General features: G+C 36.5%; 1 protein-coding gene across 5 annotated transcripts; it reads left to right on the forward strand.

The window, feature by feature from the left end:
* The first annotated feature begins 3,245 nt into the window (after nt 1-3,245).
* Nucleotides 3,246-56,140, forward strand: LOC106874657 (spindle assembly abnormal protein 6 homolog). Of its 5 annotated transcripts, none has more exons than XM_089355441.1 (17): nt 3,246-3,555; nt 10,952-11,018; nt 24,325-24,385; nt 26,146-26,225; nt 32,872-32,976; nt 35,377-35,551; nt 37,109-37,186; nt 37,688-37,807; nt 39,583-39,699; nt 40,498-40,767; nt 41,724-41,867; nt 43,623-43,748; nt 44,734-44,815; nt 46,213-46,352; nt 47,577-47,693; nt 52,752-52,912; nt 54,816-56,140. In XM_089355441.1, the coding sequence occupies exons 2-17, from the start codon at nt 10,954-10,956 to the stop codon at nt 55,042-55,044; spliced, it is 2,070 nt and encodes a 689-aa protein (XP_089211567.1). In that variant the 5' UTR covers nt 3,246-3,555; nt 10,952-10,953; the 3' UTR covers nt 55,045-56,140. The 5 variants fall into 5 exon arrangements, with proteins under 5 accessions (XP_089211567.1, XP_089211568.1, XP_089211569.1 ...); XM_089355442.1 differs by lacking the exon at nt 3,246-3,555 and adding an exon at nt 6,723-6,741; XM_089355443.1 differs by lacking the exon at nt 3,246-3,555 and adding an exon at nt 9,273-9,291.
* Nucleotides 56,141-72,089: the final 15,949 nt, after the last annotated feature.

The following is a 72,089-nucleotide window of genomic DNA, read 5'->3' on the forward strand; positions in this document are numbered from 1 at the left end:
CCAGTGTCCAACGACACTGGACGATAACGGCTTGTTCCTCCAGGTGCCGAGGCGCAAACCGATGGACTTGTCCTTGTTAACTTTTGCTCCTGCCACCGCTTCGTATCTTCGGAGAGCCTCTTCTACACGAGGTAGTTGTGCTTCTTTAGACACGATGAGAGTGACGTCGTCCGCATAAGCAGAAGTGAACTTACCGCATCCAATCTCATTAGGGATGTCACCCAACTTCTCCAGCCTCCGCAACAATGGCTCCAGGGCCAAGACGTACAGGACCGGGGATAGGGGACACCCCTGACGAACAGACCGCATGATCGAAAACGGCTCCGTTAGGTAACCGTTTATCTGGACGGTGGACTTGATGCCGCTGTACATAGCGGAGATCCACCCGCGAAAGCCTGGGCCCAGCCCAGCTGCTTCGAGGACGGCCCCCAGGTACCGATGGTCTACCCTATCGAAAGCTTTACTTTGGTCTAAGTGGACCAATGCCCCTCCTTTACCGGTTAATTTCCCAACCCTGTCTAAGGTGTAGCGAAGAAGGTGAAGGTTGTCCTGGATCGACCTGCCTGGGATTGCACAGGTTTGTGCCTTCCCGACAAGCTTCTCCGCGACAGCCGTCAACCTTTTAGCTAACACCTTGGCCAAAATCTTTAACTCTACGTTTAGTAGAGTTATGGGCCTGTAATTACTAATGCTATCCCCCTTGCTTGGGTCCTTCTGGATCAGCGTCACAACTCCCCGGCTTACAGAACTGGGAATCCTCCCATTCTGTTGCCAATTTGTATAGACGCCTGCCAGGACCTCCCCAAACAAGTCCGGCATTAAACGATAGAACTCATAGGGCAGACCATCCAGTCCCGGAGCCTTTTCCGCGACGCATCCGGCCAGCACCTCTCTTACCTCCGCGGGAGTGATCGGGCCCTCACAGCATTCCGTCTCACGCGCCGAGAGTCGAGGCCCGCCAGCTAGGAAATCCCTTAAGGGCTCCTCGCGCTCAAGCGGACCGCTCTCCCCGAACACCCGAGCGAAATGCTGGTGAAGTGCCTTTTGCATCTCCTCCTGTCCATAGACCCTGCGCCCCTGCTCGTCAGTTAAAGACTTAATGCAGGACTTCTTGCCCTTCTGACTCTCCACACGACGAGCCCATCTGGCTACGTTGATACCTTCTCGTTTCCCAGCGCGTATTTTAGCTCTGACTCGGCACCCTTCGTGTTTGGCATTGAGGTGTCGGTACAAGACCGTTCTCGCTGCTGTCACTTTGGATGCGGAGCCAGCTTCCATTGCCTCATCTAGACTCTTGACTAAGTCACCCTCTATTCTGTTCCTGTCTAAACTTAGCTGATTGCTAAATCTAATGGACTCAAGACGGATGGCTCTCTTGAGGGCGTGCCACCATCTATTATTAATGATGGTGCCACATAATGCCCTCTGCACTAACTCCTTAATCCGGGTACGAAAAGCTAAACAAGTCAAAATAGACTTGTTCATTTTCCAATACCCGGGTCCCTGTTTATGACACTTATCTATATGTACCTCACACGTCACAAGTTTATGATCCGAGTAAGGCACAATACAAAAATGTGGACAGCTAAAACTATTCTTATCTCTTTCCCTAACAAAAATGCTGTCTATGTACGATCTGAGTGAGCCGTCGTTATTACTCCACGTCCACTGTGGAACGCTCGGCTCATCCAGTCGGAAGCGGTCTACTAGATTAAAACTCTCTAGTAGACCCTTGAGGCAAGGATTCCCTTTCCTATCGGTGGAGCCCACACTATCGACGCGCGCATCGAGAATAGTGTTGAAGTCCCCTAGCAAAACTATGGTTTTAGACGTCAATAAAAAGTACACCAGGTTCCGAAAAAAAACCGACTGCCCTTGTCCGTTAGGAGCATAGGCAGCCACCAACCTGAAGGACTGCTTACTTTCATGTGTCACATCTAGGACGACCAGCCTACCTTCTGGGTCCAGAAAGACAGTACGAATCTGTAACTCCAAGTCCTCCTTAAAAAGAACCACCACGCCTGCACCTCCCCTCCGGCTCGGCGAAATAAATTTCTCGTAGCCATTGAGGAGGGGAGAGAACGCCCCAGGTCCTTCCAACTTGGACTCGGTGATCACAGCCACATCTATTCTATGTGAAATGAGGTCGTCCAGAAAACAAGCTTGTTTCCATTTCGACCTCATTCCACGCACATTTAAACTACCCAACTTAATCATCGGAAAAAATAAGGGTAAAAGCAAACACTTACGGTTGTGAGAGGGAGCATGGCACTTTTTGTTTGCCATCCTCCCCTACTCCTTCCGCTTCTACTGGGCCCTTTTTCGGGGTTGCCACCGGGCTCTGGGTTGGGGTGGCTGCCGGGCTGACAATCAATCTGCCTTCCTTGATGTCATTGGAGACGTCTATAATAAATTTATTTAAAACATGTTCCTGAAAAAGTTTTTCTTTATAATCCTCTTCGGCCACCCTCGCGTAGCGGTATTTATCATCCTCCGTACCACTTTTGAAGAACTTTATGCGAGGGTGGGCCTTTGTGTATTTCACCACCTTCTCGTTCTTCATGTTTATGGCTACTATCCTGTCGTTTTTTTTACAACCTTTCAACACAGGGTTAGGGGGGGGGGTCTTAAAATTGTGCCCTATGAGTGTTGTACCAGCGGGATAGGTGTGGGAGGTTTTTTTTTTCCTCTGTCTGCAAGTTTGCAGCTTTTTTTTTTGTGTGTTTGGGGAGGGGAGTCTGGAGTGGATTGCGTCTTCCTTTTGTTTGTAACAGTTTTAAATGCCTCCTCCGTCACCATTTTCTCAGACGTACTCACGCTTACTCGCTCCTGCTGCTTTCCACTTTCTTCCGTCTTCCTGCTTTCCACTGCAACTGTGACTCTCTTCTTCCCTCGTCCACTTTCGCAGGAGCGTCGCCACTCGCTTTAATGGTGTTTTTTTTTTATTTTTTGTGCAGGCCGAGCGAACGTGACCCTTCTGTCCACACTTGAAACATCTGGGTCTCCGTCCCTCAACCGACACGCGAATGGTATGTCCCTCCCCGACACCCTGTCGGGCAAATTTTCCAAAGTGTTGTTCTCCGCTTTGACAATCATCTCAAGCGCCTGACCTTTCCAACCGGTTGCTTTCCTTCTCCTTGTGCATAAAATTTCTATATTTTCTTCCACGTCGAAGATTACGGCCGCTGCCGCCCACATTACGTCATACCTAAATGGTATGTCTTCTACAGTTACACGTGCTGTTCGTTTTCCCATGTAAGTGGGCAGCAGCATAATTAGGTCTGTTTTCAAGGTTTCTGTCGAAACCTCCTTTGCCACTTCCGCCGACTCGAAGTGAACTTCGATAGTTTCACTTCTTGTACCGCGGTTTACGTGAATGACTTTGGACCAAATTGGCGCCAAACACAGCTCCACCAGTTCATTACGCGCCTCTGCAATTTTTTTTTCCTTGATGTTGAATACCTTGTATACCACAATTTTTTCCTTAATTGCGTTGACTGCCTCGGGTGGTGGAATTAGCTTCGTTTCACCATCCACCTTTTGTACATATTTCCGGTATGTATACAGACTTTCTTTTGACATTTTTATTTCAATGGAGTCACCTCCAACGGCCTGTGCAAAACTTGGTTTTCCTTTAGGAACACTTTTACGTACACTTTCTTCCTCCATGGGAAGGACACTTTCCGCTACAATTAGAGTAGCCATATTTGTCAAAAGACAAAAACACAAATAAAGTTTTTTACATAGAATTTTTTTTCGCCCCCGTAGGGCGAAAATAACTGTATACCAACAGTTATTTAAACAGTTATTCAATACAAAGAGTTAAACAGACACGAACTCACACCGCAACAGCAAACAAAATCTCAATGGGAAAAATTAATATATCTTCCTTAGCACAAGAAAAAGACGTGTGTTGCCTCTCTGCAAAATGTCAGAAGTAATGGAGATTAAATACGCTTTACACCGCTTAGGAGTAACTGTAAACAGCTGAATACTTGTCAGTGATTTGTTGAAATTATCGAAATAAGACAATTTTTTACATGAAATACAAAAATTCTTTTTCTGTTCTATAACACAAAATAGATAAGTATACGAAGTTTGAAAGTCTTTCGGTACCAAAAACACTACATAAAACATAAATGAAAACTGGTGCCCCCGTTTTGAACAAGATCCCTTACCAGTATTATCCGTTTTCTTCTAGCTGTTTATAAATAAATCACACCCTAATCCTAACCCTAACCCTAACGTCAATCAAATCACGTGTGTGATTTATTTATAAACAGAGATGTACGGAGAATACTGGTAAGACGTTCAGTTACTTCCCTTGAATATTTTTTTTTTTTATCCCCCTAAACTTGAAGATTACCACAAAACTGTTACTCACCCACCCATTGGGAGATGTTTCTGCGGACTCTATTCATGAACGCAATGCAGGTTTGACTAAAATGTCGGAGTGGTATGTAGATGACGTTAAAAAGGAGATGACCGTGACACCATCTTCTAGCAGAGCAAGCATTGTTAGATGTGACAACAAATAATGAATGATACCCGAGTTAGTGAAATGTGGCTTTGACAGAATTCCATTGCTCATACTTACAATACGACAATGCGGTATGATAAAACGTTTCCAATCCAACAGACGAGAGATGGTAGACAGTTTATCCAGAAGATTCTCGTGCCCTATACGGTCAAATACTTTACTAATATAAAAGACAACATTGAATTTCATTGAACTTTTCAATGGCAATAGATAACTGAAGCTAGTCCTAAGTAGATCTCGCTGCATGGAAGCGGTCACGGGAGAGAGAGAGAGACAGACAGACAGACAAACTGAAGGTACTGAAGAAGGTTTTTGTTAAAGACTAATTCAGCGAAATTTAGATTCTGTAAAATTTGGTTATGAATCAAAAGGACCTGTAGCAATTTGAGAGTCGAGGATTTTATAGGTGGTGGAATGCACGAAGGCATTTTTGTTTTGCAGGAGTTAAGGTGGTGGGCAAAAGGCTTGAATCTTTTTAAGCCAACTTTTTTGTCTAGTACAGTCAGCCCCAATTGGAGTCCATATCAGATTTTGTTAAAATTTATATGCAATAAATTGGTTATACTTCTACAATGCTCAAAATATTCTACCAACGTTTTGTTATACAGTTCCAAATAATATTTCATTATAAAAATTTAATAGGATTTAAAAAAAAAAATCGTATGGCTACGAGGGTCCAACCGAGTAAAATAAGAATCAAAGGGGTCCATAGGTAAAAAAATGGTTGATAAACGCTTGTCGAGTACAAACATAGGTGTAACCAAGGGCTAAATTTGAGCTTGCTAAATACGCAGCAGGAATAACATTTTTAGCTGTTTCTTTAGGTGCTTTTAACCGAAAAGATGTTGAAGTGTTCCTCTGTAGTATTACATACTTCATTATGGTGTACCAGTTGAACACTAAAATTGATGTAACCGACTTACTCACCCGTCAAACTTGTTAGCCTTGTGCCAAAATGTGAAACCATTATTACATACTTCATTCCTGGTTAGGAGGTACAAGTGAAATATTTGAATAGCTTTTTTCTCATACTTTTACTGGTTACGAGCATTTGACTGTGACTCTACTGAGACACAGCTTGCAATGGTTTAGTCAGTCATATCGACTCCAGTGCTTATTTTTTAAAGTCTGGTATTTTACTGATCATTTTTTGTCAAATCGCTAAGTTACAGTACATAAACAAACGTAAACAGAAACTAAGATACATACAAACATACGCACACACATATCGAAAGAGAAATTAGAATGTGTATCTGGGGTGTGTATAAAAGAGACAAAATGGAAAAGGCAGATAACACACACATTCACAAAGGATCACACGTAACCAAGGTTGTATGTGGTCATATGTTTTCAAGAATACAGATGTACGCATTATATTGAACACCTTATGTAAAATCTATTTTGCTTTATTATGCAAATATCTTGAAAAATATGGTCGAACGTTTTAATAACAATTTTTTTATTGAAGTATTCCCCGTATCAATAACCATTGTTTGTTGACATACGTATGATTATATGCTACTCAACCATTATTTTGTGTCCATCATTTATTGCTATTTATTTAAAATATTTTTTTCTATGTTAATGTCTCGAGAGTGAAGTAATTGTTTCTGGTTGGAACTTCCAAGCTTCTTGTTCCGAAATTACTTGGTTAAACGTTCATACGGGCACGGAACACAACCGGACACCTTGTAACTATGTTATGGTACCAACCAGCATGTTATAGAAGGTGTATAGAAGGTTATAGAACTCAAAGAAGCATAGAACATCCTCGCAAACACCAAAAACAAGATGAAGATGACTGTGACTTCTCACTAGTCTTCAGATATTTAGGTGAGCCCCTAGGCACACACATTCCCTAGCCTCTGATCATTGTGAAAGGTTGAAAGAGACTAAACATCTCTTACAAAATCTATAGACAAACATCACTGTAATTCTGACGTCATAATCACAATATGGGGAAAATTTAAACACGACTTGGCATGTAGCAGGTCCCTGCTTCAATAATTTGAACTCATTTTTATTTTTTACAAATCAGTAGGTTTTCGTAGACTAATTAAGTGGTGATGTCATGAGAAAACAAACCAATGACGTCTAAAAGCTACACAACAAATACATTGACTGACGTCAGTAAAACTTCTGACCAATCGAAAACTTGATTGAAACTCAGTCGAGCTTTGATTAATTTCTAAAAAAAAAAGGTAAGCTGACGGTTAGACAGTGTTAGTGTATTTGTGTGTGTGAGAGAGAGAGAGGGGGGAGTACAGAGGATACATGCAGTCATGCGTTAAGATAGGTTAAGAGCGTTATCAGCTGTTGCTTCGACAACCAAACTGGGCAAGTTGAACACTCTGCAACACCCAAATTTTTACTAACAACCATGGCAGGGGTCACTCGTGTTCAGTCACCCTCTCTCCTTCTTTCTGTAACTATCTCTCATTTACACACAACCACACAAGCTGTCATTCTCCTACTGAATCAGACTACAAACTTTACTCGATCTTTGCCTTGTTTTCTTGACACAGTCGTGTTCTATTTTGACCGTTTCACAAGATGATTGAAAACTGACCCATTAATTTTTTTTTACCCTATCACCACTATTAAATTAATCTTATATTTAAATGAGCTACTCCGTTGAAGGAAGAAGCTTCGCAGCCCTGCTTCCATTGAATGGATATTTTTCTTAATCGGGCGTTATGTTTCCAACACACGACGCCCGATTTAGAAAAATATCCATCCGACAGCATGCAATGAAGTGATGCACTTCAAAGAACAACTGTGCAACCGCACTAAATTTCTGCAAGTACACGGCACAACACTTCATGACATCTGATATGTTGAGTGGTGGGGAGTCTGCGCGACACGAAGCACAAAGAAGAATTTCCTTCCTGAGCCAGTGTGCAAGTATACAATCGGAACGAAGGTCTGCGATTAAACAATTGCTTTTCACCCATAGGGACTACCTTACCGAAAATGCAAACGGCAGTTATGTCCTAGCGGAGAAGCGGGAGTTTTAGGCAACTGGCAAAAATACAGCACAGATGCAACAGTCAATATGAAACAGCTTCTGGTTTTTCACCACCAGCTTCGTGCAGTCAACATGGAGTTATATCAGCTCTCGACTTGTCACCTCCTGAACAGCCTAGTTCATTCATGCTAACTTCGCTCCTCGAAAGTCCGGATGACATCAGCCACAACTCTGCCTCATAATGAACTGTATATTTTCAGTTAAGCTAGCTTCGTTCCTATTAGTTTACAACGGCTTCCAATAGAATTATTTGGTACAAAGTAAATCATAATACTTTACTTGACTCACATACACATACAGGCTACATATCTTGCTATTTGTCAGCACTACTTCCTGTTTTAATGAAATTACAATGTTTTGTTTAAAAACTGCCTTCTGACATTGATTACACATGCTTTTCAAAAGCGCATTTAATGGGCTTTGTCACGAACACTTTCATATTTTAAATTAGTGACCACCCACACTACATTGGTGACTCCCTACATATTCAATGACACACATGCATCCAAATAGTTGTACTTTCAATGATTGTTTCCTAACCTCTGTCGATCCTAAGCCATAACTGTCAACATCGTTTCTGTCGGATGCCTTAGCCACAATTGACACTAAACTGCTTCACTTATCTCCTATGCTTTCTGTGCTTTGGCTTTCAGTTATTTACTCTTTTCCTTCTTTACAACTTATCTCGGTTCGCAGAATATATAAAGGAAGTTTATTCAGCTCAGTGCATCCAGCATATCTTTTTCATGCCATACTTGCTTTACCACAGCAATTACTTGTGACCACAGTGCCAGACACACCTGGCATTTAAAACCCGAATGCACACACACATATATTGTAATGAATTTTTGTTACACCATGGATTGAAGATAATTGTTTCTTTTTTCTTTTCCTCAGCTCCTTCCAATGCAAATAGGCAGCTGAACCGTATTTAGACTCATTTGAATATTATACACTGCACTATATTTAGACCCACTCGGATATAATATACTGCACCATATTCAGATTTACTTGAATATTTCACTTTACTATTCAGATGCACTTGAATATGTATTATGCATTTCAGCACCGCATAATTTTTAGAATCACTTGAATATGCATTCGCATTCATGTATACTACAGTTCAGATTGTCTTGCAAGGCCAAAAATATGCACCCTAAGATGCATATTTGACAGGAGATACTGAGTAGATTAGAGCAGGAATCGGGGAAGGTAGGATTGTACTGTAACGCAAAGAAAACAGAGCCGCAAGTATTCAACCGCGAAATGCTTGTGTAAGTGAAAGTGAGTGACGGTAAGTCGCTCAAGGTGGTTGCAAATTTAAAATACCTTGGTGCGTGGACACAAAGTACTGAAAAAGACATCGTAGTAAGGAAAGCTATTGCCTGGAGCGCATTCAATAAATTGAGACAGGTATGGAGTTCAAAGTTAGCAAGGAAATTGAAAGTGAGTTTGTTTCTGGCAACAGTGGAGTCTGTTCTTCTATACGGGGCTGAAACATAGACGCTCACTAGAGCATTCAAGAAGCAGTTGGACGGTTCTTATACGAGGATGCTTAGAACGGCACTTAATGTCTCCTGGAAGAGTCATACAACAAACGCCGACTTATACCAGGGACTACCAAAAGGATCTTAACGTCATGAAAATTTCTAATAAACGACGCCCAACAATCTCAAATCAAAATCTTTTGAGTGACATCAGCAAAATTTCTTACGAATATAAGGTTGTTATTGAAAACCAGTTAATCTTTGATTAAGTTAATCACAGACTATAATATATTTGCAATATTGGGCTGCCATTCGTGAAAGATTAACAAGATGGGCAGCTAAACAATTCGATGGTCAGACAGAGCCGGACAATTAGAGGAGAGTAAAAGGAGCGATGTAGTTATGCATCATTTAGGTTAAATTTGATACTAGTTGTTGTTCGACAACTAGAGAGGAGAACATGAACAGTCTGTAATGTCTAATAACCCAACTGTTACTAATTTAAACATCAACAGGAGTTCGTATGAATTTTAGGGGGTTCATGCCATAAAATAGCAAATTGGAAATCCACAATTGTATATTAAGGGCTCTGAAAAAATTGTGCTTTAGATGTATGTATTGGTATGTATTGCAAGAAACAGGTAGATTTCTTTCTCTAACATTTTACTTAGTTCAACCTACACAAGTTAATGTGTGAGAAATAAATTAGGAATTTTGAAAGAAGTTGCTATAAAACTAATTTTTAAACATCAAATGGCAATGGGGGTTCACCAGAATAGAATAGTAATATATATATATATATATATATATATATATATATATATATATATATATATAAATTAAAGAATAAATAGTCAAAAGTAAGAGGGAGTACGATTCGACAGCTGTTTAATGACCACTACACATGTTTTGTCCTCTAATACATTCTTAACGGAATACACCTCAGCTATACACGCACGCACACACACACACACATTAAAAAAAAAAAAATAAAATCCTGAGAATTTGTACCTTGATATGCAAAGGCCTTGATGTTAAAAGTTGAAGAAGACAATGAAAGCATTGAAAAAACGAAGAAATATTTTATGAAAAATATCTCTAATTGGTACCAGTTCCAATTCCCTTAGTCTCGGTTTCCACTTCCATTGGTTTTCTGAAAATTAAGTCTATTTATATTAAACTAAATCAAAGAATGTGTGTGTGTGTGTATATAGATATATATATATGTATTTGTGTGTGTATATATATAGATATATAGATATATATATGGCTACATTAAAATAATACTTTTGATACGTTTATAATATTTCATTCTAAAAGAAAATTCTCTAGTTTTTTTTTTGTATCTGATTTTTACGTCCGAACTTCTAACAACTTTTTCGTTCCATGTTATTTAATTTTAAGAAAGAATGGAAATTGCAACTGATCTTGCCTTGTTAATAAATGCTCATTACTATTTTCAGTTGAAAAGAAACTCCAATTAAATAAACATTTTTCTTGTTGAATATAGATAACTTGCAAGAAAAAGAAATAAAACTTAATTGTATATAAATTTCGTTTCACTAAACATTAGTGATATTTTAGAGCAACCTAGGCGCGGAGCTCAAAAACAAGTTTAGACATGGCAGGTGTTTAACTACTGTAGCTAACTGAACTTTTCACATATAAATGACAAATATAACCAGATGACAAAATATATCAGTTTCATATTAATTACTTTTGTTTCAAAATGTAACTAGTTGCTATATTTATTATTATAAATCCAGCTGCCAAGTGAAAATTTGGTTGTAGCGGTAACATTAATTGTTGTTTACTTGTAATCGTTATGGCGAAATTACCGATGTTGTTCAATTACTGCCTACAAGTTTAATTAGACACTTCGTCTACATTTTATAGCAATGGCGGAGGATTTGTTTGCCAAAAAGCTTGCTGTAACTATGCGATGTTCAGATCGAGATGAAAGGTTTGTAAAAATCCATTCCTTCTTTTATTGAAAGATACAACCCGATACTTGCATTTTTGTCATATATATACATTTTTATCGTTCGACGTTTATATATATATTAGTGAATTAGAAATATATGCCTTCATTTTCTTAACTTATCCTACCCCAATCTTTATTTATATTGAGTGCCTATCTCTATTAATGTAATTAAATGAAACACATTTGGATGTAGTTACAGCCTGCATTGAGATATGATAGTTGATAATTGTCATAGATCTAGTTCTAGTAATACTGATTGCACAAGAAATGCTGGTCTTGACATACCGATTATTTTTCATTTGAACATTTTTGTTTAAAGACAGAATAAACGGTAATTTTTTTTGCGGGTGTTAATCTGAAAACTTACCGAATAAACAACCGATAAATACTAATTTCTCTCATAGGCATGTACTTATTTTATTTGCCCCGGTCTTGATAAAAGGCAATGTCGGATATTCTCGGAGATGTGAAATCGGAGTCGAGAGGGACACAACCAGTTTCTTTCTTTTATTCTAATAGCCTAATCACTGGAGGAAGGGTACTGACTGTAATCTTTTACAGAGCAACTAAGTCTGGTTGCAGAAAGGCGGAAGTTATTAGATTGCTGAAGACATCTTAGAGCCAGCTGGTTGTGTTAAACCGGGCAAATAAGTTTACTATGAAGATAAATTTTCGTTGGTTAGTAAACAGAGAATAACACAAAGATTTTACGCATCCAAATGATAGAGAAATATGTTTTGTGTTCATAAATTTAGAAATTATTGGAAAGTAATCCCTGGCATATCAGCATTTGGCTCAGATAAAGAATACGTACACCACCCGTTTTCGGCGTAACAAAAGCCCTAACCTTAATCCTAACCCTAACCCTAATCACCAACTTCAAGTGTTTCCGTTTTTTTTTGTTTTTTTTTTTGTCAAAACCTAAATACTGTAAAATATTTTAAGCAAGCTTGCCTCTGCATTACACAGCTTACAAGCATTCTAGTCTTCCAAGTTGGGGCCAGTTCTTTTAAAGTTTTATCAAAATGATCTTCTATACACCTTACTTTAACTATGATGGTTAAGTAAGTACTCCCATAGAGTTAAGATCCTACATTTGCTGTTTGCTGTGCATCCTTCTCCACAACGCACAAACTCTGCAAAAATTCTTGTAAACTTTCCTTCCAACAATATCACCACAATGTACATATACACTCCAATTGCTAAATCATCCTAGGTCACTTCAAACCAAGAAAATCATTAACTCTGACAATGTCTCTTCCATTAACCTATCTGCAATCCTCAGCAAATTCTTCAGTCTTCCTCTTTATAGTTCCATTTCAGTAAGAGCAACATCTCAGAATCAGCTGTCAACCATTCACTCTTTCTTCTATTCCAGTATCAGTCTTTAACAGTCATCTCATGTTAAGTCTCTTTCTCTCTCCTCAGTAACCATCAGCATGATTTCTGGAGTGCCAGATCTTATGGAGATCTGCTCTTGTCTCTCACTAGTGCTCACTTGCCTTTTGAGAAATTCACTGAAAGTGTTATTTGATGTCTGCAAAAGCTTTGGTCATGCTGGATTTGAGAACGTCTTAGCTAAGCTGCCTATGTAGTAGTTCCAACAATATTTATATCTTGAATCTGAAGTTTCCTGTTGGACTCAATCATCACAGTATGCTTTTACACACACTCCATCAACTCTCATTAACTACCTAATAACACAGATGTTATTAGCATTCAATCTAGTGACTTCACATTAAACATGCATTGTCTATATTAAGGTCCTTCAAAGTATTCTTCAATTTATACATAAGCTTATGTCTTTCAAAAGTACTAAGGCACCATCATTGCACATTAAAGAAACAATCTTGTTTCCCTGCAAGTAAAACACTTCTATGTCATTACAATTGCTAGGCCTTACAATTACTGAGGATCTCTCCTGGGATTCTCACATGAATAATGTTGTGAAAACAGCATTCAAAAGACTTCTTGTTTAAGGACAGAAATTACTTCAGCTCTCAACAGTTGCTAACTCTCTACAAATCCCAAGTAAAATGCACTGTAGAAAACTGTTCCTACATCTGGGATGGTGCTGCTGCTACACATATGTATCCAGAGAAAGGCTACTTCACTGATTGGTATGTGCTTACTTCTCACTTCTGGCAAACAGGCATTCTGTTTTCTTACTCTGATGTAGTGGCCTTTACTTCTCATTGCTGGTTGGGCTTGTGGCTCTCCACTCAAACTCACCTGATACATCTCTTCCCCATTTTGTAGATTCCACACTAATTATTCTGCTAACCCCTCCCCTTCTCGGGGAATCATCCCTCTGTAGTATGCTTCTCATCAATGTTTTCCCAATAGATGACAACTTATTGATGTTCTAACTGAATATAAATTTCATTGATCTGATTAATCTCTGGGAGTATATGAGGGTCATGGGCATTGTCCCTTTCTTCTGAGTAAGCCACGAAAATCAGATCACTTGTTAAATGAGATTGGAGACAATCTTTGTCAATAAGTGCCAGTTCAATGTATCCTCTCATGAAGACAAAGACCCTGGCAAAGAGGATTGACAGCTTCAATAGCAGAACCCTGAGAACATCAGATGATATCACATTGCCAATAAAAAGTTGCATGTGTGCACACATCAGCCCACAGCTTCCCATCTCATAGTTATTCAGCGCATGTGCTGGTACAGACATGCCCTCCACCTCCTGCCAGATCATCCTACCAAGGCCTTGCTTGCTTCATTCTCTTGCTTGATGTGGCTGGAGTCATCCTATGTTAGTGCTCTCAGAGGCATCATTGTGTGTAGAGCTGACCATGTCCACCAGTGCTCCCCATTACTGGTGGTTCTGTGCCAACCCCACAGTGTCCACCAGGAAGACATCGAGCCTCTGGAGATTTTCCTTAATCATGTCCAATCATCTGAGGCCTGCCGTGGGGGCCTCTTCTAGCCCACAACTGCTGTGTTGAATGAGCATAAGGTCCTGGTAGGACAATATGGTTGGAGGCAGAGGGCATGTCTGCACCAGCACATGTGCTGGATAACTATGAGACTGTGGGCTGAGTGTGCAAGCATGCAGTTTTTTTTTTTGGCAATTTGATGATATCTTCTGATGTTCTTGGTGGCTCTCAAGGTTCTGCTATTCACAAGCAGCCATATTTCTGGTCCATTGAGGAGGATGGAGAGGACAGACTCATTGCAGAAGCAGAACTTTGTTTTCTGTGAGATAGAGCAGTGGTAACCAAAGGAGTATGTGGAAAAAGATTTTGCTGTTTAGATAAGGCTCTTCGTCTAAGAAAAATGAGAGATGAATGTTTTTAATTGTAGAACCCTATTGTTCATATATTCGTATATTTTTGCTGTTGATGAAATTTTAACCATAGATATTAGACACAAATGAAGTAATATTTCTAAAATTTCATCTTCTTAGAAGTTAGAAAGACCCCTTCATGGGGACTTAACACCCACAATTTAGTCATTTCATCTAAGCAAAATCGAATACACTTGTACTCTTGGAAGCTGTAGGGTCACCCGAGCATAAAAGATGAGCGTTATTTGTAATTCAATGGTACAACAGTGTAAGAGTTTGCTTTGAGATATACTTAGATTGCAATTTCTGCAATGTGGTGCATAAATTGTCAAGTAAATGAGAGGCATCTTTGCCTCCACTGATTCAGTTGCAAAGTGTTCAGTAAAGTTATTTCGTTGCAGACCTCCTTTGAGTCTTTTTATTATCACTGGGTCACACATGGTCTCCCGATGGTAACATTGATTTCAAGGCCTTCCCAGATGAGTGACTGGTTATTGAAAGACATTCATAGATTGTAAATTTATTCTGTCCAGTTACCTATCAGTATAATGGTCATTTGCAAACTCCAGAGGTGACACTTTCATTTCCCCTTAGCCCTCATGTCACACAGTTTGAGTTGGGTCATGCCCTTCGAATTGCTATAGATCTGTAATGCATTTTATGGCTGTGCCTGTCACCTGTATGGTGAGGAATTCTACATTGGGGAGTAGTAATGACTAGGGTAGGGTAACTGACTGCTTATTGTGATCATTCGTCTTTTGGTTTCCTGTAGCTTTCCTCTCTTTTACAAACCCTGTGAACATACAAATATTTCCTATTTCAAAGAAATTTGAACAATACATATAAGACACAAGTTAAAAAGATTCTCAGCAATTCAACTTCTCTGGTTGATATTAAAACCCCCACCCCCAATAGGGGCCTTAACTCCCACATTTTAGAGCTCCGTTACCTCCATTTTTCAGGAGCAAAATCCTTTTAACAGGTTCCATAAGACTGGAATTTTGGAATCTGCGCATAAAGATCAGTAGTATGGGATACATGTGTCATGATGAGAATTTTTTTAGGGTGTGTAAAGAAGGAAAGAACCCTCATCTGCAATTTTGATGAAATTCGAATCATAGGTATTCCAGTTCATTAGAGAAAATATAACAGAAAAGTCTAATTCTTCAATTGCATGTAACACTGGCAACGCCGGGTATCTCTGCTAGTATCTTATTAAAATATTTTCTACTGTAGACACAACGCCTGACATTTTTGGGGAGGGGGCTAATTGATTATGTTGACCTCAGTGCTTCACTGCTACCTATTCTATCAACTCCGTAAGGATGAAAGGCAAAGTTGGACCTTGGTGGAATTTGAACTCAGAATGTAAAAATGGACAAAATGCCACTAAGCATTTTGTCTGGCATGCTAACAACTCTGCCAGCTCACCACCTTATATCATCATCATCATCATCATCATATGTCTGTTTTCTATGCTGGCAGGGGTTAGATGGTTTGACTGGAACTGGTAAGTCAGAGAACTGTACCAGGCTCTTTTGGCTTGGTTTCTATGGCTGGATGCTCTTTCTAATGCCAACCACTCCTAGAGTGTTGTGAGTGTCTTTTACATGTCACTGGCACTGATCTTGACTACAATTTTACTTGGCTTGACATGTCTTCTCAAGCACAGCAAATTGCCAAAGGTTTTGATCTCTTGTTATCACCTCTGTGAGATCATGCTTCACCACCTTGTCCCATTTCTTCCTGGGTCTGCCTCTTCCACAGGTTCCCCCCACAGTTAGAGATCAGCACTTCTTTACATAGCTGTCCTCATATCTAGACAAAAAGCTAGTTTGACAGTAAGTAGATAGTATGCTTTTTTTGCGTCATCTCATTGGCACTCTAAACATTAATGATGACAAAAAAAAAAGACTTTGTAAAATACAGCATTGCTTTGCTGGCATGGCTGTGTGGTTAAAATGTTTACTTCCTAAGTGTGTGGTTTCTGGTTTAGTCCCACCGCATGGCACCTTGGGCAAGTATCTTCTACTATAGCCCTGAGTCAACCAAAACCTTGTGAATCAATTTTGTTGACAGAAACTTAAAGCTAGTCATGTATATGTATGTGTGTGTGTGTGTGTGTGTAAATTTTCTTTGGGGTGTATATGTATGTGCCTTTGTACCTGCTTGTCTTGACGTCTCATGATAGTTGTAAATGAATGTCTCCATCATATATGCAGTGTCATTCACTTCTGATCTTCTGTGAAAGCACGTCTAACCACGGGGAAATATGACTTTGCATGGAAGCAGGTGAGGGTTGGCAACAAGAAAGGCACCTAGCCGTAGAAAAATCTACCTTAACAAACTCTGTTTGACCCATGGAAACAGGAAAGTGGACATTAAAACAATAATGATTATGATGATGTTTTTTTCTTTCCATGCTTTAGTGAACTATACTAATGCACAATCAGATAGCTTTAAGTATCTAACATTTTTGACACTATTTATGATGTATGTATAAATCATCATCATCATCATCATGTATGTATGAATGTCTCTTGTAAATATGTGTTGTTGTTGTTACCTTGTTCCTTTGTTTTCAAGCAGTGTGTCTAGTACAAGTCAGCATGATGTAGCTGCAGCTCTTTTCCAGATTATTGGTTTCACAGTTGGAAATGATATGGCTCAATAGAGAATCAGTCATGTAACACACACTGAGTTCACTGGGGCCATATCACTACTTTAAAGTGCTTGTACAAACATACTGTTATCTAAACAATTATTTTATGCAAGCAGCAGTGCGCTAAGAAGTTTGCTTCCCAACCATATGGTTCTTGGTTCAGTATTACTGCATGGCACCTTGGGCAAGTGCCTTCCACTACAGCCCCAAGCCAACCAAAGTCTTGTGAGTGGATTGGTAGATGGAAACTGAAAGAAGCTTGTGTGTGTGTGTGTATATATATATATCCGAATGTGGCTGATGACAGCGCCACCTTGACTGGCTTCCGTGCCGGTGGCACGTAAAAAGCACCAACTGATCGTGACCGCTGCCAGCCTCCTCTGGCCCCTGTGCCAGTGGCACGTAAAAAGCACCCACTACACTCACGGAGTGGTTAGCATTAGGAAGGGCATCCAGCTGTAGAAACACGGCCAGATCAGACTGGAGCCTGGTGCAGCCTCCTGGCTTCCCAGACCCTGGTCAAACCATCCAACCCATGCTAGCATGGAAAACAGACGTTAAACGACGATGATGATGATATGTATATATATATATATATATATATATATATATATATATATAAATAATAACAAAAAATGAAGGAGAACTTCTAACAATGTGTAATGGGAAGTTGAGTAACATTTATATATTTCAGGCCCAAAGGCCCGTAAGAAGAAGAGATTGGTACATGTGTGTGTATGTTTGAGTCAGTATGCTTTGTCTTGTTGTCTTGACATTGTGTGCTAGTTGTAAAATGATTGTCACTGTCATACAAGTGGTGTCATTCATTTCCAGTGGTCTACGAAAACATATCCAACCATGAGGAATCGTGGACCTTGCTTTGAAACAGGTGATGGTTGGTGACAGGAAGAGCATCTGGCCATAGAAAAATCTATTTCAATAAACTCCATCAAATCCCTGCAAGCATGGGAAATTGGACATTGAAATTATGAGGACAATGAAAAATAATGACCTGCAACTTCGGACATATTTAGATTAGCATTTTTCTATATTCTTTTCTACTCTTGGCACAAGGCTTGAAATTTTTGGGGAGGGGGCCCAGTCTATTAGATCAACCCCAGTATACAACTGCTACTTAATTTATCGACCCCAAAAGGATGAAAGGCAAAGTCAACCTTGGCGGAATTTGAACTCAGAATGTAAAAACAGATGAAATACCACTAAGCATTTCGCCCGATGTTCTAACGTTTCTGCCAGCTCACCGCCTTAGCATTTATATATGTTAAGAAGATAATGATATTCAAATTTGCCTTGTTATAAAGTTTAGCTCATCCTATTTCAGTATCTTTTTTTTTTACTACTATCTTCTGGAAATAATGGTTTTAGTTTTACTGTGAGGTCACTTTGTTTCTTTCATTCATTTTATGTCTATTTTTCAATGCTGGCATGGGTTAGGTGGGTATGTTATTGAGGCATTGTTTTACAGTTGGATGCTCATGTTCAAGTAAAGGATCTCTTATTCTGCAGAGCTTCAAAGATATGAGAAATGTGAACAAGAACACTGCATAGATATCATGACTTATGAATAAGCGATCTCTGATTTAAACAAATATGTGGACCCTCCCCCACTACTCTCTCTCTCTCTCTCAATTTCTCTCTCTCACACGCACACATGTATGATGAACTTCTTTTTTAGTCTTCGTCTATCAAATGCACTCATAAAGCTTTGGTTGGCCTGAAGCTATCATAGAAGATGCTAGCTTGAGGTGCTGCATAGTGGGACTGAACCTGAAACTGCATGGTTTGGAAGTGAACTTCTTAACCACAAAACCATGCCTGCACCTGTACACAGTTAGGTCTGTGCACTTCATGTATGCAATTTGTTTCAAGAATATAGAATATGAATGGGGTGATGTTGTAGTCACTATCATTTCATGTCATATCATGCTGGTTGGTTCCGTTTTGATTTGCTTAGCTAATTATGTTCATTATGTGTAAGATTTTAGTACCTACTTTAATCCAAGATTTCCATTCATTATCATCAGCCACTTATTTCTCTGATCTCACTGTGCATGCTGTCAGTTCTTTACTTTTCTTGTGAACATTTCTTGCCACTGGATCCTTCTCCTCTCCTTTTGTTCAAGATATTACTAATACTCTGGTTTTTCTATTGTATATTAATAATATTACTCATAAAATGTATTCTGTATGATGATAGTGATGATAAAATATATTTTGCATTCAGTCATATCAAATCTACTCTGGTATTGTGCTGATAGAACTGGTTGAATCGTGACCCTAGCATGACCCATTTCTTACCATATTTCTATTGAAATACACTTTGTTTATTTCAGTTCATTTTTAAAATAATAAAGCATTATTAAAACATTATTAAGCTGGTATTTGGAGCATAAATTAACATGAAATGTTGATCGGAGGCTTTAATCCTTTAGCATTACTCTGTTAAATGTAATGCCTATTTGTTGTTTTGAATTAATCCTGCGTTATCTCACAGCTTTGAAATTTTGATGATGTGATTGTTTATTTTTAGTGTGACATTGCAGAATGGGTGTGAGAGGCTGGATGTTGTCACTTTGAACATAAAACGGGTAGAATATGTGGGCCTGATATGGTTGATTTAAATGCTAAAGGGTTAATTAAGATCAAGGAGTTTGTATAATTGATTTAGGGGTTTTGATTTTTTAACTCTCAGTGCTTTAATGAAATACCATGCCAATAGCAGCCTACCAAACATTACTTGAGCGATATACATATAAAGAAAGAGTGAGAGAGAATGTGGTATACATTTATAGAAAGGGGGAATGTTTACAATGAGAAAAGCGTAAATGACAGAGTTAGACAAATAGGGAGAGGGGAGAGAGAGAGAGAGAGAGAGAACATTTCTATTGTTGTCACAGATTTTGAAATTAAGTGAAACAAAATCTTCAAATTTGGTATATTGATGTACTTTTTCATGCTGAATCTGATTTTGTGATTCGTTTATTCCAGAAAAATTTCTCAAAAATGTTACAGAGGTTTAATGTTTGATCATTTTTACCTAATCAAAAAACAGGATTTGGAAGCTAGCATTTTCTGTGTGATAGCTGTCTATCACAAAATGAAAGTAAAAGTATTACAAGTATGAAGGCAATTACATGTCATATCAAGAGAGAGAGAGAGAGAGAGAAGCAACCTGAGTGAGAGATTTACATATACAGAGAGAGAGAGAGAGAGAGAGAGAGAGAGTGATAAAGAGTGTGGTAAATATATATAAAGAGGGGAAAGGTGTAAAAGATGGAGACAGAAGATAAAGAATGGTAGATTTGTAGAGTTATTTCTCATTGCAAATTATATTTTTTGATTATTATATTTTGGGGTTTCGTTGCTGCTATGGGAAGTTGTTGCTCTGCTTCACAAGTTTTTGGTTTACGAGCGGTCTCCGGGAGCAAGTTTACTCGTGTATCGAGGTATCACTGTATATATATAGTAAGTACTTTTACAGATGAGTGCCTCATGTATGTGTGTTTGAACTCAGAACATAATATATACTTATATATATATCTAAATATATATGTGTGTGTGTGTGTGTATGTACGTACGTACATATAAAAGCACTCGCGACACTCTCGGAGTGGTTGGCGTTAGGAAGGGCATCCAGCTGTAGAAACTCTGCCAGATCAGATTGGAGCCTGGTGCAGCCATCTGATTCGCCAGTCCTCATTCAAATCGTCCAACCCATGCTAGCATGGAAAACAGACGTTAAACGGTGGTGATGATGATGATGATTAATTATAATTGAATGTCATTGGGATGCAGATTTTGAAAATCCATTTTCTTAAGGACACACTGTTTCGTAGCCTTTACACACACACACACTCATTTATAGTAGATACATTAGCATAAAGACCATGAGAGTGACTGATGGTCAGTGAAAGAGTCAGTAGTTTGTATGGTTTACCATGCACTGCTCTTTGGAATTCACGCCCTGCCCATGTTTTTCCTGCAGTTATCAAGTTACAGAAGGTCAAACTCAACATCAATAGCATCTGTCACAATAGTCTTAGAGAACCTACATAGTTCAAGGCTACTTATTTACCTTTCACTAAACAACTGTTCTACAAGCAGAAGATAACACATTTTCTGGTGGAGTGAGGTGGCTGAACTGTCAATTTAGTAAACATTACTGGTATTTATTTCATTGGTCTTAGAAGTATGAAAGCAAACTTAACTTCCACAGAAATTGAATGCAGAGCATAAAGGAACTCAATTAATAAATCTCATCGTTATTTTAGTGTCCAGCTTGCCAAGCTTGTATGAGTTAGATGGAATTTGTTGAGGCAGATTTACTGTGGTTGAATGCTTTTTCTGATGCCAATCCTCTTCTGTTTCAAAGCGAAGGTAATATTTCTCTGTGATCAGACATGCTTTCATGGAAGATTGGAAATGAAAGACACTAAGATAGTGATAATCATTTACCAGTATCATGTGATGTCAAGAGGAGATACATTCATATGTTGCATGCATACATATATATGCACATACACACACACACTCACACACGCACATATATATATATATATATATATATATATATATATATATATATATATGTATAAGATAGGAAAATGGAAATTTTGTGGTATAATTTATTCTCCATTATGCATGTTTCATTTTCTAATAGGTATCACAAAGGTTTATATGTTATAAAGCCATGTAAGGAATTTCCTATTAGAGAAATTGTCAGACAGAAAATTTTATAATACAAGGCGGTGAGCTGGCAGAAACGTCAGCACGCCGGGCGAAATGCTTAGCGGTATTTCATCTGCCGTTACGTTCTGAGTTCAAATTCCACCGAGCTCGACTTTGCCTTTCATCCTTTTGGGGTTGATAAATTAAGTACCAGTTACGCACAGGGGTCGATGTAATTGACTTAATCCTTTTGTCTGTCCTCGTTTGTCCCCTCTATGTTTAGCCCCTTGTGGGCAATAAAGAAATAAGAAAATTTTATAATATGAAAATACATTTGAATGAGGCATTTATATTTAAATATTAATCAGGAGCATCACCAATAGTCTTTGCAATATCAAAACACAATTTCCTCATATCCTAGGCGGACCATACAGGGATGACTCTCCTTTTCTCTTTTGTCTATTAAATCTCATGTCAACCTGTGTTTCTTTCCAACAACAGACTGTAGTTGAATTCAACAACTCTGCAAATAATATTTCCATAATCCTCAATTTTAATCATCATCATCATCGTTTAACGTCCGCTTTCCATGCTAGCATGGGTTGGACGATTTGACTGAGGACTGGTGGCATTTTAATTTAGACACAGCAGTAATAATGGATATATATTGATTGTAATAATGGAATAAGCAGATGTGCTTCAAGTGAAAACAGCTGGGATTTACTCTAAACACCTATGTGTGTATATATATATATATACATAGGCACAGGAGTAGCTGTGTGGTAAATAGCTTGCTTCCCAACCACATGGTTCCGGGTTCAGTCCCACTGCGTGGCATCTTGGGCAAGTGTCTTCTACTATAGCCTCAGGCCGACCAAAGCCTTGTGGGTGGATTTGGTAGACAGAAACTGAAAGAAGCCTGTCGTACATATGTATATATATGTGTGTGTGTATGTTTGTGTGTCTGGTGTGTTTATGTCCCCGTCACTTTGCTTGACTAAAGTCGGTGCTCCAGCATAGCCGCAGTCAAATGACTGAAACAAGTAAAAGAGTATATATATATATATATATATATATATATATATATATATATATATATATATACAAGAGTTAAGGAATTGTGTAGATAAGATCCGGGCTCAGAAGTGATAAATATCCAAGCAAGGTGTACACCACAGGCTACTCTTCAGGCCAAGGATTTCTTGATTAAATGAAAGTTTACATTGTCGCAAGGAGGTACATGTTAACGTGTGTGTGTTTTGGGGCTAAATTTCACAGTTTGCATAAAGGGAAGACACATCACAATACTACATCCAAATATAAAAGTATATTCATTTCTACTCTAGGCACAAGGCCCGAAATCTTTGGGGAGTGGGCCAGTCGATTAGATCAACACCAGTATGCAACTTGTACTTAATTTATTGACCCTGAAAGGCTGAGAAGCAAAGTCGACCTTTGTGGAATTTGAACTCAGAAGGTAGACAGAAGAAATACTGCTAAGCGTACTAACGTTTCTGCCAGCTCGCCACCTTAAATATAAAAGTATGGCTGGGAGATAACAAAGTAGCTACCCTCAGCTTCCACTATGGTCCCAGGACTGAAAAATGTCTGTCATATCTATCTATCTATCTATCTATCTTTCTGTCTGTCTGTCTACATATAATCATTGTTTAACATCCGTTTTCCATGCTGGCACAAGTTGGACGGTGTCATAACTTAGCAGTTTGCAGTTTGGCAAAAGACAATGGTAGAATAAGTACCAGGGGTTAATTCATCTGACTAAAATTCTTTAAGGTGGTGCCCCTGCAAAGCCTCAGAGTAATGACTGAAATAAAAGACAAATTATAAAAGATATATATTATTAGTTAATAAATCGTATGGTATACACCTGATATTTTGTCGGTAAAGCTTCTTCACTGGCTCAGATCGGTTGAAACAATTTTAGTGATCAATAAAAATTCTTGTATCTTCCATCTTCCATCTCTCTTGTTAATCAAATATATCTCATCATCATCATTTAACATCCATTATCTATATGGGTTGGACAGTTTGACCAGAGTTCTGGAAGGCTGCACCAGACTCCAGTCTGATTTGACATGGTTTCTATTGCTGAATGCCTTCCCTAATGCCAACCACTTCAAGAGTGTAATGGGTGTTTTTATGTGCCACCGACACAAGTGCCATTTGTGTAACACCAGTATCTACGACAAATGCGATTTTACTTAGATTGATGGGTCTTATATATATATATATATATATATATATATATATATATATATATATATATACAGCAAGTATCTTTCAGTTTACATCTTGCCCAAAATGCTATGCAATGGGACTATGTGGATGGCAAGTGAACTTAATCACATGACCATGCTTTTGCCTAATATCGCAAATCATTTTGTGTGATTCTCTACACATTCATGCAAATTGATCACTATTCCCCGAATAAATAATAAATAAAAAGACTAATAATTTTGGAAAAAATCCATTAGGTTTCAAGATAATTTTTGTATTATGTATTCAAATTGTTATTCAAACATCTTTAATGTGTTTAAACTTGAGTATATTTACTGAATATTTCTTAAACTGTTTGGATATAAAATGATACAATATTCACTTTTTATCTCAGGAAAGTCTATCTTCATTTCAAGATTGAAATGAACCATGTGACAGATCCTATCCAGAAAAAGGTAAATCGATAATTTTTTTTTTAATTTACATTTTCATTGACGATAAATCATAATTCTTGTAGGAGCATTGCATTTATTCAGTTTTAAGTAAATGATTCTTTTCTTTTTCCTGTTTCTCTGAAAAATTAGTTGGATGTAATTAGGTGCAAAAAAAAAAAAAATCATTATCATTGCTTATTTGTATTAGTTTTAGTATTAGGACTTTAGATCTATATAATCTATATAAAGAAAAGTAACACTTATGATGATTGAAATAAATATCAAATTTAATGATGAATTTTCTGAAATGATTCATCACCATTGTATGTTTGTTATTAATCCTTTTGTTACCATACTTCTGTTGAAATACTCTGCATTTGTTTTAGTTAATTTTGAAATAATTACATCATCATCATCATCATCATCATCATCCTTTAAGGTCTGTTTCCATGCTGGAATGAGTTGGATAGTTTGACCAGAGCTGGCAAGCTAGAGAGCTGCACCAGACTCCAGTCTGATTTGGCATGGTTTCTACAGCTAGATGCCCTTTCTAACACCAACCACTTTACAGAGTGTGTTGGGTACTTTTTATGTGGCACTGGCATGGGTGCTTTTATGTGGTGTCTGCATGGGTGCTTTTACATGGTGGCAGCATGAGTACTTTTTATGTGGCACCAGCTCAGGGCTCTTGCAGACCGATCCTCTTTAGTTGGGGAAGTAGCATTAGTACTTCTGCTGTGGAGGACAGATCTTCCTGAGTACAGCAAAGTGCTAGATATCTTGGTCCTTTTAGTAAAATAAATTTGTGATTTCGTTTTTGGATTTGGTTTGCAAGATTTTTTATGTGATTTTGTGTGTTGAAGCATGTTCTGTTGTGTCTGGGGAGAGTCTTTTTCTTATCGTGCCTTAAAATTTAACACACTCACTGAGAGTCAAGACTATTGAAAAGGTTGCAAGACGCAACGAAAATTTTAGGAAAATAAAAATAATAAGTGGAAATTTTAACGGTGAGTGTGTTAAATTTTAAGGCACGATAAGAAAATGACTCTCCCCAGACACAACAAATTTGTGATTATTAAGCTGATGTTGGGAACATAAATTAACATGAAAATTTGATGGCAGGTTTTAATTTAGTTCCCGTTAAAGCATGAAGTTTGTATCTTTGAACCAGGGGCAGTCTCAGGTGAGTTGGTATTGAAAGGCTTAAACATGGTGTGAAGCTGATGGTTGGCAGAATCAGTACAGCACTGGACAAAATACCCCACATGCTTTATTTAATTCCTTCTATAGGAGTTCAAATCATGTCAAGGCTGGCTTTGTTTTTCATCTGTCTGAGTTAGATAAAATATGTAGCTGTGAAATCCATCCAAAATTTGGCTTTGTTTCTGTTTTAGCAGTTAATACACCCGATGACTCCATATGTTATTACCATGTGGTAGATCTGCAGAGAATAGCTATAAACTATGTTTTTAATTTTGTGACCACACATTGTGAATTTTTGGATTTTTTCATTTTTGTCAGGAAGGGCTTCTGTTGATTGAATAAACTCCAATATATTACTGTAAAGTAGAATTAAAGAACCATTTTAATATCAGGGGTGAAATGCAAATACACAGGAACCTATGGGAGACGTTTCTGAGTTGAAAAAAAAAAACGAATCTTCAATTTTACAAAATCATAGTGGTGCACCTTATATAAAATTACTGTTTGGGTTTTAAGAAATCTCATAACAAAAAAGTTAATGTATTTTATCTTTTTTTTTTCTCTCTTTTTTATTTCAGGAACTGGTCATCCGGTTAACAGATGAGAAAGACTTGTTCTTTCTCTACACTCTTCATTTAGGTGAAGAAGATTTCCAATGGTGAATACATTTCTTCTTTCTCAATTTCATGTTCTTAGCATTCTAACTGGCCTAATTCTGACACCAACCAATAAAAACTGATTTTTGTTCAAATTGGCTGTTTTTTTTTCAGTGATACAGGTGTGACTGTGTGGTAAGTACTTTGCTTCTCAACCACATGGTTCCGAGTTCAGTCTTACTGTGTGCCACCTTGGGCGAGTGCCTTCAACTATAGCCCTGGGCTGATCAAAACTTTGAGTAGATTTGGTAGATGGAAACTGAAAAGAAGCCTATCGTGTGTGTGTGTGTGTGTGTGTTGTCCCTCAGCCACTATGTGACAACTGACATTGGTTTGTTTGAAAGACACCAAGTCCTGTTGACATGTAATCTTGATATGATCTAGTTAAGTCTATCTTGTTACTTTTGGGATCAAACCAAATGTAGAAGAAAAGCACTTAAGTGATGGTGGGAAGGAGAAAATTGTGGTCTAAAATTAAGGCTATGTGTATACAGGTGAAGTAGATGAATTGAGAATATATGAAACAATTGACCCTTGTGTTATGGGTTCATACTCTGTTGTAGATGGTGGTGTTTAGCCATAGATTAGCCCAGATTACATTGATCAAAGTGTTCTAGCTGTGACCTACATCAAGATTATCCAATATGTCACCTACAACAAAATTACTCAATATGTCCTTTATGAAAACTATGAACTGAAGGAGATTTGGGTGCTATTTCTAACAGATCAAGTGACCAGACAAGGACTCTTGTTTACTACTACTATTGGTGTGTTGCTTTGTGTTTTTTGTACCTGGCAGTTAATTGTACTTGCTTCATTTTACTCTAACTAGAGGATATGTGTCATTTTAATAAAACTAGAAAATAAATTAAATAATAAGGGTAGAAATTAATATTATTAAAGGATACCAATTTGAACCAGTGGTCAGCAAGTGGTCTCTCCTCTTATTTATATAGAAAATTAAAATTTTTTTTTAATTTATAAAATTAGAATGTTTTAGATACACTTTCCCTGGAGGTGGATTTTGTATGTCTTTCCTTTCACCAACACTCACCTGTTTCCAAACAAGGTAATATTTTGCCATGCTATAGCCAGACAATGTTCTCACAGAAGACTGGAAATAAACAACCTTGGTTGTATGACAGTGATGTTTGTTTACAACCATCACATGATATTAAAACCAGGGCACCCAATTAACACACACACACGTGCACGCGCGCACACACACACACACACACATACACACACACACACACTAGGTTTTTTCAGTTTCTGTTTACCAATCTACCAAATCCACTTATCAGGCTTTGGTTGACCCAGGGCAAGAGTGCCACACAGTAGGATCGGACCTGAGACCACATGGTTGGAAAGCAAGTTTCTTCAACCATACAGCCACACCTGCATGTATAAATCAGAAGTGAAAACCAGGGAATTTAAAAGATGCAAAGTGTAGTAGCCTTGTCCAGCACAGCAGGATTATCTATTAGACTGGCTACAGTGAATTAAGCCTGTAAATGTATTGATTATTGTTTCAGAGCAAAGGGAATGAGCTATATAAGGATTAACCATTTCAAAAGAATCAGGAAGTTCAAGATTTTTTTTTTAGAAGTGGTAAAAATAAGATTAGCACTTAAAGACCAGGTAATAATCTATTGTAAAAATCTGTGGTTAGTTTGTATATTCATGAGTTATCAGTTTGTCAGTGCTGTAATTGTTTAATCCTTTAACATTCAAAATACTCTCCCAAATGTAATGTTTATTTATTCATATTGTTGTTTTGGATTAATCATGCATTGTCATGTAGCTTTGAAATTTTGATGGTATGATTATTTATTTTTTGAGTGACATTTTATTTTTGTTTCTCACCTATCTCTCGATACTATGTTAAAACTCCCTACAGTGTTATTTATCAATGATTTATGGTTAAAATGTCACACAAGATTAGACTAATTCATAGTATTTGGCTAAGATAGATGCAGTATAGTTGTAGTGGTGGTAGGTGGCGGCAGTGATAGTAGTAGTACTACCACCACCACCACCACCACTGTTACCACATATACTAATAAACTGAGGTGACTGAGGACAGTATTGTGGATTATGTCTTAGTATACTGTACCTTTGTAAGCTTGGTGCTTTAGTTTTGTCGGTTGTGAGTTAAGTGTATTTTTCGGAGAGAGGGCACAGGGTATAAACATGTTGACCTTATTGACTCTCCTAAAGATCTTTGAATACCTTAGCCAAAAAATAAAAAAAGAAGAAAGAATGAGACCTGGTAAATTATCTGACGATGCTGGGAACTATTCACTTATATTTTTTTTTCATTTGATTTGTTATTTAACTGGATTATGTGTGGTGAGGCTTTTTTTTTTATAGTATTTCTTAGAAATAAAGACATTGATTATTCCTCTTGCAAACTTCCTTTCATACAAATAAATCTCTCTCTTTATATTAAAAGTAATTATTCATTTCAGCTGATGACTGATTCTTGGTCTTTAAGTGTTATCATCAATCTTTTATCCATAAGATTACTTCCCAACCACATGGTTCTGGGTTCAGTCCTCCTGCAATGCACCTTGAGCAAGTCTCTTCTACCATAACCTCTGGCCGACCAGTGCCTTGTGAGTGGATTTGGTAGATGGAAACTGAATATATATATATATATATATATATATATATATATATATATATATATATTCCACACAGGAAGGGCATCCAGCCTTAGAAACAAAGTCAAAATAGACTATGGAATCTGGAGTGGCTCCTGGCCTTGCCAGTTCCTGTCAAGCCGTCCAGTCCATGCCAGCATGGAAAATGGAAGTTAAATGATGATGATGACGATGAAGATAATTGTAATTAGAGGCTATGCCCTATGCGTATATGAAATCTTTCAGTGCTCATCATTAAGCAATTTCATTATTTCTTGATTCACACACATAGCATACATAAAACAAATTATAAGCTTTATACACACACACACACACACACACACACACATTCATCAATTTGTTTTGCAAGATTCCTGATGTGAAATCGTGTGTTGAAACAGATATTGTTATATTTTGGGATGGTCAATTTTTTTTCTTTTGTCAAATAAACACACGCACTATATATATTTTTTTCTTCACTCATTTATTACTGTTCTTATTTTATTATTTTAGCTCATGTCCATTGTCCAGAAATCTTTTGTCACACATCTGTGACCTCTTCAGTGACGAAAGATTTCTGGACAATGGACGTGAGTTAAAATAATAAAATAAGAACAGTAATAAACAAATGGAAAAAAATATATATGTAGTGTGTGTATTTATTTGGAGAAAAAAAAACAAAAACGACCATCCTGAAATACAAATACAAATATATATATATATGTATATGTATATATACATATATATATATATATGTATATATATATGTATATATATATATATATATATATATATATATATATATATATATATATATATATATATATCATCATCATCGTTTAACGTCCGCTTTCCATGCTAGCATGGGTTGGACGATTTGACTGAGGACTGGTGAAACCGGTTGGCAACACCAGGCTCCAATATATATATATATATATATATATAGTCCCGCTGGACTGTCTCCTGTGCAGGTGGTACGTAAAATACACCATTTTTAGCATGGCTGTTGCCAGTACTGCCTGACTGGCCTTCGTGCCGGTGGCACGTAAAAGCACCCACTACACTCTCAGAGTGGTTAGCGTTAGGAAGGGCATCCAGCTGTAGAAACTCTGCCAAATCAGATTGGAGCCTGGTGTAGCCATCTGGTTCACCAGTCCTCAGTCAAATCGTCCAACCCATGCTAGCATGGAAAGCGGACGTTAAACGATGATGATGATGATGATATGTATAAATGTTTGGTGTTATTAATAAACATTATCTAAGATAATTCTTTCTTCTAAGTTTGTTGCTAATCTTGATTATTTAACACGTCAATCATAATACAGCCACAACCAAACTCTATTCTACAAAACCCTTGGAAGATGAGAAGAAAATTTGGTAGCTTACCTTTTACATTTTACGTGTTCTAGTCATTAGACTGCTGCCATGCTGGGGCACCACCTTCAAGAATTTTTAGCTGAGTGAATCGACCCCAGTACTTATATTTTTAAAACCTGGTACTTATTGTATCGATCTCTCTTGTCAAACCATCAATTTACGGGGACGTAAACACACCAGCACCGGCTGTGAAGCGGTGATGGGGACAAATGCACACACATACACACTTATACATACATAAAGCTGAACATTAGAAGCATCAGTTGTGGTGTGCAAGAGAGACGATTGCGCTGGTATGGACATGTGGTGAGAATGGATGAGGATAGTTGCGTGAAAAAGTGCCACACCCTAACAGTTGAGGGAACCCGTGGAAGAGGTAGGCCCAGGAAGACCTGGGCTGAGGTGGTGAGGCAAGACCTTCGTACATTGGGCCTCACCGAGGCGATGACTACTGACCGAGACCTTTGGAAATGTGCTGTGCGTGAGAAGACCCGGCAAGCCAAGTAAGATCGTTGCCAGTGCCCCTGGACTGGTTCTTGTGCGGGTGGCACATGAGATGCACCATTTTGAGCGTGGCCGTTGCCAGTACCGCCTGACTGGCTCCCGTAGGATTTTCGAGCGAGATCGTTGCCAGTGCCCCTGGACTGGCTTGTGCGGGTGGCACATAAAAGACACCATTTCGAGCGTGGCCGTTTTTGTGCGGGTGACACGTAAAAGCACCCACTACACTCTCTGAGTGGTTGGCGTTAGGAAGGGCATCCAGCTGTAGAAACTCTGCCAAATTAGACTGGAGCCTGGTGTTGCCATCCGGTTTCACCAGTCCTCAGTCAAATCATCCAACCCATGCTAGCATGGAAAGCGGACGTTAAACGATGATGATGATGATGATGATGATACATGTCGATATTCTTTCAGTTTCCTTCTACCAAATCCTCTCACAAGTCTGTCGTCGGCCCGAGGCTGTAGTAGAAGACGCGGTGGGACTGAACCTGGAACTATGTGGTTGGGAAACCAGCTTTTTACTACACAGCTACGCATGCACCTGAAAACTATTTATGGGAATGTAAACTAATAAGGGTTTTGGAAAAAGAAGTGTAATATAGACAACCAACAACTGGCTTTGTTAGTTTTGACTTCCCAATTATATAATTTTTCATTATATATATATATATATATATATATATATATATATATATATATATATATATATATATAAAACAAATAATAAATGAGTATATGCATATATACGTACAGGTATGTGCATACCTACGCCTACCTGTATATATAGGTGCATATCTGGGTACAGGACATTGCAAACAAAACGTAGACAAAAAAATAATAATAACCAGAGTACAGAATACACACAGGCCACATAGAGAACATTTTCCTTCATCAGCTACCCCCATTCTAACACAGGCGTTCGATATTTATTTATTTATTTTATAGTACGCTATAAGAAATTACACAAGACAGATAACTCTTGAACCCAATTACAAAGTTATCTCCCTTGAAATATTTGTATTTCTACTCTTACGGATAGCGAAAGTCGTAAATTTTTTGCACCTGCTTAAAACAGCGAATCAGACCTTTGATAAATTTCTCACTAGTCATGAATATCTTCATGTTTGCTTTAACTAGAACGAGAAATAGGTATAATCTATCTGCTTTTTTCCAATACGTTGTGCTGCACCTGAGTACTCCATTCAAGTAATTTACTGAGCTAGCAGAATTGATAGCAAGTCGGATAAAATGCATAGCGATGTTTCCTCCAGCTCTTAACGTTCTAAGCTCAAATCTCGCCAAGGTTATAATTTTCTTTCATCCTTTCGAGGCCAATTTAATAAAGTACCAATTAAGTACCCTCCACTCAAAATTACTGGCCTAGTGCCAAAATTCTAGAGGACGATTATTATTATTAAGGCGGTAAGCTGGCAGAATCGTTAGCACGCTAGGCAAAATGCTTGGTCGCTTTTCGTTCGTCTTTACGTTCAGAGTTCAAATACTGCCGAGGTTGACTTTGCCTTTCATCCTTTTGGAGTTGATAAATTAAGTACCAGTGAAACACTAGGGTTGATGTAATCAACTTAACACCTCCCTCCGAATTTTAGGCTTTGCACTTTTAGTAGAAAGGATTATTATTATTAAGGCAGCAAGCTGGTAGAATCATTAGCGTGCTGGACAAAATGCTTAGCGATGTTTTATTCATTTTTATGTTCTGAGTTCAAATTCCACTGAAGTCAACTTTGCCTTTCAAAACTCTGGGATGAATTCATTTGACTAAAACATTCTTTGAGGTGCTGCCCCAGCATGGCTGCAGTCAAATGACTGGAACAAGTTAAAGATAAAAGATATATCAGTGGATAAATGTTTACTATGTTAAGAGAATTAGCATATATGTCAATGATAATTCTGTTAGCATTGAAAATATTTCTTCATTAACATGCCATCTGATGATTGTCTTTCCAGCAACAAATGTGAAGTAATGGTAAAATAATCAGCTGTAACAATAATGTAAATATATATGTAGGAAGAAATTTGTGTGACTTGATATGATAAACTAAAGGCTAAATGTTAAACTTTTAATGTTTTAATCATACCAAATTCCTTCTGGTTCATTTATTGCCAGTTTGAAAACTCAGCAAGGATTATTGGTTGATTTTGGTTCCTTTCCCCAGAAAGTGGTTGAACTCCTGAATTTATGTTTATTAGAAGAAGATAAAGAAGTCCCCAAGTAAGTTGTAAAACCTCATTTATAGTTTTTATTAAATCTTTGAAATAGAATCAAGTATTGATTTATGATTTATTTAACATGTAACATGCACAAATGTTTAAGCGACTTCTTTCAAGTATATCTTTTTGGTGGTAGCAAAAAAAAAAAAGGTGTTCGTTTAAATCTTTAAATGCACCTTCATTACATTTACCATAATAGAGTAGAAAAGAAGAGACTGTCAGGGATTAGTACTTAAGACTTTGATTTTTAGTTTTAAGGTTAGCATATTTTATGGTAAGTATATTTGTATCTTCAAGTGTATCTTGAAAAATAACCAAATGCCCAATGGCAGCACTAGTGGATGAAGATCTATGATCTCAATGATTATACTGGTAGCAGAGGGTAATGTCAAAAAGACAAGTCAAACTGCATCAGAGGCATTTCCTTGTTGAAGAAAGAAGTACTTGAAAATGAGAAGGAGCCACTACTGCTAATTATGTGTCTGCCTTCATTATGGGTCTGGAGAAAGCAACTCAGAAACATTTCAGAGAATCTCTGTCCTAATCATTACATGGAGTATCTTGAATGGTTCCCAGGAAACATAGTTGACCACTGGCCTTGTGTTCTATCTTGCCTAAATTATACACACTAATTGTTGACTAATATTGTCTAATTATCATGAGGTTTCATCATATGCTGACATGGGCTGGATGGCTTGATGGGAGCTGGCGAGGCCAGGAGTCATACTAGGTTCCATAGTCTGTTGTAGTAGTTAATCTTGTAGCCCTGTTAGTAGGTTATTGGTGTAATTCAAGGTGCTGCTGGTACCCCCCCCCCAAGGCCATTTAACTGATTGATAAAGGTTCATTCACCTATGTTACCACTGTTAGCTCATGCTTTTGTTGTTTCTTCTCTTTGCCCCTTATAGCAATTCTAGCCCGGCTTCTTTTTTTTTTTTTAACTAGCCATCCTCTTTAACTGGACCTACTTCTTCTGCTCCTGTCCTATTTTTAATATGTTTTACCTCCTAGACACCACTAAACACTGTCTATTCCTTCTATCTCAGAATTACAATCTCATGGAATTCTCTTCTAACCTATATTTTCCTTAGAGACATCGAACTACAGATATTCAACATCAACCGCATTAATTTGTGAGACTGCAGAAGTCATGGAAATTGACCTAATTACTCTGATTATTTTGTAGTAGTAGTAGTCGTAGTAGTAGTAATAATCCTTTCTGCTTAGGGTACAAGGCTTGAATTTCAGGGGTGGGGTCTAAGTCAATTACATCAATCCCTGTCTTCAACTGGTATTTATTTTATCAACCCAGAAAGGATGAAAGGCAAAGTCACCCTTGGAATAATAATAATAATAATAATAATAATAATAATAATAATAATAATAATAATAATAATTAAGGCAGTGAACTGGCAGAATTGTTATACTGGGTGAAAATGCTTAGTACTACGTTCTGAGTTCAAATTCTGCTGAGGTCGACTTTGCCTTTCCTCCTTCTGGAGTCAATAAAATAAGTACCAGTTAAGCACTGGGATGATGTAATTAACTACCCCCCCCCCCACTTCTCTGAAATTATTGGCCTTGTGCTAAAATTAGGGCATCCAGCTGTAGAAACTCTGCCAGATCAGATTGGAGCCTGGTGCAGCCATCTGGCTCGCCAGTCCTCAGTCAAACTGTCCAACCCATGCCAGCATGGAAAGCGGATGTTAAACAATGATGATGATGATAAATTTTTGCCTATTTCCTCGAGAGTGAGCATTGTAGAACATGTCAAATTGAATCCAATAGATGTTTTCAGTTCCCAGTGCCATAAATTCTTTCAGTGATTTTTCATTTAGAATTTAAACACTTTTGTTATTGATTTTGTTATAGTTGTATAACATTGGGCGTTAGGCAGGGCATCCAGCTTTAGAAAACATGCCAGATCAGATTGGAGTCTGGTACAGTTCCTCAGCTTGCCAGCTCTGGTCAAACCATCCAACTCATGCCAGCATGGACAATGGATGTTAAATGATGATGATAATGATGATGTATTCTACCACTTGCCTGTAAATGGAGGTTGAATTCTGGTTGGCTCCAGTATCTCTTGGTGAAACTACACTGCACTGGTTTCTTATTAACTCCTCTGAGCCCACTGGAGAGGACTTGCAGTGTAAGATAAGGAAACACTTATTTAACTATACAGTACTCTTCCTGATTATCCTTGAGCTATATTTAGCACACACACATTCATATATCTAGTGTACCATTTGTAACTAAATGACTTGGGGCCTCAGATGCATATCAGTTTCAGCTATGTATCTGATGGTGTAAATTTTAGCCAAATATGATCTCTATGTATGTTTGTCTCATTATTGATTTTTTTATTAATATTAAAGGCTATTTTTCTGTTTTTGCTTAGATTCATTTTGCAGCTATTGAATCAAGGTGGAGTGAATCAAATTCGGCCGATAGCTGTTTTAAATATTGTTGAGACCAATCCATTTAAACATTTGACTCACCTTTCATTGAAGTTTCTACCTGGACAAGATAGCGATGTGAAAAAATATCTTGCTGATTGCTTGAAGCAGCTAAAGGTACTGTTTATCCTGCTGTTTTCTTAACATTGGTATAACTACATAATTCAGCGCTTGGAAGTCTCAGTGGATAGGCTGCATATGTGTGCAGAAGCAATGTGTTCACATCTCATTGTTACTTTATTTCTTGATTAAAGGTTAAGGTTTGACTTGATTTGAACTTGTCTCTTAGTTTAATCCTTTAGCTTTTAAATAACTCTTGTCAAGTGTAATAATTGTTTATTCTCATTCTTCTGAATTAATCATGTACTAACTTGTAGCTTTGTGTTGTGATTTTGATGATGTGATTGTTTATTTTTAGAATGACATTGTAGGGTTGGTGTGAGATGCTGGATCTGGCTGATTTGAACGGGCTGTATATGGTCGGTTTAAATGCTAAATTCTAAAGGGTTAAGGCAGCATATCTGTTTAAGAATTTATGGGATTTGTAATTCTAACAAAGTCAATGAAGAGACCTTACAGTGGAGTCCTCTGGCATTCTCAGTCCCCAAACCACATCCCTGTTCACCACTATCAGGGCAGAAGTGGCTATCTGCAAGTGTGAACCCTGTACATCTCCTTTGCCATCCTCCAGGGCAACGCCTTTTCCATTTTGTCTGCTGGGACCATGAGGTGGCATAGCTTAGTTTATCTGACTATAAATATCTACCCAAGTGAGGATTATCTCCCAACACCAAACAATAAAAGTTGTATAATTTGTCAGTTTCATTTGCTTGTCATGATGTGCACAATTTCTGACATTAACATAGATAAGGCAATCTGTTATCTTTTTATTTGTGTCAGTTATTGAGTGTGACCTTCCTGGGGTACTGCCTTGAAGGGTTTTATTTGAATGAATGAACCCCAGTACTTTATTTTTTAAAGCCTGGTACTTATTCTGTTGGTCTCTTATGTTGAACTACTAAGTTATGAGGATTTAAATAAACTGACACCAGTTGTTAAAGTGGTGGTAGAAGACACACTACAAAAACGCGCTCACACAAATATGTACATATTTATATAAGTATGCAACAGGCTTCTTTCAGTTTCCATCTACTAAATTTACTCATAAGGTTGGTCTGTGGCTACAGTAAAAAAACACTTGTACAAGGTGCCGTGCTGTGGGACCGAACCTGGAGCCATGTGATTGGACAGAAAATGCCTGCACTTCATCATCCTCATCATCGTTTAATGTCTGTTTTCCATGCTGGCATCAATTGGACTGTTTGACTGGAGCTGGTAAGGCCAAGGGCCACACCAGGCCCCATTGTCTGTTTTGGCATGGTTTCTACGGCTGGATGCCTTTCCTAATACCAACCACTCCATGGAGTATACCAGGTGCTCTTAACGTGGCATCAGCACAAGAACTTTTTATATGGTACGAGCACTAGTAAAAAAAGAAAAGATTACCCCTTTAGTTTGTTCACCGATTAATTGTTAACTGAAGATGGTAATCTTTTGTTGTGTTTCACTAAATAATTGCATTATGGAAAATACATTTACATGTTTAAAGTTTATAGCATTTTTATTATCAACTTATTTATAACTTTTTGTGTTAACTTTGTGTCTTTCATTCAGGAAACCAATGAATTATTACACCAGCGCCTGGAACACACAAACACTGACTTATCTCAACGTCTAAAACAGGCTGAAGAAGTTAGTCCATATACATTTTATTTTGGAAATTTTTTTTCAATTAAAATAGCTCCAGATCTAACACGTAACACTTATACTCAATAAACTTCCCTTAGTACATACATCACCTGTGTGCTATTATGTCTAACACCATTACAGATGATATTATGCATCACTCCTCCTTAGTCTTTTGTACATTCACTGCTTAAAAATTTTTCATGAAATCTTTCTTTATATTCATTGACCTTAAATTTGTTCAAGTTAAACATAAGCCACATCAGCCTCACTAACCTGGGAGGACCTGCAAAGATTGTGAGAGCAAATCTTAGTTCTCATTAGGTAAAAATTAAATTTTCTTTCTGTAGGAATATGAAGAAAACCTTTCAAGTGAAAAATTAAAAATGTTTGAAGTAACTGAATGACACACACACACAAGCACACACACACACACACACACGCGCACACACACACACATCCATCTCATTTACATGGTATGTATTTGAATTTTACTTTGAATTGCAGAAACTATCAATAAGAACAACTGAACTGGAAAGTCTTAAAACTGAATGGACATGCAAAATTAATGAATTAACTGCTAATCATAAAGAAGAGCTGAGCCTTGAGAAAGAGCAATGTTTTGAGGTAAGACTCCCAAACACTCAAACTAATGAATCTGAAACGATTATCACAAAATGTCTTCTGTCTTAATATTTGAGATGATTTCTTGTTCCTTTAGCGAAGCCTTTGTTTTTTGTTATAATTTGATTTTCTCTTGAGGAAGAGGGATTGGGGGCATAGCCATAAAGGACATGCCTGTATGTATGGATGGCTGCAGTTTTACTTAGCTTGTCATGTCTTCTCAAGTACAGCAAATCGCTACAAGTCCCAATCCCTTGTCATCTCTTCAGTGAGGCCCAGCGTCTGAAGATCCTTTCTCACCAATTTGTCCCATGTCTTCCTGAGTTCACCCCTTCCTCAGGTTCCCTCCACAATTAGAGATCGGCACTTCTTTAAGCAGCTGTTCTCATCCACGTGCATCACATGACCATACCAACATAGTCTTCTCTCTTACACACAACATCAATGCCACTTAGTTTTCCTTGTAAATCATTTACACTCTGTTGTATGTGCACACTGACATTACCCATCCAGCAGCACATGATGACTTCATTTCTTTCAAGCTTTTGCACGGCCTCTGTAATCACAGCCCATGTTTTACTGCCATGTAGCTTAGTTGTACAGACACAGGCATTGTACAATCTGCCTTTCACTCTATTAAATTTTGCTCTTAAGATGGCCAGTTGTTTTAAACAGTCATTTTGCACTTAACCCTTTTGATATCAATCTGGCTGAAACTGGCTCTGGCTCTGTAGGACAAATGTCTTAAGTTCTGAATTAAAATCTTCCACCAAACCTTAGTCACAATTTATGTTCCTAACACTAGCTTAATGATAACTAAGTTATTTTACTAAATTCTTTGTTATATTTAAAGTAATTAAAAGAAGCACAGGATATCTCAAAATAAATACAATAATGAAAGGGTTAAAATATTAAAAAATGCCTTGCTTAGTGAGTGATAACTAGATCCGTTCACCATTCTGTATAATGCATCATTTTTATGGCTTAGTGTTTTTACAACTTGTTTATAACAGTACCAACTAAATCATGAAGTGTTTCATAACCTTTGTATACATTTATGTACAATAATTCATCAAGTTGGTGTTTTGAGAGATAAATCCTTGTGTAGGATGTTAGTCTATTATATTTTTTACTTGTTTTAGTCATTAGACTGTGACCATGCTGGGGCACCACCTTGAAGAATTTTAGTCGAACTTATCAACCTCAGTACTTATTTTTTTGTGAAGCCTTGTGCTAATTCTGTTGGTTTCTCTGTCTCTTTTACGGGGACATGAACATACCATCATTGGTCGTCAAGCAGTGGTGGAGGACAGACACATAAACAAAGATGTACACACACATACAAACACACACACAACGGGTTTCTTTCAGTTTCCATCTACCAAATCCACTCAGAAGACTTTGGTCGTCCTGAGGCTATAGTAGAAGCCGTTTGCCCAAAGTGTCATATTGTGGGACTGAACCTGAAATCATGTGGTTGGGAAACAAACTTCTTACCACACAGCCATACCTGCACCTATCATAGATAACATTTCCAGAAGATTTCATACAACAACATCCTGAAGTGAGAACCTTTAAATGAAATGCTCAGTTGTGGACTGAAGCCCTGAGATAGTTATCAAATTGAGCTAAGTTAACGAAAGCTTGTAGATCAGGTCCAAACTCATGACCTCAACCAACCATCTATCTTACTTCTCTGTATCTATTCTATATTCTCCTCTTCAATTCTATTTCTCACTCTCCTTTATTTTATTTATTTATTTATTTTGTGTTTCCAGATAAAGAACAGCTGTCAGTTGAAATTGGAGAATGAACGTAAAGAGCTTGAACAGTCTCATATGAGGATTGTAAAGCAGATGGAGGCAAAATTATTTGAAGCTGAATCCTCCAATAAAGTATGTATTTCTTGGTTTTAAACTTCAAAAATTCATCTGTTTTCTTGTTATTTCTCAAGCATTTTAATTAGGGCTTTCATTGCTTTCTTTAACCCTTTAGCATTCAGATTATTCTGTCAAATGTTATGCATATTTATTCACACTTTTGAATTAATCGTGCATTATCTCACAGCTTGCTGGTTCCCTGTGAAACCATCCTACCCATGCTAGCATGGAAAGCAGATATTAACTAATCATAAATAAATGACTGAAATAAACAGATTTTGTGACAGGTTTCAGTTCCCAGTTATAATTGTTTCAATTTTGTCTTTATTTTCTTTGCTAACATTCTTGAGAAAGGTATTGATGTTACAGTATTAATTCCCATAAGAATATACTCTTGGATGCTTATCATTGAACAAGATCTCATAATCCAAGATTTCAGTGGTTTATAATCAACATAATATTTCTTTATGTTCATCTTTACCTTATAATATTTTTTACCTCACAATAATATCAAGCCAAGTGAAATCATTGTTGTGGCCAATGCCGGTGTCATATAATTGGTACTTGTGCCAGTGGCATGTAAAAAGCACCCATTACTCTTGGAGTAGTTAGTGTTAGGAAGGGCATCCAGCTGTAGAAGCCATGCCAAATCAGATTGGAACCTGGGGCAGCTCTCCAGCTTTCCAGTTCCAGTCAAACTTTCTAATCCATGCCAGCATGGAAAGCAGACACTAAATAATGATGATGATGATGATGATGATGATGATGATGATTAGTATTAACAAAAGTTTTGGTTTATTTATTTTTTTAAAGGAACTACAAGATAGGAAATACAAACTGGAATCTACTCAGCGTGAATTACGTGCTCATTTGAACTCAGCTGAAGAACAACTACAGCTTGGTAAAATAGAAATTCAAAATCTACGCAAACAAAATGTGTCGATGGATGCAAAACTTCACGAGCAGGAGAAACTCATCAACCAACAATGTACTCGCATTGCTGTTATGGAACAGGAATTGAAAGACAAGGAACAAGTGTTGGCTAAATCTTCTGATCTTTTAGGTTCAGAGCAAGACCAAAAGGTAGGAGAACTGTTCTTTAGAAAACAAACAAAAGTAGTGCATGGAAACAGTTAATTGAATTTATTCCAGGGTATCACAGCTTCCTATTTTTATTGACTCCTCCCCAACTTCCTACCATATTAATGAAGGATAAAATCAGTAATATCATTAATATAGTTTGTGAAGGCACATGGCTCAGTGGTTAGAGCATCGAGCTTACGATCGTGTGGTTGTGAGTTTGATTCCCGGACTGGGCTGCGTGTTGTGTTCTTGAGCAAGACACTTTATTTCATGCTGCTCCAGTTCACTCAGCTGTAGAAATGAGTTGCGACGTCACTGGTGCCAAGCTGTATTGGTCTTTGACTTCCCTTGGATAACATCGGTGGCATGGAGAGGGGAGGCTGGCATGCATGGGCAACTGCTGGTCTTCCATAAAAACAACCCTAGGTTGTGTGTTCACTGGTGAGGCGACTTTCCGCTCAGACTTGTACCCCGGAGGGGAACCTCTTAGGTGCACCCATGGTCATTCGTGACTGACAGAGTCGAGTTTCCAGTTAGTTTGTTACATATTGAATAGTTTACATCCATTTATCCTTCATTCTATGATCAAAAAGGTTCCAGTCATGACCATCCCATTTGTTTTTTTTTAAATAGGATTATCTTCTTGTTTAAGTAAGTAGGATTTGATTTGAAGGAGATTTCATTGTTTGTATTTAGAGGCTTCCTGATTGAATCATAAACACCATTGTAAAACTGATTCATTGGTTTGCAATGTTGAATTTATTCCTTCTTTTAGAAAAACCAATTTGTAATAGACCAGTATCCTTTTTGGTAGGCATTTCTTTTACATCGAATTAACCTTATGGAGACTGGAGTTGAGCATTAGTTGTATGGATCCTTCTGATCTAAAAAAAGATTAGCTTTCTTTTTTCTTTTTTTTTTTTGTCCAATTAATAATCTATCTTATGTAATTTCAGAAAAGATATGAGGAGGAATTTGAATTAAAGCAGCGTGAAATTTCAAAGCTGGAAAATAAAGTCAAAGCAATATCTGTAGAAGTAAAGAAAGGCAATGAGATAATCCGTAAACTACAGTCAGAGAACAAGAACTATCATGCCAAAGTAAGTGTCTTTTTTAACTGTAGGAGTCCTGGTTAGTTATTTGTATATGGATTGGGATCCTAGAATTCTTCTAAGTTTAGAATTCTTTTAAGTTTTTACAACTCATAATGGTTTGTTTTTCTGAACTTTTTGGCTGTTTAAATCTTGAACATCTTAAAGCCAACACTTTGCAATTTTGCTCCATTGTTACCATTGGGTATAGTTTTTTGTGAAAACATGAAAATGAAGTTATGTGTGAGATCTATGAGGTACATGATAATCTTGATGATTTTTAGCTTCTGACTTCCAGACATGTAGCCCTGCTTAGTTGTATAAATAGACTCTTTATTTTGAATATGACACTATACTCTTGTAATGCAAGTAAATAGAAATAAATAAGAATACTTTGTAAGGTGTTAGGCATGTGCAGAAATGGAATTTATTAATTGTTACACTAAGTACAAATGGATTATGAGTTCAGGCCTAATGCAGGTGTTCTAATGTTTTTCTGGGCAGAACACTTTGATTATGTCTTGCAAATAAGTCATCTCTCTCCAAAACTATTGACCATGAACAGTGATTTCAGTTATGAAAAATATAATGGCAAGAGTACACTGGTATATAGAATATAATTATCTGAAATTGCAAGGAGTTAAGAGCAAATGAATAAAGACTATGCTGCAGAGTCGGATTACTGGCAACTTGATCACACTGGCTTGCTTGACTTCATGCTCTTGCTTGATGGGGCTGGGTGGGTCATCCCAGGTTAGTGGTCCTGGAGTCGTCATCATGTGTAGAGCTGACCAGGTCCACCAGTGCTTTCTATTCCTGGCAGTCTTGTGTTAGCCTCTCTGCATCCTCTAAAGTGACGTGTAGTCTCTGGAGGTCTTCCTCAATCATGTCCAGCCATCTGGTTGGGTTGGGGTGGGGGCATCCTCCAAACTTCTTCCAGCCTGCAACTGCTGCATTGAATGAGAGTAAAGCCCTGGTATTCTAAATACAAATTGTTTACTACACTAGGGCATATGTACTCTAGTTGTAAACTTACCATCATTCTGTGGGACCTACACATAGAAGAGAGCTTGCTATGTTCATGTCACAACTACACTCATATTGAGAACCTACCGCCATCCTTACAGCACCTACTCTTACAGCAGGACTTTGTCACAATCTCATGGTACCTGCACACACAGTGGGATTTTACAACATCCTGATCAGTATAAAGTCATTTACTGATATGCTCCAGCTTTTTGCTCTCTAGCATACTGTATCTGTCTCTGCTGTTTTTACTACTACTATTATGGCTTCTGCTCCTTTTAGCTGTCTGGGCTTATGCCACCTCCTCTCATGCCAGTCTACTCATCTTTCTCCCTCTCATCACCCTTGTGTGTCCTACTGTCTAGGCTTTGTATTAAGTACTATACCTGGTCCTTCCTTGCCAGAATATCAGCTCCCTGGAACTTTCTCCTTGCTTGTGTCTTCCCTGAAGTGTTAACTTGCAACTTTTCAAGAGAACCATTAATGGCATCAATCTTAATGGTTTCTTAGAGCCTGCATTGCCTATTCCTCCAGATCCTACCAGTAGAAAAAAAAATCATAGGCCGTGATAATAACTACTTACAATAAATACAACCACCAAATCCAGTATATCAAGATTTTTTAACTTCATGTTTTACTGTGTATACCATGAAAACACCAATCCAGCATCCTTAGAGGATCTAGTATTGCAGTGAATACATTACATGTAAACTCTGCATGTGTGTGTGTGTTTTCCAGGTGAAACTCAGAAGCCAGATAACTTCAGAACAGGAGAAGGTGATTTCCGAAAAAGATGATTTGATAGAGAATATGCAGGTAGAGTTGAAGACATTGAAAGAGAACTCAAGCAAGAAGGAAGATGAGGTTTGCATTTTTTTATCATTCACTTTATGAAAGCAAGAGATAATTACATGATGTGATTTTATAATTTCAGTATTTATACACTGGGAAGCATATTTATGATTATGTTATGATAGCTTGTGTGTGTGTGTGTGTGTGTGTGTGTGTGTGTAGGTTTCTTGGTATAAATGTGAGAAATATAACTCAGTAACATAGTGTATATATATTTATAGCTATGTTCTTTAGAAGGTTGCTTCCTTTCATATTCACTCCCAAATGAAGAGAAAACCCTTTGAATATGTTTTCTCCTGCATTGAGAAACATATCTCACTTCTCTCCTCTCCCAAATCATTGTCCTCAATGACTTCAATGCTCACAAATTTTCACAGCCTCTCAAACTTGTCCCTCACTGATGCTGCTGCATAGAAACCAAATCTGGTTTAAGTGTCAACGGAAAGTTCTCTGAGGTTACATGGCTGAGAGGTCTTTCAGCCTCTGTGTTTTCCTTCTCTAAATTGCTTTTTGCCGTAGTATTTACCTAGCACTTATTTTAAAGCTTCTTATCACTAATCTGTGTTGGATTCTATGTTTATCATTTACATGAGAAAATAAGACCTTATTTCGTTTTTGTATGTGGTTTGCAAGATTCTTTATGTGAATTCGTGTGTTGAAGCATATTTTATTGTCTGGGGAGAGTCATTCTCTTTTAGTGCCTTATTAATTTAACACACTCACCGGTCTGAGTAAATGAGTGGAAATCAGACCAGTGAGTGTGTTAAATTAATAAGGCACTAAAAGAGAATGACTCTCCCCAGACACAATAAAATCTTAGTTCTTTACTTCCATCTAGCCGAAGTTTTCTCTGTGAAAGTATCAAGTTCTCTTTACAAAACAGTTTTAGGGACAAAATAAATAAAAGACTTTTAAATTGATATTGTTATTGCAAATTTAAATATATTTATATATTTTGTCTAAAACATTTTTTTCTTGTAATTTTTTTCTCATTCAGAATGAAAAACTCAAAACCAATTTAGAAAATGTTACGAAAAAGTTAGAAGAATGTAATGAAATGCTGAAAACAAATGAGAATGGTATGTATGACTTGTTTGGCTATTCTTCATATCAAAGAGTAATTAGATTTAATTTTAATTTGTTAGAAAATTCATATAATTGTCTGTTCAGTTAGGATATGCAATGACTTAGACATGTAAGACATTCAGTAAAGTCGTTGGCATTAGAAAAGGCATCCAACTATCAAAACCAAGCCAAAACAAATGACTGGGGCCTGGTGCAGCTCACCAGTTCTGGCCAAACCGTCTAACCCATGTCAGCATGGAAAACACGTTAAATGATGATGATAAATACTAATTTAATGTACATTAATATACATGAGAATACCTGCTCACCTCAGCTTAATTGTTATTGTTCTCCTTCTAGCTGAAGGGGTTTTTGCTTTGCAAGAGCCTTGTGCTGGTGCCATGTATAAAGCACCACTGCTTCTGTCACCTAAGAATTACTCATGCCAGTGCCATGTGCAAAGCACCCATGCTGGGCCAGGTAAAAGGCACTGAGCACACTTTGTAAAGTGGTTGGCATTAGGAGGGGCATTCAGCCATAGAAACCAAGCTAAAATCAGACTGGAACCTGGTCCAGTTCTCCAGTTTGATAGCTCTGGTCAAACCATCCAACCCATGGAAAACAGACAGTAAACGGTGATGATGATGATAACATCCATAGGTCTATCAATTTGTTTGTGTGCCAGTTCAACCAACTAACTCTTTAGTGTTGTATACACAACATCTGGTTATGTATGTGTGGTGTCATGTATGCCATACATCATTGTATGTACAGCATCTAATGTTGTGTTGGTGTCATTACTGTGTTCATCATCTAATATTATAAGTGCAATATCTGCTGTTGTATGTTCATCATCTATCATTGTATGTGTATCCTCTGGTGTTGTATATGCATAATCTTTCATTCTGTGTGTATCATATATCATTGTATGTGCATCATCTATTGTTGTATGTACCACCTCTGGTGTTGTATGTGCAGTGTCTTTCACTATATGTGCATCATTTATCATTGTGTATGCTTCATCTGTCATTTTATAGTCTCTCTGGTGTTGTATGTGTATCATCTAGTATCACATGTGCAGAATCTGGTGTCATACATACATCATTTATTGGTGTATATGTTTATCATCTGGTGTGGTGTGTGTATCATTTAGTATGGTATGTGCATCATCTGATGTTGTATGCATACTATCTGTCATAGTACATATAACGTCTGGCATTGTATTTTGATCATTTATCATTGCATGTGCATCATTCAGTGTTGTGTGTATAGTATCACGTAGTATTGTATGTATGTATAGTATACATCGTCTAGTATTGTATGTATGGTATACATGTCTCTGCAGCATGCAGTGTTTGACATTGTGAAATGCTCTGTGTTGGTAAAACATTGCTAAAATCTTCTATTCTAGTGATTCAATGGCTCAACAAGCAAGTTAATGAAGTCCAGCTCTCTAATAGTGGCCGAACAACAACATTTGAAACTAGTCATAACAGCACCCAATCCACTGCAGGCAGTGGAGTCTTCAGAAATCATGTTGCTATGGCTGCAGTAAGTGCTTTTTTTTTATCTTATAATCATTATTATTATTATTTCATTTTTCATTTTTAAATATGCTTCAAATCCCTTGAATTGGGTTGTCATGGATTTCCTGTCACTCAATATTTTATTGATATTTAAGGGTACAAATTGGTAGAGAGGCCGTAGATGGCAAGATCAAATGTGCATGGATATTATAGTGTTTGTAAGGTGGTGAGCTGGTGGAATCATTGGCATACTGGGAAAATGCTTAGCAGCATTTCATCTGTCTTTATGTTCTGAGTTTAAATTCCACCTAGGTCAACTTTGCCTTTCACCCTTTCGGGGTTGGTAAAATAGGTACCAGTCAAACATGAGGGTTGATGTAATTGGCTTAACCCTTGCTCAGAATGTGCTGGCCTTGTGCCAAAATTTTGAAACCAGTATCATAGTGGGTTGTAAAGCGAAACATGACTGAAGCAGGTTACCAAAAGTAAGCTTTTTTTATCAAAGGCTTCTGTTTTTTTTAGTCAGGTAAACAATTAGGACAGATTTATCTAACAAAAAGAGTCACCCCAAGAACATAGACATTAAATGAAAAATGATCCCAGTGTTCTACTGGTAACTATTTACACTATAATATTTATATATTATTAGACAGATTTTTCAAATGCGTGTTAAATGTGTCTGTCTAGGTACTCAGCACGGTACTAGCGAGGAGTGTCAACCTGTAAATTGACACCCTATAAACCAGCTGCCTCTCTTTGTTATCTTATGAAAAGCTAATGATATTTTATTACTCTCTTTTACTCTTTTACTGGTTTCAGTCATTTGACTGTGGCCATGCTGGAGCACTGCCTTTAGTCGAGCAAATCGACCCCAGGACTTATTCTTTGTAAGCCTTGTACTTATTCTATCGGTCTCTTTTGCCGAACCACTAAGTTACGAGGATGTAAACAAACCAGCATCGGTTGTCAAGCGATGTTGGGGGGACTAACACAGACACACAAACACACACACATATATATATATATATATATATATATATATATACACATATACATACGACGGGCTTCTTTCATTTTCCATCTACCAAATCCACTCACAAGGCTTTAGTCGACCCGAGACTATCGTAGAAGACACTTGCCCAAGGTGCCATGCAGTGGGACTGAACCCGGAACCATGTGGTTCGTAAGCAAGCTACTTACCACACAGCCACTCCTGCGCCTATATCTTTTTTCTATTTCATTATTTCAGCCAGGATTTCTGCCTTCCAATTTGAATCCATCCTCAAGATATCCAACCCAGGACGTCAACAACATAGCATCTCAAGTACATTTAACCAAAAGCCAAAATATCAGTTTAAAACCTCAGGTATTAAACAGCTTGATATTCTTTCTCTGTAACTCATGTTCTGGTTTCTGCTGTTTCCATTGTGGCCATGCTGAGGTACTGCCAACAATAAAATATAATGTGGAATATCTAATCAGTGGTTTGAGGCAGTGAATGGGCAGAATTGTTAGTCTGCTGGGTAAAATGCTCAGTGGCATTTTGTCCGTCTTTATGTTCTGAGTTCAAATTCCGCCGAGGTCGACTTTGCCTTTCATCCTTTGTGGGCTGATAAAAAACAAGTACCAGTGGAGTATCCACTCCACTGAAGTTACTGGTCTTGTGCCAAAATTTGAAACCAGTGTCACAGTGGGTGTTACTTTTCAACCTGGGTCAGCTTTGATTGAGTAAATTTGTTATCTATGACATTCTAGCTGTTATCATATTTTTTTTCAGGTATTCTACCACTTGGGCTACATTATTCAGTATCTCCTACTTCTTTTCTCAAGATGGTAGCTAGTGATTTGGGGTGATTTTAGCTGCTATTTCTCCCAGAGACTTCCTTGTTGATTGGATGTTTGTAACTATTTTCATTCAGTTATTTTGTTTTTGGAATGGATGAGACTGCATGTAAACTTATACATTGCAAGTCATCCTTTCTGTCTTGTATTGTTTGGACACCATATTTTCTTTTACTGAAGATGAATTTTTAAATCAAATTTCTAATTAGAATCTAATCAACTCCTGTGTCTGCTCAACATGCCAGTTTAACACTGGGGGTCAATGTAATTGAATTAGATTGATCCTGCTGATGGTGTAAAACACTTGTGATGGTGCCATGTAAAAGTGCCTGTGTGGTACCTTGTAAAAGCACCTGTGCAGTGCCACATAAAAGCACCCGTGTGGTGCCATGTAAAAGCACCCAACACAAATGTAAAGTGGTTGGCATTAGGAAGGGCATCCAACTGTAGAAACCATGCCAAATCAGACTGGAGTCTGGTGCAGCTCTCTAGCTTGGCAGCTCTGGTCAAACCATCCAACCCATGCCAGCATGGAAAACAGACATTAAATGATGATGATGATGACATTCTTTTGTCATGTTCATCGACTTATTGGTCTGGATTCATATCCCTATTTTCTGATTTGTTTATTTTCTATTCTTTGTGAAGCTGCTTCTTTTTTTCCTTCATGACCATTTTCTGTAATTATTCATGTTGAGTCAAGGTGGTGAGCTGGCAGAATTGTTAGCATGCTAGATAAAACGCTTCGTGATATTTCGTCTGTTTTCATGTTCTCAGATCAGATTCGGCTGAGGATGACTTTGCCTCTCATCCTTTCAGGGGTCGATAAAATAAGTACCAGTGAAACACTAGGGTTGATGTAATTGAATTGTCCTCTCCTACTAAATTTCAGGCCTTGTGTCTTTAGTACAAAGAATTATTATTGCTGAGTCAAGGTAGTTAGCTGGTAGAATTAGTAGCATGCCAGGCGAAATACTTGGTAATATCTCATCTGTCTTTATGTTTTGAGTTCAAATTCCACTGAGGTTGACTTTGCCTTTCATCCTTTTGGGGTTGATGAAATAAGTACCACTTTAACACTGGGGTCAATATAATCGACTTGCATCCAGCCCTAAACTTGCAGGCCTTGTGCCAAGATTTGAAACCATTGTTGTAGAGTTGCCAGTTCTTTCCAAGTAGATCCTATATCACTCAAACAGGCTAAGCAATTTACAGGACCTGTGATACATCTATGTAATCTAGAATCCTGTTATAGACACACCATCATTCTAAGTGATGGTGGCACCAGCTTCTGATTCGATTGTTACTGAATAACATCAGCATGTTTTCATTGCACCAGCACTAGTGAGGCTGTCTTGCAGCTCACAAGACTGAGGCTCCCTTTGACTGAGTGGAACTGTAGTTAAATGGGAGGTAGCTTTTTGTTAAATGATGAGAGGTAAATAAATATGAGAAATTATTTTTTACTGAATCTCAGATTTGCAACCAAGTGAACCCTGGCAGAATTTGAACTCAGAATGTATAGATGGATGAAATGCCACAAAGGATTTTGCCCTGCAGGCCAACAATTCTGTCAGCTTGCTGCCTTGCATAATAATAATAATAATAATTATAATGGTTTCAAATTTTGCTACAACGGCAGCAGTTTTGGAGGAGGGGATGAGTCGATTACATCAATCCCAGTGTTCAACTGGTACTTATGTTATTGACCCCAAAAGTATGAAAGGCAAAGTCGATCTCAGCAGAATTTGAATGCAGAATGTAGTGATGGGCAAAATACTGCTAAGCATTTCATCCAGCATGCTAACGATTCTGCCAGCTTGTCACATTAATAATAATTATAATAAATAATAATAATAATAACAATAAATAATAATAATAATAATAATAATAATAATAATAATAATAACAACAATAAATAATAATAATAATAATAATAACAACAATAAATAATAATAATAATAATAACAACAATAAATAATAATAATAATAATAATAACAACAATAAATAATAAAAATAATAACAATAAATAATAATAATAATAATAGCAATAAATAATAATAATAATAATAACAACAATAACTAATAATAATAATAATAATAATAATAATAATAATAATAATAATAATAATAATAATAGTGGTGGTGGTGGTTATGGTGACAATATTGGTAGTTGTTTTAGATAGTGATGCTGATAATGGCTGGTATTTGATGATGACAGTAGAAAAAATAAATAATGGCAGTTGGTGGTGGTGGTGTAGGGAAATAAGTAATGGTATTGTTAATCATTATTGATGGTAATACTTAAGAAGCAAAAATGATGTTCAATGCTCATGTTTTCAAGCAACCTTTGAGCATTTCTGTCGAGAAACACTGACAATGTCATATATATATATATATGTATATATATATATATATATATATATATATATATATATATATATATATATATATATATATATATATGCTAATTAATGCATTTCAATGATGCTCCTTGTTTACACATCGCTGTTTCCAAAATTTCATGCCTAAACGTTGGCTTTATATTTACCATGTTATTAATTATCTACTTCTCTAAAAACAAACCTGTTCTAATTATTTCCACATATTATTTACATTCAGTTAGCTTAGTTCCTGTGTGTTGAGTGTTTGTTTATTCATTATTTATTTTCCTGTCTGTTTTATGATCAATAGCTAGTTTAGCTAGTCGAATTTTTTGGGGGTCTTCATATATATATATATATATATCGTAATTGAACCATACTCGATGACTGGCACCTGTCTGAGTATGTTCATTGCCAGAGCAGCTGTCTGGCTTCCGTGCTATGGCCTGTAAATAACACCATTTGAGTGGAATCGTTACCAGCGTCACTTTCTAGCACTTGTGCTGGTGGCACGATAGTAAATCATTCCAGTGAGGTTGTTGCTAGTGCCGCTGGACTAGCTCCCGTGCAGGTGGCACGTAAAAAAACACCTTTTTGAGCGTGGCCGTTGCCAGTACCGTGTGACTGGCCCTTGTGCCGGTGGCACGTAAAGACACCCACTACACTCTCGGAGTGGTTGGCGTTAGGAAGGGCATCCAGCTGTAGAAACTCTGCCAGATCAGATTGGAGCCTAGTGCAGCCTGCTGGCTCACCAGTCCTCAGTCAAATAGTCCAACCCATGCTAGCATGGAAAGCAGACGTTAAACGATGATGATGATGATGATGATGATGATGATAAATATCTTATAATTCACTCATTGGACTGTGACTGTGCTGAGGTACCATCTCAAACAGTTTAGTTGAGCAAATTGGCCCCCGGCACTTATTTGTTTTTGTTTTTTTTTTCTCATCTGGTTCTGATTCCCTTAGTCTTTTGTCAAGACACTAAGTTATGTGGATGTAAATAAAACAAATACTCCTTGTTAAGTGGTGGAATTGAGGATGCATACACAAAGGTCATCATCATCATCGTTTAATGTCTGCCTTCCATACTGGCATGGGTCGGATGGATACAAGAGGAGCTGGCCAGGCAGGAGCCTGCACCAGACGTCTGTATCTGTTTTGGCAGGGCTTTTATGACTGGATGCTCTTCCTAACACCAACCACCCAGCTGAGTGTATGTATATATATATATATATATATATATATATATATATATATATATATATTTATATTTAACAGAAGTAACAGAGTGACTCAAGGTCTGAGAGTTTCATGCATTGGCATTTATCAAACTAGTCACAGCTCAAAGGCCTGTAGATTTATTTAGCTGTTGATAAATAAAAAAAAATACACACACATATATGTATATTCTTTTACTTGTTTCAGTCATTTGACTGTGGCCATGCTGGAGCACTATTAGGCTTACAAAGAATAAGTTCTGGGGTTGATTTGTTTGACTAAAGGCAGTGAACCAGCATGGCCACAGTCAAATGACTGAAACAAGTATCCTTTCTACTATAGGCACAAGGTCTGAAATTTGGTAGGTGTGGGGCTAGTCGATTACGTTGACCCCAGCTTTTAACTAATACTCATTCTGTCGACCCCAAAAGGATGACAAGTACAGTTGACTTTGGTGGAATCTGAACACAGAACATAAAGACAGATGAAATGCCTCTAAGTATTTTGTCTAACATGCTAACAATTCTGCCATCTCACCACCTTAGCAATGATAATAATAATGATTATGGTTTCAAATTTTGGCACAAGGCCAGCAAGTCTGGAGAAGTGAGTAGGTTGATTACATTGACCCCAGTGCTCAACTGGTAACTTATTTTATCGCCCCCACAAAAAGATGAAAGGTAGAGTTGATCCTTGCAGCATTTGAACTCAGAACATAAATTAAAAGAAATGCTGTGCCACCTTCAATAATAATAATACTAATAATAATCCTATCTATAATAGGCAAAAGGCCTGAAATTTTGAAGGAAAGGGCTCCAGTGCTTGACTGGTCCTTATTTTATTGACCTTAAAAGGATGAAAGGCAAAGTTATTGAAAAACTTTTACTTGAATTTATGTTGATATAAACTAGAAAGTGTTGCTTACATTCAGCTTTAAATGTTCAATCGTTGATCTAGCTTGGTTTCTTTTCTTTAGGTTCAGTATAATGGCATAGCCTCTCGGAGATTAAATATTGCACAGCCAACCCAAAACAGAGTCATATCACCAATTGCGGAAGATTGTAGACCCCCCTGCCAGCCAGGCGCTCTCATCGAGGAAAGCTCTCCAATTTTGGCTTCATCAAGAGAACCAGAAAAGTATGTTTGTGAATTATATCATTTCAATTAGAATTTCAGATAATTCTATGTATTTGGAAATATATGTATGCATGCATACACACACACACGTGTGTGTGTATCTGGTGTTGCCATCCGGTTTCACCAGTCCTCAGTCAAATCGTCCAACCCATGCTAGCATGGAAAGCGGACGTTAAACGATGATGATGATGATGATGATGATATATATATATATATACATACACACACATACAGGGTGGGCAAGCGAAACTTGGAAAATAATAGCTAATTCACCAAATTGTTTATGTTACAAGCAGCAACCTGACATAAAATATAATTTTAACACAGGTTTATAGGGGTATAAAGAGACAATTTATTCAATATGTCTACCTTCATTGTCCACTGCAGCCTTCACATGCCACCTGAAGGCATCACAACTCTTCATGATGAAGTACTCAGACATGTCCCACTCTTCCCTCAAGATTTGCTTAAAATGATCAAGACTTGTATGTGAAATTCTGTTGGTAGAGTGCTCCAATTTGTCCCATATGGCATAGTCTAGGGAGTTCAAGTCTGGGCTGAAAGAAAGCTAGAAGTTGGCGAAGTTGTCTTCACAGAATTTCTGCACTTTTTTTCACTGTCTGAGCAGGATAACCATCTTGGGTCTACACATAATTACTGTTGGGGTAGCTAGACTTAAGCCAAAGCATAACCTTATACCGCAGGACTTCAGCTCCCACCTTTTCCCCAGACTTGAAAAAATGGATAGGTATCTTTTTTCCGTCAGACGCTACGACTCCCAGTATCATAACATGAGCTGGGGGCTTAATCCTTAAAGACGCCTTTTACTTCAGAAGGTGACTTAGCAATGTATCGATAATTGCAATGTTTTAAAACAGCATCAATGGTAAAGATATTTTCACCTGAAAAGATTTTGATGGTTTGTCCATTGTGCTTCAGATATCACAACACTTTTTTGGCCCTTTCATGCCTTTTGGCTTTCATTGCATGAGTCGATAGGTGTCTTGGGGTCCTCACGTATGGCTCCAAATGTAAACCAGTGTGTACAGCATTTCTGGTCTTTGGATCAACCTTCATGTCCACCCTGTATGTACACACACACACACACGTTTTTAAGCTAGGTAATATTTCCCCATGGTGACATTTTCTCACGGAATATTGGAAATGAATGACACTGCTTGTATGACAGGCTTCTTTCAGCTTCCATCTACCAAATTAACTCAGGTTTTAGTCGGCCCTGGGCTATAGGAGAAGACACTTTTACACTAGATGCCATGCTGTGGGAGTAAACCTGGAACCATGTAGCTGGGAAGGAAACTTTTTATCACACAGCCTTCCTGTGCCTAGTCTGTATATAGGTACAAGCATGACTGTGTGGTTAAGAAGTTTGCTTTCCAACCGTGTAGTTTCAGGTTCATTTCAGCTGTGTGGCTTTATTGGCTGGTGTCTTCTACTGCAGCTGTTGAGTGTATATAGTCTCCATGTCTTGACCTCACATGATTATTTTAAATAAATATGATTCAGTTCTGGTATTCTATGAAGACATTTTTGGTTTTGGAGAGATATTTCTTTACTTGGAAACCGGTAAGTGTTGGCAACAGGAAGAGCATCCAGCTATAGAAAATCTGCCTCAATAAACTTTCTCTGATCCATGCAAGCATGGAAATGTGGATGTTAAAATGATGATGATGATGTGTGTATGTAAGTGTTTTTTCCTCTGATGATGTAAGCAGTATCATTCTTTGCAATCCTCTGTAGAAACATCTCTGGCTTTGGAGTTATTCGTTGTTGAACGACTTGGAGAAATATTTGTTTACTTGAAAATATTGCTGAAATCGCACTCTACTATTTAAATGATCTGACATATTTAAACTTGTTTTTGCCTTTTATTTTCTTTCCTCAGGGACATAATCCATAATGGTCATATATCTTCCAAAGGAAATGAAGCAGATCCTCATCAAAATCCAGTTAAATCCACAATTGGGATACCTCCAAACAAGAACCATTCAGTGCCTTCCCTTCCAATTCCCATCCTGACATCATCCAGGTTACCTGCACAACTTAACACAAATCGTCCTATCCAGCCACCATTGGCCTCTTCTTATTTCCCTCTTAAAACGAAACCGTCTTGACAGTTAAAACTATTTTATAACTTTATCAATAAGCTGGTACTAAAAAAATCACAATTTTCTGTGGTGTATGTGTTTTTGTGTGTGAGCACATGTGTAAGTGTGTGTGAGTGAATGTGTGTGTGTGTGTTAGTATCAGAATGGTGCCAAATATTGCAGCTGAGATTTGTTTCTTGTATCTGTTATTGAGATTTCGTTTTTTTTTTGCTGCCTCTTTTGTTATTTGTTTTTTTTTTAAATCTCATCTTAACTAGAATGGGAAGACAAGTATTCAAAAAAGGTGAAAAAGAAATAAAAAAGAAGGAAAATGTTATATTTTATCAAATAAGTTATCATTTATTGAAAAAAAAAAGAAAGAAGGTATATTTGCTTTTGTTGATGGAAATCTTGTTAAAAGACACGAACAGAATTGGTTGTGTAAATGTAGTCACTACAGCAGCCTCTGCTACCATATGTACAGTTTGTTTGCTTCCATCTAATGTCAGCATGTTGTGCTCTCTGCTGACATTGTAACTTATGGTTCATTTTTATGCTTTTTTTTTTGCCTTCCCTTAAATTGACAATTATTGGAGATGTTTTTTCGTCTTAGAGATTGTTTGAAAATGTAAGAAAAATAGAAGTAAAAAAAAAACATGTAATCCTTTTTTTATTGTATATAAACATTTTTTCTTTGTTACTTTAAACTTTGTAAATATAATTTATTTTTTTATGTTAAATATAGAAATTTTAAAGACAAGAATGTAAAAATAAATGAATTGTTTATATATACACACACTGTGTACCTAATTTTTTAATTATCACAATTTCCTGTTGCTTATTTTATCTTCTCATATTCTGTAACTCTATCTTCTAATGCAACACGTGGCCTTTTATACATTGTATTTTTATTATTCAATGCCTTACCCATCAATTTATTACTGCAGTTAGTTTCGTCATGAATTTGTTAGCCTGAAATTAAATATTTAATTTTTTTAAAAATCCTTTTTCTAGAAAAAACATTTTTTTTTTCTATTGACATTCTTAATGACTTACAACAACTATTTTTGTATATTTCTTGTCATTATTTTCTTCTGTTGAATCAATAAAACGTTAACATCTCCCTCTGTTATCAGTATTTGTTTTTACTCTGTATCCAGTTTATTTTTGAATGAACATATTTTTTAATAGCTGTTGATACTGTTTAGCCTCATGTTAGCCTTGGTTGAGCAGTCATATGATCAAAAATATTTTAGCTATGTCTAACTTGTCTTTTCAGATAAAATTTATCCTGGAGTATTTTATCCAATATGTGGTTTGCCTTCATTTTTTTTTTTTAGAAGTAGAGTGTGATTTTGAAGGATAACACTATGTAACAGAGTTTTAATTTTTTCGTCTTTTGTCAGTAAGAGTTATTTCCTATTCTCTTCTATCTAGAAATCAAAGGAAATGGCTACTATTCCCTTCAAATTTTGCTTTAGTAACCTAACATCAATGATTTGAAACTGACCTATTTTCCATTACATTTCAGACAGACTGTGTTGCTGAAGCAGAAATATCGTTATAGCAAATATTCTGCTCCATAACACAGATTTGCTTGTCAGTTGCTTGACCTTAGCCACTTGAGCATGTCCGTTAGGGGCTGACAATATGTGCATCTCTGATCATGAGCAGGAATAGAGCTGTTGGAGGGTGGGGTGCATCATAGCCATGTGTTGAGTTGGATTCCTTGGGGTTTGAATAAGTGTAACAAAAGTAAAGTTTGAAGGAAATATTAACCATTTTTCATACTTTTTTATGGGTAAGCAAATAGGAAATAACAGTTGCTACCCAAAGGCAAAAATCATATTACACAGTGTAACAGGTAGCTATTTGTAGCAGGTTGAGTAACCACGTTGAGGTTTCATCATTGGCTCATATTTTAAGTAACTTGGAAGTATAAGAGCCAAAATATATCATCATTATCATCACCATCATTGCAATTTTAATGCCTACTTTTTCATGCTTGTTTGGGTCAGACAGAATTCATTAAGTCAGATTTTCTACAGCCCTTCTTTTCTCCAAATGTCTCCTGTTTACAAGCAAGGTAACATTTCCCCATGGCTGAACATAATTTTTGTGATAGGTGGCAAACTCAAACCCTTTAGCATTCAGATTGCTTTGTCAAGCATAATACGTTCCTATGTACACATGCACTGGGTTGTCAGATAAATTTGTTTATTTCTTTCTAAATCTATTTGAATAACATAAAAAAATATTTTCATTGCAGTGTTTTAAGGTGTGAATTGGTTTAATAGGTTATTTGATTATTTGGTTATGGTTCTCATATATCCACATCTATTTTAGATTTTTGACAAGACCTTTTATTTGCACATAGACTTTACAATATATACAACTGTTACTTTGTCAGAAGCTGTACCACTTTACTGATAGAGAGTTACGAATATATGTTGTGGGTTTTGGGCTAAGGGTTGGCTGGCTACATATTTGTTTGCAGCGAGAGGCAAGGCTCATTTGTACATATTTGGAGAAGTGTCTTGTGAACAAAGTGATTCTTTTCAACCTGAGGTTGAGCAGCAACCAGAAATCATGTCTTCATTTATACCCTCAGGAATCTCTTCTCCCAGCCTCTGCACTCTTTCTATGAATTTGAACCAACAAAGGAGCCTAGAACTAGTTAGAAATATCAGCTATTTCTCCCTCCATTCACACTGTATTGGACATGGTTGGGATACCTTTGGCTATAAGTCTGCTTGAGCAAGACTGACCTTGGGCTAAACAAGATCAACAATATCCAGGAATTAAACCTAATTTACCAGGGCTCAAATTTTCAGGAGCTTATCCTTTTATGGTATCCTGATAGATAGGTTGGTTTGCAGCATTCTTTCCCTATAACTTTCTCTCTCCCTTTTCCATCCCTCTCAGTATGTATTAGAGACAGAATAACAAAATGAAATTGCTCAGAACCTTTGCTTCTCTTTTATGTAATTTTATACCTATAATGCATCCATACTTATAAAACTGGTAGCAGCTAGCTCTGTCTGTCTTACTTTTGTAATGTGTGAAATAAAACTATCATTTAATCACAATTATGATAATGATGAGGGTGGTGATGGAGATGGTTATGATGGTAGTGGTGATAGTGCAGATAATGATAATAATGACAGTAAGAATCATAATGGTGGTGGTGGTGGCAGCAGTGATGGGGGAATATAATGCAGTGAGGATGTTAATGATGTTGTTTAGCTGCAGGCCAAACCTGATTGAACAGACCTATCATTAAACGCTTTGAATCATCTTACACAAGTTGATTATATTTATGTTTAAAGATAAAAAAGAAAAAAGGAAATAAAAAAAAAATCAACCAGTATTGTTACCGATATTTCTCAGTTAATTCTTCATAATAATTTGTTCTTTTTAGGGCAGTCAGGGAGCAGAAACAGGAGAATAGCTAAAAAAAAAAAAAAACTGGGGAATTTTTTAGTCATTTTTCTTCTGTACATATTTCACTGGGCTCCATTTTGTTTTCCATCCGTGCATCCACAATTAATAAAATAAAGTAACAGTTAAAACTAGGGTGGTGTATCTAATCAATCGAACCCCTTCCTTCCTGCTAATTTATGCCTTTGTACGTATCTCAGAAATCAGTGTTAATTACTTGTTTACCGTTAATTACTCTCTTACATTCATTAAGAAGAAATACTTTTAGTATACATAAAATAATTATCATTATGGATCCTATTTCTGTTCATAGCATCAAAACAGAATCTTGCTTTTCTTTATTTGCCTTTTCTTCAGAAGAAAGAAGCTTATTGTTGTGTTGCATTTTTGCTGATGAAAAATATTACTAAAAACTTCTGCGATATGTCAAACAAAGCTGATTTATCCTTGACAATTTGTTGTCTGGAAGCTCTCTATTCTGTTTCTCTTAGTTATTATTTAACAGTACAGGGAAACTCTCTAAAAGTATTTAAGTTAACTATGGTTGAATAAAGATACAGGTTAACTCAATTATGACATTATTGATTAAATGGAGGTGGTGGTGGTGGTGTGGTGGGGTAGAAAGGACTTCTCCCTTCCCGTCTCTTATTTTTACCAATAGAAGTAAAAAGCTTCTCTCCATAAAGAAAGTGGATTCCAATTTAGCATTTGGAGTATTGCAGTATAATATAATATAATATGATACACATATATGTACACATATATATAGTGGTTGTCTACTCCCTATGCAGAGTTTGACCACCTCCTGTACCTACACCTTAGAACCATCATGGCATCTGATGTGGCATTTTAAACCAGACAATGTTCTGAAAAGACACCCACATAGGTTCCACATCTGATTTGGACCACCAGATAAGTATGTATGTATATACTAGCTGGTGTACCCGGTAATTCCCGGGGGGGTAAAGATGTTCTATTGAAACGCCTTACTATTCTGATATAAGAAAGCAATTTCGTTATAACGCCACAAAAGGTGTATTTTCCATCATGGAAAAGTACAAAAAACTGTCAGCTGGAGGATGGAGAGATTGTTGCTGGTCGGCGACAATAATTGTCAGAGGTTGGTGAGAGAGGTTATATAAATATATGAATGAAATGTTTGAAGAAAGTGCAATAATAATGTTCACACTCACTGATGGTCGCTCTCAGTAACTGGCTTTAGCTTACAAAAGTTCTTGTTTTTATAACTATCGAAAAGCAACCAGAAGGATAAACATATTGTTGAGAACAAATGATTTTGTTGGAGGTCTGTTATCTCCATTCCAGCCAGTTGTGGCCTAAAAGAGGTTAGAAAGGTCAAGCGGCAAAAACATTATTCTGCTTAGCGAAGGCATCTGGGAAATGCATAACTGCTGTCATTCACAGAAAAAAACTATTGTTTTACCATGAGAAAAGTGCTGTTGAAGTGTTAAGCGAAATTTGGCAATCAAGGATTGAATCCACACTATGCCTGCATGAAGCCACTACAAATACGTTGTGGAATAAAAAATTTATCTACTGTCATGGAAAAAGTGTAACTGTAAAAATGCAGATTATTGGAATAATCGACATTCAAAAAAGTACGTATGTATAGAAATGTATGAATGAAGTCTCTAACATTTAATATTCAAATTATGGAAGTGCAATAACAATGTTTAGCAGTTCAAAACTGTGAGTAGTGAAATGCAGAATTAGGTCAGCTGATCATGAGAATCAAATATTGATCACTTTGCCAAAAACTGCAGGTGGTATAGGTTATTCCCCTTGGGTTGTTTAAATAAAATATTAGTAATATGTAGTAGATAGAAGGATCCATTGGAGGAGACCTATCATCGATTTTTTTTCAACAATCTAAGTATGTCACGAGGTTTCCAGACATGAGTTCTACTCCTGTGTCAAGTAAAGTGATATTGTCAGCAAAAATTAGAAATTGCACAAAAAATCAATATTCAAAGTAATTAAACATAAATAATGAAATGGATTATCTCCCTTGAGTGTTTAAGAAAATATTTTGCAGATGCTATGGGTTATTTCCCTTGAGTGTTTAAGAAAATTAGTTATATGTGGTAGATATAAAGGTCCCTTCCAGGGTCCGTATTATCAATTTTTTCAACAATCTAAGTATGTCATAAGGTTTCCAGATATGAGTTCTACTCACGTGTCAAGTTTCATCAAAATCAATTGACTGATGTAGGAGGAGTTAGCTAACAACGCCACAAACAAACACACACCAATTTTCCACATATGTAGCAGACTAGCTGACGTATCCGGTAATTCCTGAGAAAGTGGGGCTTATCCCTTGGTTCCGTTCTCATAATTGATTCGCTAATCCAGTAACAACAATACAAAGTATGTAGCCCTTAAAATGGTTTTTGTGCATTTATTGAGAATACTGAACTGTCTTACACAGGATCTTGCTTTTAGGAATTCTCAATAAGGCATGAATACCCAAATTGTGAAGTCAGTTATGTAATAACATGAAATTAATAACCCGATAGGAAGAATTCAAATAAAGTAGCCAGAGTATATAGGACATACATTCCTAGAGTATATAGAACTTAGGAGGAAATACTAATAAGGTATGTATACTAAAATCGTGAAGTATGTTACATAATAACAAGCTAATCAGATAAGAGATAATAACAATTCAGCTAGTGCTGGTGTATTCATGAATAAGTCACTAATCAAAAGAAGTGGATCTATTGTTTAGGAAAATACTATTTACTTGTTTAAGTGTTGTACTGGATAATGTGCGAAAATAACTCAAATAGTTCAAATACCAAGAAATAAACATACTCAATTTGATTTATATGAATAATTTACAAACATGGGTTATTTCCCTTGGCTATATATAAGGATCCCTTTCAGGAGCGAATGGGTTATTTCCCTTGGATGTTTAGAATAATATATTAGTTACATGTAGTAGATATAAGAATCCCTTCCAAGGACCCTATTATCAATTTTTTCAATAATCTGTCACTAGTTTTCCAGACATGTGTCAGGTTTCATCAAAATCGATAAAACGATGTTGGAGGAGTTAGATAACAACGCCACAAAACAACACACACCAACAGATTTCCACATATGTAGTAGATGTCTATCTATCTATCTATCTATCTCTCTTTATATATATATTGACTGGCCTTTGTGCCGGTGGCACGTGAAAGCACCCACTACACTCTCGGAGTGGTTGGCATTAGGAAGGGCATCCAGCTGTAGAAACTCTGCTAAATCAGATTGGAGCCTGGTGTAGCCATCTGGTTCACCAGTCCTCAGTCAAATCGTCCAACCCATGCTAGCATGGAAAGCGGACGTTAAATGATGATGATGATGATGATGATATATATATATATATACGATTAGTGAAAGTATGGGGCATTTTACCTAGCCATACTTGTTCATGAATAGCTAGCTCTACTGTATTGCACTTTTGAACGATAGAAGAGTTAGCTACAGATCAGTCATTCACCGGTTCACTGCATTTTTGACTATAAGAGTGACAAAGAAGTGTCACTTTGTTTTTCTGTTTATAACAAACGTTTTCACTCTTTGAGTGACAAAAAACATACATACATACATGCATACATATATACATACATACATGCATGCCTGCATACATACATATGTACATACACACATATATACGTACATACACACATACATACTTTATTATTGTTAACTTACACTTTATTTTTTATATTTATACTCTTGTATTTTTATATATTTATATTTATATTATTTTAGGTCGATTTCCTTAAATTTTTAGTCACCTTTATTATGCATTAATTTATTCCATATATATTTTTCTTCTTTGGACTTCACTCATATTTTCCTTTTAGGTTTTATCATCTTTTATTTGTGTAGATCTGTATATTTTATACTGTTGGATTGACTACTGGGTGCCCTATTGTTTTGATATATATTTATATTTGATTTCTGATAATTCAGGAATGATATAAAGTTGTTTTGACTGATTGGAGTGTTTATTCATTATACCTTTCAATTTATTACATACATACATACATACATATATACATAAATACATATATACATACATACATACATTCTTTTAGTAGTTTCAATCAATGGACTGCAGCCATGCTGGAGCAATACCTTATTTTTATATTTATTTATGTTCAATCATTCATACATACATACATACATACATACATGCATACATACATACATGCACGCACGCACACATGCATGCATGCATGCATGCATACATACATACATACATACATACATACATACATACATACATATATACGTACGTACATACATATATAACTTAACCACATGTTTACAAACACCAGGAACTCTCTTTACACAAAAAGTCTTGTTTTGTTCATGACCGGCTTGAACTCTCTCAAGAACAACTTAAATAAAATTCTATGGAAAGTTATGTGTGGTAAGTAGCTTGCTTACCAACCACATGGTTCTGGGTTCAGTACTACTGTGCAAGTGTCTTCTACTATAGTCTCGGGCTGACTAAAGCCTTGTGAGTGGATTTGGTAGATAGAAACTGAAAGAAGCCCATTGTATGTAAATGTATATGTTTGTATGTCTATGTTTGTGTGTCTGAAAAGAAACAGCAATTTTAGCAAAACATATTAAGCAACACTAATAATAAAACAATAAGGATAGAAATAAACAAGCTATCGATGGTTTTATAGATATTTCAAAATTATGATGCTATGATAGAAGGTGTTTCCATTATTTTGTCCAACCGCTATATATATATATGTGTGTGTATGTGTGTGTGTGTGTGTGTGTGTGTGTGTGTGTGTGTGTTAGTGTGTCTGTGTTTGTTTCCCCACCATCACTTGACAACTGATGTTGGTGTGTTTACGTTCCCGTATCTTAGCAGTTCGGCAAAAGAAACTGATAGAATAAGTACTAGGCTTACAAAGAATAAGTCCTGGGGTTGATTTGTTCGACTAAAGGTGTTGCTCCAGCATGGCCACAGTCAATTGAGTGAAACAAATAAAAAAATAAAAGAATACATACATATATACATGCATACACACACATACATATACACGTACACATGTGCACATGCGCACACACATGCACACACACACACACACACACGCACACACATTTAAAAAAACTATGAAGGGTAGATTAGCAAACCATATTGGTTTGCCATAACGTAGATAAATCTTGCTGCCAAGAATAAAAACACTGACTTAGCAGAAAACTGTAAACTCAATGCTTGCCTAAACATTATGTATTAATTGTATACAAACTATCTCAACCAATTCCTCTAAGACCATTGTGAGTTTAAGAATGTAGTGATTGGTAAATTGGATGGTGGAAAGATAAATAAATTTTGAGAAATAAAGCTATGCTTTCTGAGAAAGAAAATACAACAGAAAACTTTGTGAAAATATGGTTTGATTACAGAAAGGCAATTCTATTTTCCACTCATGGCTGCTGAAATCACAGCAGTTGTTATATGCCTTCTGCATCTCTTGCTGTCTTTGAAAGGATCATATTAATCTGGTCAACAATCCTCACATTTGTAAATGAAAACAGAACAATTGTCTCTGATGTTATAAATATTTGAAAAGGAATATTTCAAGGAGACAGTTTGTCTGTGCTTTTGTATATTTTGACACTAAACCTGCTGCTATTTCCTTTACAAACATCCACTGATTATGTGTTAAGGTCTACAACAGCAAGAAGCACTTTCATAAAGCCTAATTTTTTTTTGGTGGTTGTAGTGGTGGGGGTATAATCTAAAGTTCTATGCTTGAAATATTTACAATGCTGAGAAACAGATAGATTTAATCATATTTTCTGCTGATTTACAGATGGAATTTGACCCCCAAAATATTCATATTTGACAGTTGAGCATGGAAAATACTGCTTGCTAAATCACCAATTTTTGTATTATTAGTTTCTGTCTCCCCCTTTTCACACAAGGAATGTTACACACACTCATACATACATGCATGCACGCACACACACACACACACACATACACATACACACATATGTGGTCAAATTTGTGTGTGTGTGCATGCATGCATTGTGTAGAACAGGAAATTTTGAAACTATTACAAAAATTTGGGGTTTTGCAAGCAATTTTTTCCAAGCTCAACTGTCAAATATGAACATACAAAATTACATACATATATACACACACATATATGTACATATACATTCATATAATAAGTTAAAAACATTATAAATGTACAAACAAATGGGTAACAGACACAAGGTCATCAACTCCTCATCAGTTATTGGCCAGAGGGTCAAATGCAATTTTGGGCTATATGGTAATATTGGATCCCCATCTGGTGGTGCCGGTGGTGAAAATACCAAGCCAAAAAAACAAGACAGAAAATGAAAGCCAGACAAGAAATAAACGACTATGTGATATAGAAAGTTAACATAGAAATGTGAAATAAATATAGTTCAAGACAAGACAATTAATGAACGAATGAGGGATAGAGAGGAAAACAAACAGGATGGCTGTGGGCAGGACTGGATTTAAACCATGGGGCAGGGGGGGGGGGCACTTTAAGTTTGGTGGGTCCCTTATACACAAGAATTAAAATCTTAGAAAATTACCAAATTTGAATCTCAAAACCCATCTATTTCAAATCATTGAATTTCTTGAAAGATGTGGTCTTGTAAATAATATTACAATATTAAGGGCATCGTGTAGATGTGCACTTAACTGTTTTGCAAGTAAGTGTTACTGGTGTTATCACACAGTGTATACAAAATACAGAATTTATTAAATAGGCAATAAAACCTCTGTATCTACTAACCATGGAAGGAGTACTGTCATTAGCACAAGCTATTATATTTCTGAGGGGAATATTATGCACCTCGAAATAAGTTACGTCTTTGAAAATTGTTTTGTCTTTAGTGTTTGTTTTAAGACATCTGGCAAAAAGAATTTCCTTTCTGAATTCATAACCATCCCAAAAACGACCATATGCCAATAAAATAGTTTTACTATCTCTCAGGGTAAATTCATCAGGTTGAAGAGGGAATTTCTGTACTTATAATTTGGCTACTAGTTGCTTTTCTACATCTTAGCAATTTCATCAATGCACCGTGGCACAAATGAGTTACTTAAAGGAATCTTACAAATAATTTCATTAGCATTTTGTTTCATAAATGAAGAAACTATGACAGATACCACTGTCTTCTACTATAGCTATGACAGATACCACTGTCTTCTACTATAGCTTCGGGTGAACCAAACCCTCTCCACACTGCTGATGCTATCCAACGGAACAGCAAAGGCTGATACAGCATGGCACGAGTGATGTCACCACTCATTTCTATAGCTGAGTGAACTGGGGCAACATGAAATGGAGTGTCTTGCTCAAGAACACAACACACAACCCAGTCCAGGAATCGAATCCACTACCTCATGATAGTGAGCCTGATGCTCTAACCACTGAGCCACATGCCTTCACACATGTATATCATAGTAATACATTGTCCCATGTACAGCATAGTAATATATCTAACCAACTATTTACCCTGTAAACCTTGGACATTTTGCTTAACCAAACCAATTTAATATTTGCAAGTATTTAAATACTGTGAGCAAAATGTTAATGTATTATCAAATTGAAGATAACTAATTTATTTGTTTGTCGATAATAAGCATTTTCTTCTCCTCTTCTCTGTTCTTACTTCTGCTGTTACTTCAAATACAGGTGATATTAACTCAATTGAACAAAATAGGTTAAAATTAGAGTCTTTTCCATTAGCTTCCATTCTGTGAATACTAATGAAGAATACTATCAGGTTTCCTTAAAACCTTTGCTTCCAAAATAAATTTTCTCTGTGCTAGAACAATCTTTTCTATCAATAAATTACCAATGTGTGAAGATCGATGGAAAATCCATTGTTTCAGGTTCCCAACTGAAAGAAAATAAATGAAAGTGGACTTAATTAGATAGCATATTGGAGAGATGTTGGTGAAATTGATAGCATGTTTAGATAATTGGCTGAAAGGGATGATGGTTCTTATTTCATCACATACACCATGCTGTATTCATGACCATGACGTTTATAGCAAACAGATTGACATATTCAATATAGTGCACCTAAAAAAAAGGAAAAAAAAAAGAAAAGAAAAACGTGCTTAATATTTAAAATTACATCAGTAATGAAAAGAAACATAATTAAAGTTGATGATAATTGTTATCAGGAAAGGCAAAACAGATAACTCTGAAAAATCCTGATTGATTAATAAATAAACAGGAGAAAATATGTTGGTTGATCAACTTTTGTGTTTGGTATAGTCATCAAGCTTTAAAGGTTGTGCTGCAAATGGTGAGGAATACAAATGACAAGGAGAAAAAACAAGTGGTATCTTCAACATCAAAATTATTTAATAATTCTAATATTAACTGTTTTACAATGAATCTAGAGAATTCAATAATGAAATACAGAGATCAAGACTAAAACATAATCAAATGAAGAATGTTGTAGCCGGATATTTGTCTGTGTGAACAACCAAACTATATACAGTTATATACAATATCTTTTAGCTACTGATGCGTGTGTGTATGCGAGACAGAGTGTTGGAAGAAAGATTATTGTATGTGTAAGAGGGAAAGAGATTTGAGAAATAGTTTCATATAATGGGAATCAGAGGGACATTGTTTCCAACTGTAATCAAGGTTATCTCTGGTGAGAGCAAAAATCATGAGTTTATACAATTACTCTATAACTTTCTAGAATATTCTTTTTTGTCCTGCAAAAGTTAAAATATTTCCTTTGATACTTGCCATCTTCTATCATATCTGCAACCAAATGTGATTGGCTGTAAGATATATATATATATAATGATTATGTTTCTTCAGTCATTTGGTTTTTCATAATTTTTTGAATTCATCCTTTCAAAGTGCCTTGTACTGTGGGCTGACCAAAGCCTTGTGAGTGAATTTCGACATTAGCACCTGTAGAGATTTATTTGCTAAACTTAAATAAAACTGTACTAATTATTACCCTTTTACTCATTTACCTGTCTCAGCAAGTAGCCATACTTTTCCATTTGCAAGCAATTTTCAGAATTTCACAATTTACAGAATAAATTTTAGATGTCCATTCACTTTACTGAAAACTCCTAACTTTTCAGGATTATTTATTGAATATTTAGTAATCATAAGTGTATCAAAGGTTACAGGAACAAATGTAGATTTATAATCTGGCTAGAAAAGTTGTAGGTATTTAAACAGTTGTCTAAAAATGCTCTCTTTCTGAATATATTTGAATATATTTGGTAGCCTCTATTCACATCTGTTAGACTACAGTATACTATTTTTGGTTTTTGTTTCAGATAACAAGCCAAATCTGTTGTGTTTAAGTTTGACAGAGGTTTTTAATGAGAATGTTCTACTAATATTCCTTATGTTGAACTCAATGCCAGTAGTATTTAAAACTATTTATCACAGAACTGTCCTTCCTATTGGTGGCATTGTATGAGATGGTATCAAAAATTCCAAGACTAGTTCTGTATCATGCCAACAGACGGCAGCACCCAGTTGCATGTGCAGTGAGAGCTAACAGTGATATTCATGAGGTAGTGTGTTGAGTGACATTGATGTGTTTATTTTGTAAGCTGTGAAATTTGTGTTTTTGTGATCACATGTATGTTGAGTCTGCAATTTTGTCACGGACAGGAATGAATGCTGGGTCCAGTGTATTGCTGTACGGTGTAACTATTTCAAAGGAGATGATGTTAAATCTTTGGTAAATAAGTTATATTTTATTAAACATAACTAGTTCTGGAACTTTTTAATATCACTTCATATATTGTTTTAGTAAGAACCTCATGTTTTATAGGAAGATAATACTTTGATGAATTAAACTTATATGTATGTGTCAAACATTTCTGAAGTCTTGTTATAAAGATATTTTAATTTAAGTTAAACAAGTTATGCACACAAAGCAAAATCAGTGCAGTAAAACAGAATTTTAAAAAAATGAAAGTTTGAATCCAAATTCGAATTGAATTTCAATAAAAACCTGTAAAAAGTTCTTATTTAATTCAAATTAACATTTTGCTTTTATAATACTGTTGCATTTATTCAGCTTCACCTCAGAGTTGATTTATGAAAGTTTTAGATTTTAAGAATAACAATAAATAATTGAATAAAACCAAAAAAAAAAAATGCTCTAAAAAACACAAATTTAAAGAGTTTCATTCAGGTCATTATTTCAATATACTAAATTACAAGTTGACTGCTCAATATTTGAAGCAAGACATTTTTTTTTGACTGAGGTAATAAATTTCATAGTCTTTATTTTTTATTGGTTAAAAAGAGATTGTTAAAAATCATTAGAGTAACAGGTCATAGGAAAAATCGAAGATTTAAGGATAAATGACATAGAAAAGAATGAAATAGATGAATGTCTTACAATGACGTCTACTGCAATCAAGTAGGTATAGGAAAATTTCAAGATTTAAGTCTCAGAAATTTTCTGCTGTAACTGCAAATATCAATGTGGTCGAACTAAAGACATACCAAAATTTATGTTCATATGTTAGTGTTCCTGTTATTATTTTTCCCCTATAGATCTTGCCATTTTCCCCACTTCCAATCTCAATTATGCCTGAAATAAAATATTCAATAATTCCAAGTTGTTATTACCATTTTTATGAAAACATTCTCATGTTTTATGAGGCTGTTCTATTAATAGATATTATTTATCATGCATGATTTATTTTTATCATAATTGAGCTGAGGTAAAAATACTTCAGAGGAGCGTTCTTGAATGCTGAATTCTCAGTTATGATAGGGTTTCTCATAAGTAATGCAATAATTTGAAAAACGTCTTTTAACTGAGATTGTTCATGCAATCAGTAAACAAAGATTCTCTTGAGAGGGTGTGTAAAATTTAAAAACAACTAAGTATCTTTCTTTTAAACTCTCCCCCCTCTCTCTCTTTCTCCCTCCCCTCTCTCTTTCTCTCTCTTCTCCTCCTCTCTCTCCCTCTCTCTAGCAGGGTAACCATATACCTTCTCTACAGTAATACATCTGTTTCTGTCTCTCTGTCACACTTTAACCTTTCATCATCTGACCCTTTGAATTACAGGCACAACAGAAACAGGAAGTAAGAGTGAGAGAAAGTTGTGGTGAAAGAGTACAGCAGGGTTCACCACCATCCACTGCCGGAGCCTCGTGGAGCTTTAGGTCTTTTCGCTCAATAAACACTCACAACACCCGGTATGGGAATCGAAACCGCGATCCTATGACCGCAAGTCCGCTGCCCTAACCACTGGGCCATTGTGCCTCCACAGGTTTTCTCTATACAACTGACATTTTCCATATGCATCATTTGTCCATACCAAAGCAGTCTTCTCTTTTGTACACTAAATCTGATTCCTCTTATATCTAACTTTTCCTTCAGCTCATTTATATACTTCTTTGTACATGTACATTAACATTACCCAACTATCAGAGCATACTTGCCTTGTTTCTGTCTCACCTTCATAAATCCTTCTCATTCAAACTCATGCCTCATTACCATGCAATATCAAGCTTTATACTCAAGCATTTTGCAATCAGCATTGCTCTCTGAGATTAAAAACTGTTTCTTACCTGCAGAATTAATAGCTCCTCCGTGAACTTTTTCCACCCCCAATCTTGCTCTGGTCACTAGACCTTTGTTACAACCTCCTTCACTGTTTATTAGTTCACCAAGGTAACAGGAACTATTATGTACTTCAAAGTGGTCTTCTAGGCATTTGAAAGTATTAATATTACATGTATTTTTATGGCTGGTTGACCCTATGTCCCTCCACCGTTTCCTTCTCTCTCTCTTTCTCTTTCTTAGACACACACACACACACACACACACACACACACACACACAATGAAGCGGTCCTGACATGTTGTATCTAGTTTGTACTGTCCAGTCTTTTTGTGATTTAGTCCAATATTTTCATACTCAATGATGCAGTCTCAGTCAGTGATTGCTTGCATAAATTTATTATAAGAGACTGGTAACCCAGATTTTAAGTAGAAACTCAATTGATGCAATGACGTTTGGATTTTTTTAATTATAAAACAAGCAAAAATATATACACACATGCTTATGTGTATGTGTGTCTTTGTGTACATGTCATAATCATCATCATTGTTTGAATGCCTGCATGCTTGGAATTTGTTGAGGAGTATTTTTATGGCTGGATGCCCTTCCTGTCACCAACCCTTGCCTGCCTGTCTCCAAGCTGAGTAATGCTTCTCCACAGCTGGACATGTTTTCACAGAAATTTGAAAATGAATGACTCCACGTGCATGAAGTTGACATTCATTCATAACTATTGTGCAATGTTAAGACATGGAAACACAAATACACACATGCACATACACAGGCATACATTCATACATACATACATACACACATGCATACATACATGCATACATACCTACATACATACACACATACATACACACATGCATACATAGATGCATACATACCTACCTACATACATATACACATGTATACATACTGTTGTATTGCCAATTGTTATGACGATACTTTTTTACACTATAACCATGTAGTAACAATAAAACATATAACGAAGCAGAGTAACAACAATGTAACGAAATAACAAACTCTCCATGAACTATACATGAACCAACAAACAATATTCCGACAAACTACCAAAATTACACCTCACAACTTCCTGCAATTAATGCCTACTCTGTCTCTCTATCTCACTCAGACCGCTACTAGTTATAGTCATTTGGTTAGTCTATTCTCGCAGGAGGTGTCGTGACTCACACCACAACATCTCCCTGTTTGAGATTTCGACTTCCAAAGGAAGCAAAATTTATTTAATTTATTTTTATTAGTTGTTTTCTTCTTTCCAACACTTCTCCCTTTTTGAGATTTTGATTTCCTAAGGAGTTCAATACCTTTTCTGCTTAGGAATTATTTCTAAATGTTCAATATTTATGTTTTCTGTTACTGCTTCTTCTAGGCTTGATCTCTTTTGGTGCTGGTCCAACGAACGTATCATAAAATATTTCCTTTGGAATTTCCATCCTCTCTTCTGTATGTCTAGTTTTTAATTGATTTAGGTGTCATTTATGCTTCCATCATTGGACTTTTATTAAATACATCATACTTCCAATTCTTTTAGTCACTATACTGTTCTCTCAACCTTCTTTACTGTTCTTGTATTTTTGTAACATTACTGCTCCTATGCTGTACTCAGAAACATCAGAACCTACAACAATCTCTGCTGCAGGATCAAAATGAACCAGCAACAAATCCGATATTATTATTTTTTTTTTATATTATGAAATATGTTTTGACAATTCTTTTGACCAACTCCTTTTACATCCTCTTTTAACAAATTATTCAGTGGAGCTTTCAAATTATACATGTTTAGTATGTAGTTTTGATAATAATTTGCTAGTTCTAGAAAAGCTTGTGAGGTTGTTATATTAGTTGGAGGAGGCATATTTTTAATTGTGTCTGCCCTCAACAGACCCAATTGTCTTCCATTTCTATCAATAATTTGTCCTAAATATTTAATTTTAGGCAAAAAAAAAAAATTCACATTTCTCCTCATTCACTGTGGAACCGTAATC

The sequence above is a fragment of the Octopus bimaculoides genome, chromosome 7, assembly GCF_046866305.1.
Source record: "Octopus bimaculoides isolate indiv1 chromosome 7, ASM4686630v1, whole genome shotgun sequence".
In the NCBI taxonomy this organism is placed as follows: Eukaryota; Metazoa; Mollusca; class Cephalopoda; order Octopoda; family Octopodidae; genus Octopus; species Octopus bimaculoides.

Bases quoted from the DNA above. Each gene is read 5' to 3' on its own strand.
- LOC106874657 (XM_089355441.1), top strand. From the start codon at position 10,954: ATGGCGGAGGATTTGTTTGCCAAAAAGCTTGCTGTAACTATGCGATGT. The intron at 39,700-40,497 runs GTATGTATTTCT...ATTTTTTTAAAG, and splicing joins AAGCTGAATCCTCCAATAAA to GAACTACAAGATAGGAAATA. The intron at 46,353-47,576 runs GTAAGTGCTTTT...TCATTATTTCAG, and splicing joins ATCATGTTGCTATGGCTGCA to CCAGGATTTCTGCCTTCCAA.